Source organism: Triticum aestivum, chromosome 5B, assembly GCF_018294505.1.
Source record: "Triticum aestivum cultivar Chinese Spring chromosome 5B, IWGSC CS RefSeq v2.1, whole genome shotgun sequence".
In the NCBI taxonomy this organism is placed as follows: Eukaryota; Viridiplantae; Streptophyta; class Magnoliopsida; order Poales; family Poaceae; genus Triticum; species Triticum aestivum.
In genome coordinates this window covers 34,439,290-34,511,378 of record NC_057807.1, presented here as the reverse complement: position 1 = coordinate 34,511,378, position 72,089 = coordinate 34,439,290, and positions in this window count along the sequence as shown.

The following is a 72,089-nucleotide window of genomic DNA, read 5'->3' as shown; positions in this document are numbered from 1 at the left end:
AGAGATGGGTGAAAAGGGCCATGCACGCCACTGCATTCGGCATGAAGTTCAAAAGATGGAAGCCGTAGGTGTGCATGATGTCGTTGAAGAAATCTGAGAAAGGGGGGCAGAGCCCGCAGGAGCAGTAATCGACGAAGAAAGGATAAATATCCAGGCCAGGCTTGGCGAAGGGAGCAGTGATGACCTTTGTGGAGGGGTGCCCCGTCGTCTCCTTCCCCCACAAGCACAGGAACTGGTCCTTGAGCATGAGCACGTCAATCGCCAGAGAAAAGAGGGCATGCTCCTTCCGCATCTTCACCAACTCACTCTCCGGCACCTCCTTCCCTGCGACGGCCTTGGCCGCTCTCTTGCCCTTACTAGCTTGGGGCGCCATGGCGGCTAAGGAGGAGCAGGGGACCGAGGGGCAATGGAGGCACGGCGGTGGCGAGCAGGGGCACAAAACTCCGGTTTGGATTTGGGAAGAAGAGGGGAACGTCGGTTCGGAGATTTGGAGAAGCAGAGAAGGTAAATGAGCAGTGCCCCTGCGGTTTTTCCTTTTTATGGGGAAGGCGCGAGCCAACTCTTTAGCATTTACCGTGGGATGACGCATGCATGCCACTCCCATCCCGCGCGCGAACCCCACGCTACACACTTGACGCGAGTTGTGGGGAAGTGCAACTGATAGAAAGATCATGGCGGTTCGCCTCTCCCACGCCCACCCGCGCACTGCTTTGGGCCTGGCCCAACTACGCCTTGCGCTTATGTGTGGCCCAGGCCCGGGGCTCCTGTCGGTGTACAAAAGTGTGGGTACTTCTGTACCCCTCACTTGTGCACGGACGGTCGCAGCCACGCCTACAACAGGGCTTGGCAAAGCAGAGGAGCATGGTAGGAGGCAAGACAGGAACAATGAATATCAGAGCGGACGCTCAAGGCAACAAGGAGCAGGAGGCGAGCAGGGCTACGCCCGGCAACATGCCTTGCCGAGGCGACCTGTGAAGCCCCCCGGCAAGCTCCTTGCCAGGGCGGCTTGCAAAGAGACCAGCTGGGCCAGCACCCTTGGTGTTGAGAGCTCTGACACCATCGACAACGTTAAGACCAAGATTTGGAGAGCACATGCCTGGTAGCATGCGTCCCCTCACGAAGATTGGCAACCCATGAATCCACGTGGGATCAGAACACAAAGACCCCCGGCAAGACCCTTGCCGGGGACGACTCCAAGGCACCCGGCAGGCCTTGCCGGGGATGATCGCTGGGCCACGGCCAGACCCACGCCCGACAAGGTTTCGCCACTTCACCACCGCTCCAGTGCGGTGATAGGCATGCCAGCTAAGTAGGCGCCTGCATGGCGGCATGCCGATCTTCATGGAAGCCTACCATTTCGCCAACACAGCAGCTGGTTGGCCAGCATGGGATTGCATGCCTCGTCGGCCCGGACGCGTGGCGAGGCAAGGAGGAGCGGTGAAGGATGAGATGGCCTATGTTTTCATCCCCAATAAAGTGAAAGGACATGTAGGCAACGCATTTAATGCGCTTGTCCTACATTGATCGAGTGATAAGCTTGTACCATTGTAGCTTGCCACCTCCCGTGTGCCACTTTGGCAACCCCATTGTGTATGAAAGGAGGCCCGAGGCGCAGAGAGAGAGGATTCGGACTTTTGGACAAAGCACGGACCGTAGCTAGTTCAAAAGCTCAAGAACACACATATAACCAGCAAAAGCAGGACTAGGGTATTACGCATCTTTGCGGCCCGAACCTGGATAAAAATCCCCTATGTGCTAACGGCTCGACCTGCTCTTCGTGCAACTGAACCCCCGCCAAATGTAGAAGGGATCCTTGTGACTCCATAGGTGATTGGTTTCCCCGACAGTATTTGATACTGGTTCCGTTGCTCATATTTGCAACTCGAAACAAGGGCTACGGATTAAGCAAAGATTGGCTAAGGACAAGGTGATGATGCGCGTGGGAAATGGTTCCAAAGTTGGTGTGCTAGCGTTCGACACGCTACCTCTAGATCTACCTTCGGGATTAGTTTTAGACCTGAATAATTTTTATTTGGTGCCAGCGTTGAGCATGAACATTATATCTGGATCTTGTTTAATGCGAGATGGTCATTCATTTAAATCAGAGAATAATGGTTGTTCTATTTATATGAGTAATATCTTTTATGGTCATGCACCCCTACTGTGTGGTCTATTTTTGTTGAATCTCGATAGTAGTGACACACATATTCATAGTGTTGAAGCCAAAAGATATAAGTTTAATAATGATAGTGCAACTTATTTGTGGCACTATCGTTTGGGTCATATCGTTATAAAGTGCATGAAGAAACTCCATGCTGATGGACTTTTGGAATCACTTGATTATTAATCACTTGGTGCTTGCGAACTGTGCCTTATGGGCAAGATGACTAAAACCCCGTTCTCCGAAACAATGGAACGAGCTAATGATGATGATCATGAAGCTTCAGATCAAGTTACTACCGAACCTTGTAGGTCTTCTAGAGTAATGCCCTCACCAGAGTGGTACGATAATCCTGTTCTGGAAGTCATGTTACTAGACCATGATGAACCTACGAACTATGAGGAAGCGATGATGAGCCCAGATTCCACGAAATGGCTTGAAGCCATGAAATCTGAGATGGGATCCATGTATGAGAACAAAGTATGGAATTTGGTGGACTTGCCCGATGATCGTCAAGCCATAGAAAATAAATGGATCTTTAAGAAGAAGAATGTCGGTGTCAAAACCGGCGGATCTCGGGTAGGGGGTCCCGAACTATGCGTCTAGGCGGATGGTAACATGAGACAAGGGACATGATGTTTTTACCCAGGTTCGGGCCCTCTCGATGGAGGTAAAACCCTACTCCTGCTTGATTAATATTGATGATATGGGTAGTACAAGAGTGGATCTACCACGAGATCAGAGAGGCTAAACCCTAGAAGCTAGCCTATGGTATGATTGTTGTTCGTCCTACGGACTAAAACTCTACGGTTTATATAGACACCGGAGAGGGCTAGGGTTACACAGAGTCAGTTATAATGGGAGGAGATCTTTATATCGTATCGCCAAGCTTACCTTCCACGCCAAGGAAAGTCCCATCCGGACACGGGACGGAGTCTTCAATCTTGTATCTTCATAGTCCGGGAGTCCGGCCAAAGGTCATAGTCCGGCCATCCAGACACCCCCTAATCCAGGACTCCCTCAGTAGCCCCTGAACCAGGCTTCAATGACGACGAGTCCGGCGCGCAAGTTGTCTTCGGCATTGCAAGGCGGGTTCTTCCTCCGAATACTTCATAGATGATGTTGAACACCAGGATAGTGTCCGACTCTGCAAAATAAGTTCCACATGCCACCGTAGAGAGAATAATATCTGCACAAATCTAATCTGCTGACGTATTCCGTAGCGTGACGTCACGGCCAGGTCTTTATTCGAATCGTTTTACCGTTCCACCTCAGCGCGTTTAGCGAGGTGGTTTCCTTGGCACGTCTTGTCAAAGCAGAGATCGTGTCCCCTTATTCCGGGATTCTCATCAATATGGGCGTGGGTAACCCAACCGTGCCTTTGGTATGACTCCCTAATTGAAAGCGAGTCTCAAACGGTTACGGGGAGGGCTCTTGGTATTCAACTCCTTTATAAAGGGATCAAGGCTCGGCTGCCCTCTTCTCAATCCAATCGAATCCGCCCCTTGCTTCGAGTTCCAACACCCAAAGCTCTAGTTTTAGGCGCTTCGGACCTTCGACGATGTCCGGCTCTGACCTTCAAGGCAGGTGGATGCCTTCCTCCGTTACGGAAGAAGATGTGCGAAAGCTGAGAGATGCCAGGTATCTAACCAGCGAAATCTCGCATAGGCTGCCTGCTCAAGGGCAGGCCATTCCCACTCCCCAGCCCGGTGAGAGCGTGGTGTTCGTATCTCACTTCCTTCGGGGGCTAGGCTTCCCGATTGATCCCTTTGTGAGGGGGCTTATGTTTTATTACGGGCTGGAGTTTCACGACTTAGCTCCGGAGTCCATCCTCCAAATCTCATCATTCATTATCGTGTGTGAGGCCTTCCTCCATATCAATCCTCACTTCGGATTGTGGCTAAGAACCTTCAAGGTGGAACCGAAGATGATCGAGGGGCAGCATGCTGAGTGCGGAGGAGCTATAATAAGCAAGATAACCGCCGCTCCTTGGCCCGAGGGCTCTTTTCAAGAGGAGTTCGGCTTATGGCAATGGGACTGGTTTTACATCACAGCCCCCAGGGGCACCACATGGGTGGCGCCACCTACTTTCCTCTCGGGTCCCCCACCATGGCTAGCGTCATGGGTTAATGAAGGACTTATCTGGGGGCCGCCCAAAGACGTGCCCTTGCTACAGGACCGCATTCGAGATCTTCTAGAAAGAGATATCAATTTGACCGTAGTGGCACAAGTCATGCTGATTCGCCGCACACTGCCCTGCAAACGTCGACCTCTCCGCCTGTGGGAATTTAATCCGGAGGGACTGCGAGTCCTCCAACATTTCATGGGTGTGACACCCGTGGAGATGTACAAATTGTTCTTCGGATCACATGCAAGGTGTCCGGATTTGTCCGAGGACGCAGGCCTGAGCTGCAATCGCCCGGATGCTAAGGTAAGTAGCCCCGTATTTGGACACACCATCCGTATTTTCATCACAAAATTACCCTTAACAGAGTTGTCCTTTGAACAGGAGTGGATAGTGAAGGCAAAGCTTATAAGGTGTCCAGCCCCCCTGCCCGAGACCGCGCCAAACCCCATGCTAACCAGGATGCTGGAGGTCGTGCTTTTGGCGGAAGGTGAAGGGGGGAACCAAGGGGCTACCGCCTCCACGAAGGAGGCTGTTAGGAAGGGAAGAATAAAAAATTCCCCCGATCAAGGAAAAAAAAGGATTGCCTCTGAAGACCCGGAGGTGATGGCCTCAAAACGGGGGAAGAAATCTTCGCCAGAGGGTTCGGCACCGGAGAACGCCCCGGCCGAATTGCCCCCTAAGGGGGACCCGCTCTCCCCCGAGACGTAAGTGAAGGGAGGGGTTCCATAATGAATGACACTCCTATTTTATTTCTGAGGAAGATAACCGAAACATTACCTTGCAGTTCGGATCTCAACCCTTCTCAGCAGAGCTCATCTTCAGGGGATCTTCGTCCGGAGATGATAGAGAGCGAAACGCCTCCTCTTGTTGCACCGTCTCACGAGGTAGGCGACCTTGAGGTGTCATCTCGGAGGGTCTTCGCAAGTCCGGATCCTGGAAAAGGTCGTCAGGCTAGTCCGACACCCTCTGGTGCACAGTTGGAGGGGCTGGAGGATCTGCTTGAGAGGGCGTCCATCTCAGAAGAACACCATATGTTAATGAATACGGTGATTGGAAGGATTTCATCCGCAGAAAGCAGATTGTACGAGGCTGCCAGGAGTTTACTAACAGGCTTTGAGGTACGCAAAAAAGTTGTACCTTTTGGTAGAGCCGCATATTAAATGCGCCCTGTATAAATAGTAGCCCCTGAGACTCCGTGTGTCATCAAGTGTGACGGCGTGCAGAGGATCATAACCCCAGGTATAATATGTCGCCTTTTCCATGAAGGTGGCGAGGCGTTCGGTGGCTAGCCGGACTGATGAATCTGCCGAGCTAAAGCGGCAACTTGACGTAGCAGATGCCGACATCGCGCTTGTAAATAAGCGGCTAGACGAGGCACAACGTATGTTCCAAAGACACCTAGTAATAGGAGCTCGATGCTCGGGCCTTATACATATGTGCCTAATGTAGATGGTGCTGCTGTCGTGGAGAACCTTCGTGTGGAACTTGCCCGAGCCAAGGAGCAAGCAAGGAGAAGTGATGCGGCTGCCGTTAAAGCGGCTGAAGAGCTAAAAGCCGAACAGGCTGCTTACTGCCAGAGCAAAAAGGTGATAGCCAAAATGACCATAAAGTTAAAGGATGCTACCGACCGATGTAAATTTCTTGAACAAGAAGATAGGACGGCTCAGAAGGATCTTGAAAAGATCGCTGCCGAAGCCAAGGAAACTCGCTCTGCAATGAGAGCTATGAAGGAGGAGCTGCATCAGGCCGGAGATATCACGTCTGGAAAGCCCTATATGCTGCGGATGAAGTTCGGAGACCCCGAGTATGCTCCGTTAGACCGGCAGTGGAGTGCGGAAAACACTTATCTGGATTTGGCAGCTAGTGCGGTGGACGCGACCGAACACTTCTGTGGCCGAGGTGACCATGGATTGGAAGAGCTTTTTTGGTCGCAGTTCCACAATCCAGAATGCCCACTTTCGGTATCCGATCGTTTGGCCGCCTGGGCGGAGCTGAACAGGTTATCCAGACTCGCCATGAGGTATGTTGCGAGTCGTCTGTGGCCGGAGAAGCCGGAGCCGAAGAGTTATTTTGGCTTGGTGCAGCAGTTCCTTGGTTCGGTGCCGCATGCTGATGCAATGAAGAGGTCGGCGTGCATAGAGGGCGCACAGATGGCTCTTGCCCATGTCAAAACGTACTGGGCGGATATGAAGGCTAGTGTTGTTGCATGCCGGGATTCGGACGAAAGCCGAGTACCTGCCAAGCACTACTTTGAGGAAGTTCTTCATGGCGCTCGTTTAATAGAGTCGCAGTGCTCGAAGGATGTTGTGTTTGAATAGCATGTGCTATTTGTAAAACGAATATTTTGATGGAATATAAAAGATTTTTTATACTTGTGCTTGCAAGAATTATGATGCCTCCTGTGCAGCCGTTTAATGTATATATTTGTATATAACCTGAAAGATGTCAGTCATTGGCTTCAGCCCCCACGCATAGAATGCGGGGGTGTTCGCAAAAAGGCGCCTTTTCACACTTAATCCAACGTCTTGGTCCTATAAAGGAGGTGGTGGCGCGGCGAACTAGGCAAACGGACTATAATGCTTTATCACTTTCACTTAGCCATAGGAGTTTGACAGTGGGGCTACTGAATAGCCCCTAGGGGCACCGCGCTCACCCGGATTCGGGGCGCGAGTGTGCCTGACCGGGAAGCGGCCCTTCATTAATGCGGAGGAATCCTAAAGATTCCGAAAGTCATCGAGTGGTTGACCAGTCTCTCGCTATATCATGACAGTCAGTTTTCGGCTTTCTCTACTGAGGTGCTCGCCTGGCCGAACCGGGGCACAATCGCAGTAGTTCTCCTGGTGCCGCGTAAGCCGATATAACGGAACGTAAGGCAGCAAAACACAGGAGCCGGGCAAACCCAACATTTGACCAAAGACATGATTTGGAGCTGATGCATATAGGGCCAAACTCGCGACGCCGAACACTCCCTAAGGTATTCGGTCTTTATGAGGACGGGATGAAATAGAGCCCTTGGTAAAAAAGCCCCTGGTGTCTAGGTACGTGCAAAAATTCTGGCGTGGCCACATGCCAAGACGCCAGGCTCCTCCTCGGTTATAGCGAAAACTGGGGGATGTTGTCAACAAGAGATAGTAAAAAAGGTTTACGCAGGGTCTTAATCTGAAAAGAATCCTTGAAATGGGTCCCTGCTGCATGTCTGCGCCTGTGTCTCTGTTGTGCCGTATCCTGGACAGGCGTAGCACGATGTTCGTCTGCGAAAGAGAGGAACTTAGTAAAAAATAAGCGTGCGAGAAATCTATATTTAAAATAAACAAGATATAGTTGGAGCAAGAATTGAGTCGTATTGTCTCTGGGCGTGAACATGCGGAGCCCCTTGTACGGGGTTATGCGGCTATTAAGCATATGTACATTTACGCCGGACTCGTCGAGCCGTGTCCGGGATAGTAGGGCTGGATTAGTGGGCGGCTGTCTAGGCGGCCGCACCTTTGCCCGTACTTTGGGGGTCAATTTATATTCCCCTGTAATGAAATGATGCCTCGTGGACCGGGCATTTTAAGTGTAAGGGATGCATAATGCGGTATTGTGTTAAAGCGGGCGAAGGCTTCTCGTCCCAGTAGCGCTTGATAGCGACTTACGAATGGGGCGATGTGGAATGTTAGCTTTTCGCTTCGGAAGTTGTCGGGTGAGCCGAACGTGACTTTAAACGAAAGGGAACCCATACTTTGGGTACCTGGACCCGGCATGACTCCTTGGAAGGAAGTGTTGCTATGGCGGATTGTAACTGGGTTTACCCCTAGTTTGCGGATTCTGTCCTAATATAGCAGGTTCAAGTCACTACCGCCGTCCATAAGGACTTTTGTAAATTGGAGCCCGTTAATGATCGGATTCACGACCAAGGCAGTCCAGCCTGCGTTCCGGGCTCCTTTGGAGTAATCCTGATGATCGAAGGTGATTGGTTGTAACAACCAGTGGCGGTGCTCCTCTGGGGCTGGCCGTACGGTGCATGTCTTTGTAAGCGCCGTTCTGTTTTTCTCTTTTGTCATCTGAAGTGAATTTACTGTCTTGACTTCTTGTGGGAACTTATTTTGTTCTCTGGTGTTCTGCTTGTGGGGTACATCGTCATCCTCGCTTGGTGTGTCGAGCACCTTGTGTTCGGTGTTGAGTTTGCCGAACTGTTTGAAGACCCAACAATCTCTGTGGGTATGGTTGGCAGGCCTCCCCGGAGTACTGTGGATTTGACATTTTTTGTCCAAGATTTTGTTGAGGTTGGATAGCTCGTCCCTGTCATCTTTGGGGGCGGCTTTTTCTGATTTTGCCGAGAGCTTTTGAATCCGGCGTTTACTCCCGTGCTCATCGGGCTGTTGTCCTTGATCCGGCGCGGTTCTTTGTTACGATGCGGTTTCCCATTTCCATCTCTGGGTTCAGATGTATTCGGGTCGCTGGTGCTGCTTCTTGCCAACCAGCTATCCTCTCCTGCACAGAAGCGGGTCATGAGGCTTGTTAATGCGGCCATTGTTCTTGGCTTTTCTTGGCCGAGGTGTCCGGCGAGCCATTCGTCTCGGACGCTATGTTTGAAAGCTGCTAGGGCCTCGGCGTCCGGACAGTCGACTATCTGATTCTTTTTAGTGAGGAATCTGTTCCAGAGTTTCCGAGCGGACTCTCCAGGCTGCTGAGTTATATGACTCAGATCATCTGCATCCGGAGGTCGGACATAGGTCCCTTGAAAGTTTGCCCGGAAAGCGTCCTCGAGCGCTTCCCAACTTCCCATGGTGTTTTCGGGAAGGCTTTTAAGCCAATGCCGGGCTGGGCCTTTGAGCTTAAGTGGTAAGTATTTTATGGCGTGGAGGTCATCTCCTCTGGCCATGTGTATGTGGAGGATGTAATCCTCGATCCAGACTCCAGGGTCTGTTGTTCAGTTGTATGCTTCTATGTTTACGGGCTTGAATCCCGCTGGAAATTTGTGATCCAGCACCTCATCGGTAAAACATAGGGGATGTGTGGCACCCCTATATTTAGGTGTGCTGCGATGTTCGGATATTTTTTGCATTGCATTGCTCACTGGAGCTTGCTTTCTTGGCCCATAGATGGATCTGGTTGGGCCAGTTTTTTGATGCGAATTCTTGGACAGATCGCGCGCCGTATGGAGTTCGGCGCCCCCTGTTGCTTGAGATCGATCGTGGAGTCGTCTATCCGACCTTGTGGCTTCCTTATTTTTTGACTGTGGGGGCTTTATGGCCTCTTCATCAAATTCCGGTAGTAGTTTCCGCTTCGGATAGCATTTTGTGTGACGACTATTGCCGTACTTGTGTGCGATATTGAGTACTTTGCCCCCATCTGATTCTGAGTGCATCTTCCGCTGTTTTGAGCCTCCTCTTTTGCTTTTTCAGGCTACGTGTGGTGGCGATGAGCCTTTGGTGGAGGTTCTGATGCTCCAGCAATTTGTCCAGCGTGAGATCGTCCGGACTATTATCTTTCCAGGGGATGGACTGTTTGGATTGTCCGCCCTGTTTGGATGGTTGCTCGATGGCATGTTCGTCTTCCGTTGATTCACCCTGCTCTATGACTGGGTCTTTGTCGAGGTGGGGATTGGCCTTGCGCTTACGCCGCCGCTTTGATTGCTTTTCGAGGGAGCGATCCCTGGTTGCGCCCTTTTGATCCTCGTTGTCATTTCTGTTAGGTGTGTCCACCATGTATATATCGTGTGATGAGGTGGCTTTACAGTGCCCTATAGGTGCTAGTTCTTGTTTATCTCCTCTATCGGCGTCCATACCGTCGATGTCTTCGGAGTCGAAGTCGAGCATGTCGGTTAGATCGTCGACAGTGGCTACCAAGTGGGTGGTGGGTGGGTTTCGAATTTCTTCGTTGTCCGCATCCCAGCCATGCTGACCGTAGTCCGGCCAGGGCTCTCCTGACAAAGAGAGAGATTTTAGTGAATTCAGGATGTCGCCAAGGGGCGAGCGCTGAAAGACGTCCGCGCCGGTGAACTCCATGATCGGAGCCCAATCGGGTTCGATCGGAAGGGGTGCGGAAGATTCAGAGTCCGGAACGGAGTCCGGCACCTTGGAGTCACGGGTCTTGCAAAGGACTAGGCTGGTATTCGGCTCTATCGCCGTAGAGGTTGCGGCTCCTGAGGCGGCGTCTAACCATCCGTCCCTGGTTAGCGCAGTCGGCTCCGGGCTAATGGTCGGAGCGGACACCTGAGCGGCGCTCTGGGCGCTGTCCGGCAGCAGAGCTAGATCATGCCCATCGAGACAGTGCGACCCGCTCGGTCGTGGCTCGAATCCGTCGAAGATCAAGTCCCCGTGGATGTTGGCCGTGTAGTTTAAGCTTCCAAACCTGACCTGATGGCCAGGGGAGTAGCTTTCGATCTGCTCCAGATGGCCAAGCGAGTTGGCCCGCAGTGCGAAGCCGCCGAATACGAAGATCTGTCCGGGGAGAAAAGTCTCACCCTGGACCGCGTCGTGATTGATGATCGAAGAAGCCATCGGGTCTAAAGGTGACGACACAGAGGAACTCTCAATGAAAGCACCAATGTCGGTGTCAAAACCGGCGGATCTCGGGTAGGGGGCCCCGAACTGTGCGTCTGGGCGGATGGTAACAGGAGACAAGGGAGACGATGTTTTTACCTAGGTTCGGGCCCTCTCGATGGAGGTAAAACCCTACTCCTGCTTGATTAATATTGATGATATGGGTAGTACAAGAGTGGATCTACCACGAGATCAGAGAGGCTAAACCCTAGAAGCTAGCCTATGGTATGATTGTTGTTCGTCCTACGGACTAAAACTCTCCGGTTTATATAGACACCGGAGAGGGCTAGGGTTACACAGAGTCGGTTATAATGGGAGGAGATCTTCATATCGTATCGCCAAGCTTGCCTTCCACGCCAAGGAAAGTCCCATCCGGACATGGGACGGAGTCTTCAATCTTGTGTCTTCATAGTCCGGGAGTCCGGCCAAAGGTCATAGTCCGGCCATCCGGACACCCCCTAATCCAGGACTCCCTCAAAGACCGACGCAGACGGTAATGTTACTGCTTACAAAGCTCGACTTGTTGCGAAAGGTTTCGACATGTTCAAGGAGTTGACTACGATGTGACTTTCTCACCCGTAGCGATGCTTAAGTTTGTCTGAATCATGTTAGCAATTGCTCCATTTTATTATTATGAAATTTGGCAAATGGATGTCAAAACTGCATTCCTGAATGGATTTATGGAAGAAGAGTTGTATATGATACAACCAAAAGGTTTTATCGATCCAAAGGGTGCTAACAAAGTGTGCAAGCTCCAGCGATCCATTTATGGACTGGTGCAAGCCTCTCGGAGTTGGAATAAATCCTTTGATAGTGTGATCAAAGCATATGGTTTTGTACAAACTTTTGGAGAAGTCTGTATTTACAAGAAAGTGAGTGGGAGCTCTGTAGCATTTATTATATTATATGTGGATGACATATTGTTGATTGGAAATGATATAGAATATCTGGATAGCATAAAGGGATACCTGAATAAGAGTTTTTCCATTAAAGACCTCGGTGAAGCTGCTTACATATTGGGCATCAAGATCTATAGAGATAGATCAAGACGCTTAATTGGACTTTCACAAAGCACATACCTTGATAAAGTTTTGAAGAAGTTCAAAATGGATCAGTCAAAGAAAGGGTTGTTGCCTATATTACAAGGTGTGAAGTTGAGTCAGACTCAATGCCCGACCACTACAGAAGATAGAAAGAAAATGAAAGTCATTCCCTATGCTTCAGCCATAGGTTCTATCATGTATGCAATGCTGTGTACCAGACCTGATGTATGCCTTTCTATAAGCATAGCAGGGAGGTACCAAAGTAATCCCGGAGTGGAGCACTGGACAGTGGTCAAGAACATCCTGAAATACCTGAAAAGGACTAAGGATATGTTTCTCATTTATGGAGGTGAAAAAGAGCTCGTCGTAAACGGTTACATCGATGCAAGCTTTGACACTGATCCAGATGACTCTAAGTCACAAACCGGATACATATTTTATTGAATGGAGGAGCTGTCAGTTGGTGCAGTTCCAAGCAGAGCGTCGTGGCGGGATCTACGTGTGAAGCGGAGTACATTGCTGCTTCTGAAGCAGCAAATGAAAGAGTTTGGATGAAGGAGTTCATATCCGATCTAGGTGTCATACCTAGTGCATCGGGTCCAATGAAAATCTTTTGTGACAATACTGGTGCAATTGCCTTGGCAAAGGAATCCAGATTTCACAAGAGAACCAAGCACATCAAGAGACGCTTCAATTCCATCCGCCATCAAGTGTCATAAGGGGACATAGAGATTTGCAAGATACACATGGATCTGAATGTTGCAGACCCATTGACTAAGCCTCTTCCACGAGCAAAACATGATCAACACCAAAGCTCCATGGGTGTTAGAATCATTACTATGTAATCTAGATTATTGACTCTAGTGCAAGTGGGAGACTGAAGGAAATATGCCCTAGAGGCAATAATAAAGTTATTATTTATTTCCTTAATTCATGATAAATGTTTATTATTCATGCTAGAATTGTATTAACCAGAAACCTAGTACATGTGTGAATACATCGACAAAACATATAGTCCCTAGTATGCCTCTACTTGACTAGTTCGTTAATCAAAGATGGTTATGTTTCCTAACCATAGACATGTGTTGTCATTTGATGACCGAGATCACATCATTAGGAGAATGATGTGATGGACAAGACCCATCCGTTAGCTTAGCATTATGATCGTGTTAGTTTCATTGCTACTGCTTTCTTCATGACTTATACAAGTTCTTCAGACTATGAGATTATGCAACTTCCGAATACCGGAGGAACACTTTGTGTGCTACCAAACGTCACAATGTAAATAGGGTGATTATAAAGGTGCTCTACAGGTGTCTCCGAAGGTGTTTGTTGGGTTGGCATAGATCAAGATTAGGATTTGTCACTTCGTTTTTCGGAGAGGTATCTCTGGGCCCACTCGGTAATACTCATCACTATAAGCCTTGAAGCATTGTGATTAATGAGTTAATTGCGGGATGAAGTATTACGAAACGAGTAAAGAGACTCACCGGTAACGAGATTGAACTAGGTATTGAGATACCGACGATCAAATCTCGAGCAAGTAACATATCAATGACAAAGGGAACAACATATGTTGTTATGCGGTTTGACCGATAAAGATCTTCATAGAATATGTAGGAACCAATATGAGCATCTAGGTTCCGCTAATGGTTATTGACTGGAGACGTGTCTCGGTCATGTCTACATAGTTCTTGAACCCGTAGGGTCCGCACGCTTAACGTTCGATGAGGATTGGTATTATGAGTTTATGTGATATGATGTACCGAAGGTTGTTCGGAGTTCCGGATGCGGTAACGGACATGACGAGGAGTCTCGAAATGGTCGAGATATAAAGATTGATATATTGGACGACTATGTTCGGACACCGGAAGTGTTCCGGATAAGTTTCGGATAAAACCAGAGTACCGGGGGTTATCGGAACCCCCCGGGAAGCTATTGGGCCTCATGGGCCTTAGTGGAGAACAGAGAGGTGAGGGAGTCTTGGATTAGGGGGTCCTCGGACAGCCGGACTATATGCTTATGCCGGACTGTTGGACTGTGAAGATACAAGATTTAAGACTTCGTCCCGTGTCCGGGTGGGACTCTCCTTTGCGTGGAGGGCAACCTTGGAAATTCGGATACGTAGATTCCCTTCTCTGTAACCGACTCTGTGTAACCCTAGCCCCCTCCGGTGTCTATATAAACCGGAGGGTTTAGTCCATAGGACAACAACAATCATAATTATAGGCTAGCTTCTAGGGTTTAGCCTCTACGATCTCGTGGTAGATCAACTCTTGTAATACTCATATCATCAAGATCAATCAAGCAGGAAGTAGGGTATTACCTCCATAGAGAGGGCCCGAACCTGGGTAAACATCGTGTCCCCCACCTCCTGTTACCATTAGCCTTAGACCCACAGTTCAGGAACCCTACCCGAGATCCGCAGGTTTTGACACCGACATTGGTGCTTTCATTGAGAGTTCCACTGTGTCATCAGCATAAGGCTTGATGGCTCCTTCAATCGTCTACAACGACGAGGTGTAGGATGAGGCTTTCCTCCCCGGACAGATCTTCGTATTCGGCGGCTTCGCACTGCGGGCCAACTCGCCTGCCATCTGGAGCAGATCGATAGCTACGCCCCTGGCCATCACGTCAGGTTTGGAAGCCTGAACTACACTGCCGACATCTGCGGATACTTGATCTTCTACGGATTCGAGCCCATGACAGATGCGCCCTACAGCCGCGATGAGCATGACTTAGATCTACCATCGGACGGTGTTCAGGAGATCACACCTGCAGCTGCCCTGGCTTTAAATCCAGTGCAGATCGTGCCATCCGAGGACGGGAGGATGGACCCCGCCACGGAGGCCGCACACTCAACGGCGATAGAGCCGAACACAGATTTCACTTCCAAGGAGGTTTGTGTCATCGTACCCTCGGACTCGTCTTCGGCCATAGGCTCCGAACTGCATGCATCCGTGCCCATTGGATCTAACTGGGCACCGATCATGGAGTTTAGCTCAGCGGATATCTTTCAGCACTCACCCTTGGGTGATGTGCTAAACTCATTAAAAACTCTCTCCTTGTCAGGAAACTCTTGGCCGAACTATGTCCGGCTTGGGTAGGAAGCGGACGACGAAGGAATTTGTTACCCACCCACCACCCACTTAATAGCCACTGTCGACGACTCAACCGGCATGCTTGATTTCGACTTCGAAGACATAGATGGTATGGACGACGATACCGGGGTAGAACAGGAACCACCGACCACAGGGCGCTGGACAGTTACCTCATCATATGACATATACATGGTGGACACACCCAAAGAAAACAATGGCGAGGAGCAGAAGGATGCACCAACTCCTGAGAAGCAGCCAAAGCACCGACGTCATCAGCGCCGCTCTAAACCCCACCATAGAAAAACCAGCAACACTGGTACAAGAAAGAATAACACCCCGGACGATGCCAAAGACAACGACGACCCCGCAGACCCAGCGATGAAGCATGACGGGTAAGGAGACAACGAACACAGTCCGGAGCCGCTGTACGATCACAGTGATGCCGAAGACAAAACTTATAAACCTGTCTTCGGAGAGGAGAACAGTCCAGATGATGATGCACACATCATCTCGGAAAAGCACTTGGAACAAGAGCACCTCCACAAAAGGCTTATTGCCACCGCGAGGAGCTTGAAGAAGCAGAAGCAATGACTTAAAGCCGTGCAGGATACACTCAACCACAGATGGAACAAAGTGCTCGACACTGACGAAATATACGGTGGTGATCACCACACAAAGAGCTACCCAAAACGCAAGCTGCTGCCCGAATTCGACGACGAGGCTATCTCGCCCATTCCGCCAAAAAACAATACGACCGATCTGCCGGACCGACCACCCCGTGGCCGAGACAGAGATGCTAACGACGCCGCACACAAGTCAGCACACGATCTACGTGAGCACCTGGACAAAACAACTGGTATGGCCAGGTTATCTATGGATCTAGAAAACGTGTTCCTAAGCAGGATCACAACCACCAAACCGACTATACTGATCGACTACCAGCTCGGTATCAACAGCGAACACTACAGCCGTCGGACCCACGCCACGACACATCCAAGTACAAGGGCGCCGCACACCCCCTGTGCTTCACCGATGAGGTGCTGGATCAAGAATTTCCAGAGGGGTTTAAACCCGTAAACATCGAGGCATATGATGGAATGACAGACCCTGTAGTCTGGATTGACGACTTTATTCTTCACATCCATATGGCTCAAGGAGACGAACTCCACGCCATCAAATACCTTCCCCTCAAGTTGAAAGGACCAGCTCAACACTGGTTGAAAAGCCTTCTCGAAAATTCCATTGGAAGCTGGGAGGAACTCGAGGACGCTTTCAGGGCTAATTTTCAAGGGACCTATGTCCGACCTCCGTATGCAGACGATTTAAGTCACATAATCCAACAACCCGGAGAGTCAGCCCGAAAGATTTGGAATAGATTCCTCACCAAGAAGAACCAAATCGTCGACTGTCCGGATGCTGAAGCCCTAGTAGCTTTCAAACATAGTGTCCGGGACAAATGGCTGGCCAGACACCTCGGCTAGGAAAAGCCGAGGACAATGGCAGCCCTAACAACTCTTACCACCCGCTTTTGCGCGGGCGAGGACAGTTGGTTGGCCCACAGCGGCACCAGCGACCTAGGCACATCCGAAATCAGGGATGGCAATGGAAAGCCGCGACGCAATAAAAACAAACGTCAAACTAATGAAGACAACCCAGACAATACATCGGTAAACGCCAGATTCAGGGGCTCTAGACGGGGTCAATGGAAAAAGCCATTCAAAGGCAGCAGAGATGGTCCATACAACCTAAATAAATTTCTAGACAGGTCCTGTCAGATTCATGGCACCTCCGACAAACCTGCGAATCACACCAACAGAGAATGCTGGGTTTTCAAGCAAGCTGGCAAGCTAAACACCGAACGCAAAGAGAGGGAGATGCCAAGTGAAGATGAGGACGATCCTGGCCAGCCGAACACTGGGGGACAGAAAAAATTCCCACCGGAGGTCAAAACAGTGAAAATGATTTACGCCACTCACATACCAAAGAGGAAGCGCAAACGCGCACTCCAAGACATATATGCTGTAGAGCCCGTCGCCCCCAAATTCAACCCATGGTTGGCCTGCCCGATCACTTTCAATTGCAGGGATCATCCGACTAGTATCCGGCATGGAGGTTCGGCTGCCTTGGCGCTCGACCCAATAATTGACGGATACCATCTCACCCGAGTCCTCATGGACAGTGGCAATAGTCTTAATCTGATATATCAGGACACTGTCCGCAAGATGGGGATAGACCCGTCAAGAATCAACCAAAGCAATACTACCTTTAAAGGAGTAATACTAGGCATAGAGGCCCGCTGCACGGGCTCTTTCACATTAGAGGTTGTATTCGGTTCTCCCGACAACTTTCAAAGCGAAGAACTAATCTTTGACATCGCTCCGTTCCGGAGAGGCTATCATGCACTACTCGGAAGAACGACCTTCACTCATTTCAATGCAGTACCGCATTACGCTTATCTTAAACTTAAGATGCCCGGTCCACGCGGTGTCATCACTATCAGTGGAAACACAAAGCGTTCTCTTCGCGTGGAAGACTACGTGGCGGCTCTAGCAGCCGAACCACTAAACGACCTCTCCAACCTGAGTAACTGATCGGTCTTCGAGACCACGGACATGGCTAGACGTGTTCGGCACACACCTAGTTATAGCAGCCCAGATAAACCTGAACTTGATTAATGGCTATGCCCCCATATGTGGTGCTAGGGGCTGCCCGCATGTAAAAGGCCCATAGTTCGGCCCGACCCTATTTACACTCAAGAGATCGAAGTTTCACGGTTCATTAAGATTAACTGACTTTACGCACGGTCACAGCATATTCTTTCACCTGGGTTTTTATTTCTTTTTACAGATGACCATCGTGCTATACCCTTACAGGATACGGCACAACTGAGACAAAGGCGCAGATGTGCAGCAGGGCCCCGTTCAAAGGTTTCTTTTTAGATTAAGACCCTGTGTAAACCTTTTTTATTGTCTCTTGTTAGCCCACACCCTCCTGGTAGTTAAAATGACCAAGAGGGATACCGGCGTTATTGGCAAGCTTATGATTCGCCTATCTAAAATAGACATTGCAGGGGCAACAACCGATGTGTTTTTGGGATCTATGCTCTCACCACAACCGCTCTTTCGTCACGCCGGATCAATGCACGTACCTGGAAATTCAGGGCTCATTATCGAGGGCGGTACTCAGCCCAGTATATGTTGTAAAGTCCGAATACCTTCGGGAGTGTTCGGCGTCGCGAGTTTGGCCTTATATGCATCAGCTTCGAATCATGTCTTTGGTAATAGTTGGGTTTGCCCGGCTCCCATGTTTTGCTACCTTACGTTCTGCTCTATCGGCTAAGGTGGCACCGAGAGAACTACTGCGATTGTGCCCTGGTTCATCCGGATGAGCACCTCAGTAGAGAAAGCTGAAAACTGACTGTCATGATAAAGCGAGAGACTGGTCAACCACTCGATGACTCAGCGGAATCTTCGTGATTCCTCCGCATTAACGAAGGACCAGTTTCCCGGTCACGTATGTACACGCACCATACTTTGATGAACGCAGACATACCAGGGGCTATATAGTAGCCCCGCCGTCAAACTCCTGTGGCTAAGTGAAAGTGTTAAAGCTATATAGTCCGATTGCCTCATTCGCCGCGCTACCACCTCCTTAACGGACCAAGACGTTGGATCAAGTGTGATTACGCGCTTTGCCGAACACCCCCGCATTATATGCGAGGGGGCTGAAGCCGACGACTGCAAACTTTCAGGTTATATACATATATACATAGGCGGCTGCACAGGAGGAACTACAATACTTTATAGGCAAAAGTATAAATTTAGCCTTTATTATCAAAAGCATTGTTTTTACAATTAAGATACATGTCATTTGAACATGGTATTATTTGAGCACTGAGCCTCTATTAAACGGGCACCTTCTAAGACTTCTTCAAAATAGTGCTCGTGCGAGTCCTGTCCCCCAGGCGGACCCCTGGTTGCAATATCTGTGGCCTCCATCTTCGCCCAATATGTCTTAACACGGGCAAGGGCCGTCCGTGCACCCTCTATGCATGCCGACCTCTTGACAGCGTCGATACGCGGCACAACACGAATAAATCATTGCACCAAACCAAAATAACTATCCAGACTTGGTTCCTTCGGCCATAGGTGATCCACGACGGCCTTCATGGCAAGCCCGGATAACCTGTGGAGCTCGGCCCATTCGTCCATTTGCTCATTCAACAGCAGCGGACGCCTTGGAGTACTGAACTGCAACAAGAACAATCTTTCCACCTCATGATCTTCTCGATCTTTGAAATACTGCGTCGCATCAGCAACACTCTTTGCCAAATCCAAGTATGCGTCTGAAGAGCTCCACAATTGATCAAGAGGGGCATACTTCGGATCGCCGAATTTCGTTCGCAATAAAAAGGGCTTCCCAGCCGTGATATCATCAGCTTGCCGAAGCTCCTCCCAAGCCGCTCTGGTCTCAGAGCGAGTTTCCTTTGCTGCTTGTAAGGCCTTCTTTAGGTAAGCAATTTTCGTTTGGTTTTCCCTTTCGAGAAGCTCATATCGGCTGGCGGCATTTTGTAGCTCAAGAGCCATGTTGGCTATTTTATCCTTACTTCAGCGATGAGCAGCCTGTTCGGCTTTTAATTCATCAGCTACCTTCACGGCAGCCACAATGCTTCTCCTCGCTTGCTCCTTGGCCCAGGCAAGCTCTGCCCGAAGGGTCTCCATGGTGGCAGCACCATCTGCAGTCAAAGCATATTATATATCCTAGCATCATGCTCTTATTAATAATTGCTGACCACCCAAATATACATACCCTGTGCCTCTTCAAGCCACTTATTCACAAGTGCGATGTCTGCATCCGCCACGTCAAGTTGCCGCCTTAGTTTGGCAAAATCAGCAGTCCGGTCAGCCGCCGGAGCTGCAGCCGCTTGCACACAAAATTGGCACCATCATTACCAGAGACTATGATCCTCTTCTCACCTCATCCGGATGGCAACCAGAGTCTCAGGGGCTACTATCTATACAAAGTGCACCTTGCATTTATGGTACAATCAAAAATATCACTTTGCATACCTCAAAGCCTCTTAGCAGGCTCGTAAAAGCTTCATTCAACCCGCTTTTTGCGGATGAAATCCTCTCAACCACCGTACCCATTAAGGTACGATGTGCCTCTGAGATAGTCGCTTGCTGCAGAAGACCCGTCAATGTGTTCGGTTGTATATCGGGCAGTCCGGGCCTTTTTCTGTTGGTCTCTCTAGGAGCTGAAAACCCCAGACTTTAGGAGGCCGAAGAGTTACCTTCTGGTCTTTGCGGATCAGGAGAGATCCTCCGGGACGACACCTCAGGGTCGTCCGCCTCATGAGACGGAGAAGGAGGAAGAGGCATTTCGCTCTCCATCATCTCCAAAAAAAGACCCCCCGAGGATGAACATTGTTGAGGGAGGCTATAAGCCAAACTGCAAAACATATGTCTCGGTCGTTACTCTTAGGAAAAGAACAGGGTACACTTACCAAGTACCTTTGTTCACTTACGACTCGGTTAACTGCTGGCCCCCCTGTGGGCACTGTGTGGCAACGTTTCCCTCCGGGGCAGGGCCCCCTAGTGAAGGTTTCTTCCCTCGTTTGGAGACCTCTACTTCCAAGTCTTCGGGGGCGATCCTTTTCTTCCCGTGGGGAGAGGGGATGCCAGATTCTCCTCCCCGTTCATCCTCTGACATGGGGGGTACTAATTTCCCCAGTTAGGATGCGTAATGTACCTCCAGCATGAAGTCTGCCTTTTGTTTTCCCCTTCCTCTCCGTGTCCTCCCCTGATGGCACTTGATAAGGTGCGCGAGCCAGCATCCTGGTTAGTACAGGATCTGACGAATCTTCGGGAAGAGGGGCCGAGCACCTGATCCTCTTCGCCTTTCTTATCCAGTCCTGGCCAAGGGTGGTTTTTCAGAATAATGTTGTGACAAATATAATGACATCATGTTTGGTCGCGGAGTTACTTACCTGGGTGTCTGGACGGTTGCAGTTGAGGCATGCATCCTCTATTGTGTCCGGACACTTTATTCGTGATCCGAAGAATAATTGGTACATCCCTTCGAGCGTCACGCCGAAGAAGTGCTGAATAGTTCAAGGTCCTTCCGGGTTGAACTCCCACATACGGAGACGTCGACATTGGCATGGCAGGACCCGACGAACTAACATTGCTTGGATTACCTTGACAAGATTCGTGTCCTTTTTGATGAGATCCTGAATGTGGCTTGGCAATGTCCCCACATCATCAACCGATCCCCAGTCTAGCTCCTTGTTGACCCATGATGCAAGCTGTGGTGGAGGAGCGGAGCGGAAGGCTGGGGCGGCTGCCCACTTTCTACCTCGGGGTGCTGTAATATAAAACCACTCCCGTTGCCATGGGTCAGAAACTTTCAGGAAGGAACCCTTTGGCCATAAAGCATCAATGCCTTTGCTTATTATAGCATCTCCGCACTCTGTGTGTCGCCCGTTGATCATCTTCGGCTTCACATTGAAGGTCTTGAGCCATAAGCCGAAGTTTGGGGTAATGCGGAGGAAGGCCTCACACACAATGATGAACGTTGAGATGTGAAGGAAGGAGTCTGGAGCTAGATCATGAAAATCCAGCCCGTAATAGAACATGAGCCCTCTAACAAAGGGATGAAGACCGAAGCCTAGCCCTCGGAGGAAGTGGGAGATGAACACGACACTCTCGTTGGGTTTGGGAGTAGGGATAACCTGCCCTTGAGCAGGAAGCCTATGAAGGATTTCGGCGGTCTGATACCTAGCTTCCCTAAGCTTCTTAATGTCCTCCTGTGTGACGGAAGAGGCCATCCACCGGCTTTGAAGGTTGGATCGGGACATGGTTGAAGGTCCGGAGCGCTTGGACTAAACCTTGGGTGTTGGAACTCGTGGTGGGAGAAGGGAAGGATCATGCATGGAAAGAAAAGGACAGGTCTTCACCTCTTTATAAAGAGGATGTATGTCAAGCGTCCTTCGCACGGCCGTTTGGAACTTGCCTAAACCAAGGAGTCATACTAATGGCACGGTTGGGTTGCCCATGCCCGTATTGATGAGAATCCTGTAATAAGGGAGACACAATCTCTGCTTCGACAAGACGTGCCAATAAAACCGCCTCGCAAGATGTGCAGTAGCAGAGAAAACGGTTCGAATCATGACCGGGCCATGGCGTGATGTCACGCTATGGGAAAGTCGTCAGCAGATTAGACTCGTGGAATATTGTGCTCTCTACAGTGGTATGTGGAATTTGTTTTGCAGAGCCAGACACGATTCTTGTGTTCAAGATCTACTTTGAAGTATTCGGAGAAGGAACCCGCCTTGCAATGCCGAAGACAATCTGCGCGCCGGACTCATCATCATTGAAGCCTGGTTCAGGGGCTACTGAGGGAGTCCTGGATTAGGGGGTCCTCGGATAGCCGGACTATATGCGTATGCCGGACTGTTGGACTGTGAAGATACAAGATTGAAGACTTCGTCCTGTGTTCGGGTGGGACTCTCCTTTGTGTGGAGGGCAAGCTTGGCAATTCGGATATGTAGATTTCTTTCTGTGTAACCGACTATGTGTAACCCTAGCCCCCTCCGGTGTCTATATAAACCAGAGGGTTTAGTCCGTAGGACAACAACAATCATAATTATAGGCTAGCTTCTAGGGTTTAGCCTCTACGATCTCGTGGTAGATCAACTCTTGTAATACTCATATCATCAAGATCAATCAAGTAGGAAGTAGGGTATTACCTCCATAGAGAGGGCCCGAACCAGGGTAAATATCGTGTCCAACGCCTCCTGTTACCATTAGCCTTAGACGCACAGTTCCGGACCCCCGACCCGAGATCCGCCGGTTTTGACACCGACAAGAGGGCCGGCCAGGAGGTGGTGTGCACCCCCTTGCCCTAGTACGAATTGGACAAGGGGAGGGGGCGGCGCCCCCTCTCCTTCCTTCTATCCACCTCCTCCTTCCGCCTTCTCCTTGTTGGAATAGGAAAAGGGGGTCCGAAACCTACTTGGAGTAGGATTGCCCCCCTTGGCGCGCCTCCTCCCCTGGCCGGCCTCCTCCTTCGTCCCTCCTTTATATAACGGGGACGGAGGCACCCCATAGACACACAAGTTGATTGTTTAGCCGTGTGCGGTGCCACCCTCCACAGATTTCCACCTCGGTCATATCATCGTAGTGCTTAGGCAGAGCCCTACGCCGGTAACTTCATCATCACCATCACCATGCCGTCATGCTGGTAAAACTCTCCCTCAACCTCAGCTGGATCTAGAGTTCGTGGGACGTCACCGAGCTGAACGTGTGCAGATCATGGAGGTGTCGTACCTTCAGTGCTAGGATCGGTCGGATCGTGAAGACGTATGACTACATCAACCGCGTTGTCATAATGCTTACGCTTTCGGTCTACAAGGGTATGTAGACAACACTCTCCCCACTCGTTGCTATGCATCTCATAGATAGATCTTGCGTGATCGTAGGAAAATTTTGAAATTACCGCGTTCCCTAACAGAAGAAGGATAGCCGGCAAGGAGGCGGCGCTGCAAGAAGAAGGGTCGCCGGCAAGGAGGCAACTGCTGCTACGTCCTGATCTTGCATTGGTTTTCCTTGAAGAGGAAAGGGTGATGCAGCAATAGTAGCGTAAGTATTTCCCTCAGTTTTTAAGAACCAAGGTATCAATCCAGTAGGAGGCTTGATAAGATAAATATATTTTTGGTACTTTATAATATAGATGCAAAAAGTAAAGATGCAAATAAAAGTAGATTGGAAGAAAATATGATAAGAGATAGACCCGGGGGCCGTAGGTTCACTAGAGGCTTCTCTCAATATAGCATAAGTATTTACGATGGGTGAACAAATTACTGTCGAGCAATTGATAGAAAAGCTAATAGTTATGAGATTATCTAGGCATGATCATGTATATAGGCATCACGTCCGCAACAAGTAGACCGACTCCTGCCTGCATCTACTACTATTACTCCACACATCAACCAACTCCTGCCTGCATCTAGAGTATTAAGTTCACAAAGAACAGAGTAATGCATTAAGCAATATGACATGATGTAGAGGGATAAACTCATGCAATATGACATAAACCCCATCTTTTTATCCTCGATGGCAACAATACAATACGTGCCTTGCAACCCTTTCTGTCAATGGGTAAGGACACCGCAAGATTTAACCCAAAGCTAAGCACTTATCCCATGGCAAGAAAGATCAATCTAGTAGGCCAAACCAAACTGATAATTCGAAGAGACTTGCAAAGATAACTCAATCATACATAAAAGAATTCAGAGGAGATTCAAATATTTCTCATAGATAAACTTGATCATAAACCCACAATTCATCGGATCTCGACAAACACACCGCAAAAAGAGATTACATCGAATAGATCTCCACAAGAGAGGGGGAGAACATTGTATTGAGATCCAAAAAGAGAGAAGAAGCCATCTAGCTAATAATTATGGACCCGAAGGTCTGTGGTAAACTACTCACAACTCATCGGAGGGGCTATGGTGTCGATGTAGAAGCCCTCCGTGGTCGATTCCCCCTCCGACGGAGTGCCGGCGAAGGCTCCAAGATGGGATCTCGTGGATACAGAAGGTCACGGCGGTGGAAATTGTGTTTCGGTTGCTCCCTAGATGTTTTCGGGGTACGTAGGCTTTTATAGGAGGAAAAAGTACGTCGGTGGTTGCCCGAGGGGCCCACGAGACAGGGGGGCGCGCCCTATAGGGGGGGCGCCCTACCCTCTCGTGGCCGCCTCGGCTGCTTCTTGACTTGCACTCCAAGTCCCCTAGATCACGTTCGTTCCAAAAATCACGCTTCCGAAGGTTTCATTCCGTTTGGACTCCGTTTGATATTCCTTTTCTTCAAAATACTGAAATAGGCAAAAAAACAACAATACGGGTTGGGCCTCCGGTTAGTAGGTTAGTCCCAAAAATGATAATAATGTGTAAAATAAAGTCCATAAACATCCAAAAGGGGTAATATAATAGCATGTAACAATAAAAAATTATAGATACATTGAAGACGTATCAAGCATCCCCAAGCTTAATTCATGCTTGTCCTCGAGTAGGTTAATGATAAAAACAGAATTTTTGATGTGGAATGCTACCTAGCATAATTCTCAGTGTAATTTTATTTTATTGTGGCATGAATGTTCATATCGAAATGATTCAAAATAAAAGTTCATATTGATAAAAGAAATAGTAATACTTCAAGCATACTAATCAAAGTAATCATGTCTTCTCAAAATAACATGGCAAAAGAAAGTTCATCCCTACAAAATCATATAGTTAGGCTATGCTTCATTTTCGTCACACAAAGATGTTCCCAACTTCTATACCCCCGATGACAAGCCAAGCAATTGTTTCATACTTAAATAATCTCAAACTTTTTCAACCTTCACGCAATACATGAGCGTGAGCCATGGATATAGCACTATGGGTGGAATAGAATATGATGATGGGGATTGTGTGGAGAAGACAAAAAGGAGAAAGTCTCACATTGACGAGGATAATCAACGGGCTATGGAGATGCCCATCAATTGATGTCAACATGAGGAGTAGGGATTGCCATGCAACGGATGCACTAGAGCTATAAATGAATGCTCAACATAAGGAAAACTAGTGGGTGTGCATCCAACTTGCTTGCTCACGAAGACCTAGGGCATTTGAGGAAGCCCATCGTAGGAATATACAAGCCAAGTTCTATAATGAAAAATTCCCACTAGTATGAAAAAGACAACTTATGAGACTCACTATATGAAAAACATGGTGCTACTTTGAAGCACAATATATGAGACTCACTACATGAAGAACAAGGTGCTACTTTGAAGCACAACTTATTTATTTTCTTTTTATTTCTTTTTTTATTTTTTCCTTTTATTTATTTATTTATTTTTATTTTGGGCCTTTCTTTTTTTCTTTTGTCCTTTAATTTTTTTCCTTTTTTTCTTTGGGCAATGCTCTAATAAGGAAGATCATCACACTTTCATTGATTACAACATATGAATTACAACTCAAAACTAGAACAAGATATGACTCTAAATGAATGCCTCCGGCGGTGTACCGGGATGGTGCAATGAATCAAGAGTGACATGTATGAAAAATAATGCATGGTGGCTTTGCCACAAATACGATGTCAACTACATGATCATGCAATGGCAAATTGACAAAAGTGAAGTATGTCATGATGATGATGAACGGAACGGTGGAAAGTTGCATGGAAATATATCTCGGAATGGCTATGGAAATGCCATAATAGGTAGGTATGGTGGCTGTTTTGAGGAAGATATAAGGAGGTTTATGTGTGATAGAGCGTATCCTATCACGGGGTTTGGATGCACCGGCGAAGTTTGCACCAACTCTCAAGGTGAGAAAGGGCAATGCACGGTACCGAAGAGGCTAGCAATGGTGGAAAGGTAAAAGTGCGTATAATCCATGGACTCAACATTAGTCAAAAAGAACTCATATACTTATTGCAAAAATTTAGAAGTCATCAAAAATCAAGCACTATGCGCATGCTCCTAGGGGATAGATTGGTAGGAAAATACCATCGCTCGTCCCCGACCGCCACTCATAAGGATGCACAAGCCAGGTACACTTCATGTTTCAAATTTGTTACACAACTTTAACTATACGTGCATGCTACGTGATTTGCTAACTTCAACACAAGCATTCTTTAAATTCATAATCACCCAAATAGCATGACTTTAATATCACTACCTCCATATCTCAAAACAATTATCAAGTATCAAATTGATCATAGCATCCAATTCACTTCCTATGATAGTTTTTATTATACCCAAATTGGATGCCCATCATTCTAGGACCAATTTTGTAACCAAAGCAAATACCATGCTGTTCTAAAAGATTCTCAAAATAATATAAGTGAAGCATGAGAGACTAACACTTCCTATAAAATCAAGCCACCGCCGTGCTCTAAAAGATATAAGTGAAGCACATAGCAAATTCTAATAAATTCTAATCAAATAGGCTTCTCCCAAAAGGTGTGTACAACAAGGATGGTTGTGGTAAACTAAAAAGCAAAGACTAATATAATACACGACGCTCCAAGCAAAACACATATCATCTGGCGAATAAAAATATAGCTTCAAGTAAAGTTACCAATGAACGAAGACGAAAGAGGGGATGCCTTCCCGGGGCATCCCCAAGCTTAGGCTTTTGGCTATTCTTGAATATCTTGGGGTGCCAAGGGCATCCCCAAGCTTAGGCTCTTGCCACTCTTTATTCCATAGTCCATAAAAGCTTTACCCAAAACTTGAAAACTTCACAACACAAAACCCAACAGGAAATCTTATAAGCTCCGTTAGTGAAAGAAAGCAAAACCACCACATAAGGTACTGTAATGAACTCATTCTTCATTTATTTTGGTGTTAAACCTACTGTATTCCAAGTTGTCTATGGTTCATACCCTTACATACTGGCCATAGATGCATCAAAATAAGCAAACAACACACGAAAAACAGAATCTGTCAAAAACAGAATAGTCTGTAGCAATCTGTAACTAACGCAGACTTCTGGAACTCTAAGAATCCTAACAAAATAGGACATACTGGAAAATTTGTTTATTGATCAGCAGCAAAAAGAATCAATGCAAAAGCATGTTTCTGTGATTATTGAATTTTTTGTCGTGAGCGCAAAGTTTCTGTTTTTCAGCAGAATCAAATCAACTATCATCATAGTTTATCCTATAGGTTCTACTTGGCACAAACACTAATTAAAAGATAAAAACACATCTAAACATAAAGTAGATGAAAAATTTATTACTAAACAGGAACAAAAATAAAAAACATAAAGAAAATTGGGTTGCCTCCCAACTAGCGCAATCGTTTAACGCCCCTAGCTACGCATAAAAGCGAAGATAGATCTAAGTAGTGCCATCTTTGGCACTCAATTCATAAGTAGCTCGCATGATAGATTCATAAGGTAATTTGACTTTCTTCCTTGGAAATTGCTCCATGCCTTTCTTTAATGGAAATTGGAATCTAATATTCCCTTCCTTCATATCAATAATCGCATGAATCGTTCTAAGGAAACGTCTACCAAGAATAATAGGGCAAGAAAGATTGCAATCTATATCAAGAACGATAAAATCTATGGGCACCAAATTTCTATTTGCAACAATGAGAACATCATTAATCCTTCCCATTGGCTTTTTAATGGTGGAATCCGCAAGGCGCAAATTTAAAGAGCAATCATCAAGATCATGGAAACCTAGAATATCACATAAAGTTTTCAGAATCGTGGAAACACTAGCTCCCAAATCACACAAAGCAAAACACTCATGATCTTTAATTTTAATCTTTATAGTAGGTTCCCACTCATCATTAAGTTTTTTAGGTATAGAAACTTCCAAATTAAGTTTTTCATCATAAGATTGCATCAAGGCATCAACGATATGTTTGGTAAAAGCTCTATTTTGACTATAAGCATGAGGAGAATTAACAACGGATTGCAACAAGGAAATACAACCTTCTAAAGAACAATTATCATAATCAAATTCCTTGAAATCCGAGATAGTGGGTTCAATGCTATTTAAATTCATGACCTCTCCAACCCCACTTTTTCCAAATTTAGCATCAAGATCTAAAAACTCTGAATTTTTGGGACGCCTTCTAAATAAAGTTGACTCATCCTCAGTCCCATTATTATCAAGATTCATATTGCAAAACAAAGATCTAATAGGAGACACATCAATAACTTTAAGATCCTCATCATTATTTTCATGTAACTTTTCTGGTTTGGCAGCCATCTTATTGACTAAGGTAGCTTGCTTATCAGAAATCTTGGCTATAGCATTTTCAAGCCGGGTAATTTGAGAGTTAACACCAAAATTCCTTATTCATATCATGAAGCTCCTTATTCATAAAACTCAAAACCCCTTTTTGTTCTTTAAGCTCTTTTCTGAAGAAATTATTGTCCTCAAATTGCAAATTCATAAAGATTCTAATATTTGATTCAATCTCATCCATCCTTCTAAGAAGGAGGTCGGTACTCTTAGGCACATCCATAAGGTCAAATAGGCACACAAACAAAAAAAGGCAAGCGGAAAGAGAGAGAGAGAGATTGGAAAAGAGAGGGCGAATAAAACGGCAAGGGTGAAGTGGGGGAGAGGAAAACGAGAGGCAAATGACAAATAATGTAAATGCGAGGGAGATGAGTTTGTGATGGGTACTTGGTATGTCTTGACTTGAGCGAAGACCTCCCCGGCAACGGTGCCAGAAATCCTTCTTTCTACGTCTTGATCTTGCGTTGGTTTTCCTTGAAGAGGAAAGGGTGATGCAACAATAGTAGCGTAAGTATTTCCCTCAGTTTTTGAGAACCAAGGTATCAATCCAGTAGGAGGCTCCTCAAAAGTCCCACGCACCTACACAAACAAACAAAGAACTCGCAACCAACGCAATAAAGGGGTTGTCAATCCCTTCATGGCCACTTGCGAAAGTGAGATCTGATAGAGATAGTATGATAAGGTAAATATATTTTTGGTATTTTATAATATAGATGCAAAAAGTAAAGATGCAAATAAAAGTAGATTGGAGGCAAATATGGTAAGAGATAGACCCGTGGGCCATAGGTTTCACTAGAGGCTTCTCTCAAGATAGCATAAGTCTTACGGTGGGTGAACAAATTACTGTCGAGCAATTGATAGAAAAGCGAATAGTTATGAGATTATCTAGGCATGATCATGTATATAGGCATCACGTCCGCAACAAGTAGACCGACTCCTGCCTACATCTACTACTATTACTCCACACATTGACCGACTCCTGCCTGCATCTAGAGTATTAAGTTCACAAAGAACATAGTAACGCATTAAGCAAGATGGCATGATGTAGAGGGATAAACTCATGCAATATGATATAAACCCCATCTTTTTATCCTCGATGGCAACAATACAATACGTGCCTTACAACCCTTTCTGTCACTGGGTAAGGACACCGCAAGATTGAACCCAAAACTAAGCACTTCTCCCATGGCAAGAAAGATCAATCTAGTAGGCCAAACCAAACTGATAATTCAAAGAGACTTGCAAAGATAACTCAATCATACATAGAAGAATTCAGAGGAGATTCAAATATTTCTCATAGATAAACTTGATCATAAACCCACAATTCATCGGATCTCGACAAACACACCGCAAAAAGAGATTACATCGAATAGATCTCCACAAGAGAGGGGGAGAACATTGTATTGAGATCCAAAAAGAGAGAAGAAGCCATCTAGCTAATAACCATGGACCCGAAGGTCTGTGGTAAACTACTCACAACTCATCGGAGGGGCTATGGTGTTGATGTAGAAGCCCTCATTGGCCGATTACCCCTCCGGCGGAGCGCCGGCGAAGGCTCCAAGATGGGATCTCGCGGATATAGAAGGTTACAGCGGTGGAAATTGTGTTTCGGTTGCTCCCTGGATGTTTTCGGGGTACGTAGGCTTATATAGGAGGAAGAAGTACGTTGGTGGCCGCCCGAGGGGCCCACGAGACCAGGGGCGCGCCCTATAGAGGGGGGGCTACCCTCTCGTGGCCGCCTCGGCTGCTTCTTGACTTGCACTCCAAGTCCCCTGGATCACGTTCATTCCAAAAATCACGCTTCCAAAGGTTTCATTCCGTTTGGACTCCGTTTGATATTCCTTTTCTTCGAAATACTGAAATAGGCAAAAAAACAGCAATACGGGTTGGGCCTCCGGTTAGTAGGTTAGTCCCAAAAATGATAATAATGTGTAAAATAAAGCCCATAAACATCCAAAAGGGGTAATATAATAGCATGGAACAATCAAAAATTATAGATACGTTGAAGACGTATCAGCTGCCAGTAAGCAACATCAAAAGTTTGAACTTGGAAAGCAAGGAGGAATAGTGGAAATGTGGCTTTTGGTGGGAGGGAGGGGGCAGGGAGATAGATATTTCCGTGGTGGCAGAAATATTTCGCTCGGTGTCGCAAGAAACTGGTGCGCAAGTGTGGTTCAAGAGCGGGCGTTGAATTGTAGATGATGAAGCTTCCTGCGTAAGCCAGACAAGACGGTGTGCCAAGATATTTTATATCGCATCCCACATGATTCTTTCTAGTAAACTGTTTGTGGTATACCTTATTTTTTCATTATGTTTTGAAAGGCAAAATGGTGTTATGGAGGGAAAGGGTGGTGTTTGAATTGCTAGAACATTTATGTATATTGAATATGCAACTACATGAGTGTCGTGTTTAAATTTGGAATTATTCCGGGTTCGTTTAGTATTTTTTATAGATTAATTGAGTTTCTAGGCATTTAATGTGCATAATTCAAATTTGAACTACAAGCACATGCTCCAGTGCACCAAACGTTGTTGAAAAATCACATGTGTGTCTTTGGGTGAATTTATAGGTCCCATGCAAGAAATGGAAATGAAACTCAAACATCTAGGCATCGTGGCTCGGCTGGGAACATTGAGAAACTTGGTTCTTAAATTTCTGGAAATTCAAAACTCGCCTGAAAATCATGAAGCTTGGCATGGTGTCATTTCATGGCACCAACATGTTGTGGTAAACATATTGGCCGCATTTGGACAAGTTTTGGTATAAGCTTCTTGCAAACAGGAGCATCTCTCGATAAGACTCGTGGTTACCGAGGGGGGTGTGTCACCTTTGTGTGCGAAACAATATACGATGCCTCCCCCTGTGATTTTTTAGAGAGGCAACATAGAACTATATGAGTGTCGTGTTAAAATTTGGAATTATTCCGGGTTCATTTGGACTTTTTTATACATTAATTGAATTTCTGGTCATTTAATGTACATAATTCAAATTTGAACTACAAGCACATGTTCCAGTGCACCAAAATTGGTTGAAAAATCACATGTGTGTCCTTGGGTGAATTTCTAGGTCCCATGCAAGAAACGGGAATGAAATTCAAACATCTGGGCATCGTGGCTCGGCCGGAAAGATTGAGAAAGTTGGTTTTTTAATTCATGTAAATCCGAAACATGACTGAAAATCATGAAACTTGGCATGATGTCATGACATGGCACCAACATGTTGTGGTAAATTTTCTGGCCGAATTGGGACAAGCTTTGGTATAAGATTCTTGCAAACCAGAGCTTCTCTCAAGAAGGCTCGTGGTTCCGAGAGGGAACGTGTCACCTCCGTGTGCGAAACGACATACACTGCCTTCTCCCGCCTTAATTTTTTACACAAGTAGATTAGACCAAATAGAAGTATCATGCTAAATTTTGGAATTATTCCGGGTTCGTTTGGCCTTTTTATAAATTAATTAAATTTCTGGTCATTTAATGTGCATAATTCAAATTTGAACTACAAGCACATGCTCCAGTGCACCAAAGTTGGTTGAAAAATCACATGTGTGTACTTGGGTGAATTTGTAGGTCCCATGCAAGAAATAGAAATGAAATTCAAACATCTGGGCGTCGTGCCTCGGCTAGAAATATCGAGAAACTTGGTTTTTAAATTCCTATAAATCCAAAACACGCCTGAAAATCATGAAACTTGGCATGGTGTCATGACATGGCACCAACATGTTGTGGTAAATTTTTTGGTTGAATTCAGACAAGCTTTGGTATAAGCTTCTTGCAAACCAGAGCTTCTCTCAAGAAGGCTCATGGTTCCGAGAGGGAACGTGCCACCTCCGTGTGCGCAACGACATACACTGCCTTCTCCCGCCTTGATTTTTTTACACGGGCAGCTTAGACCAAATAGGAGTTTCATGCTAAATTTTGGAATTATTCCAGGTTCGTTTGACCTTTTTATACATTAATTGATTTTTCAGGCATTTACCGCACGTAATTCAAATTTGAAGTACAAGCGCATGCTCCAGTGCGCAAAAGTTAGATGGAAAATTATTTATGTGTACTTGGGCAAACTTATAGATCCCATGGAAGAAGTGGGAATGGAATTCAAACATCTGGGCGTCTTGGCTCGGCCGGAAACATCGAGAAACTTGGTTTAAAAATTCCGTAAATTCGAAACTCGCCTAAAAATCATGAAACTTGGCATGGTGTCATGACATGGCACCAACATGTTGTGGTAATTTTTCTGTCCGATTTGTGAAGACGCACACATTAACAATCAACAAAGTTATTTTGGAACAAGTGTTGTCACATTACAAATCGAAAACACAAGTATTATGGAAACAGTGGGCGTTCTACTTATCAATTATGTGCCGCCATGCATCCCCTTTTTTATTGGCTAGGAGGTGTCGTGCAGGGTAGCTATTTGAGTACGGGAGGCGTGCGATCAGACCCCTGCGCATGTTCATCGGGAGGAGAGCCCATTGACCTCTATCTGCCACCCTCCTCCATCCCAATTTCTCCATTAATGGCGCCCGAGCCCCTGTTTCACGGTGTGGCTATGTCTCACTCGACTGAGATTTAAGAGAGAAAAAAGAAAATTTGGAAAGAAAGTTTTGCACAGATCTTGATGTAAGATCCAATGGACCTATATAGCATCGAGTACGACTTATAGCAAGACTGATGAATATAAGGACGATGACAATGGATAATAATTGTCTTCCATATTTAGGAAGATAATTAAGAAAGCCACATGCAGCAACGCCCAAAATACACAGGGGCAAAAGAAGAAGGAAGACAACGATCTGGCTCGCTGATCTCTACTTCCTTGATGCGTTGCTGCAGGCCGCAGGAACTAGTCTCTGCGGTGAGCGGCGATGAGATCTATCGTGCCCTCAAGACACTGCTCGAGAGCATCCACGGATTCCTCCACCAGCTTTTGACGCTCGACGCGGAGCATGTCATTCTCGTCCATAAGTTTCTTGACGATGACGTCGGTCCTCTTCAGCAAGGAAGTGGTCTCCTCCTACTGCTTTGCACTTCCGACGATCTTCGCCCTCAGCAGGTCGCGCTCGGGCCGGATCTTCACATTGCCCTCACTTAGTTGTCGGATGATGCCGGTAGCCTGTTCAAATGACGCTTTCACGTCGTCCTGCAACCTCGCCCAGTTGGAGATCTGATCTATCTGGCTATGAACGATCACATTCATGCGCCTGTAAGAGTCCTCGCCTGCCCGCGAGACATTTTCCCAGGCCACCGTGGCACGAGAGGACATCTCTGTTGCATTCACGACGCGGCGGGACATGTCTGTTGCTTCCGCGGCCCGTCTGGACCAGTCTGCTACATTGATGGCACGGTGGGACCTCCGTGCTGCTTCGGCGGCGCGGCGGGACCTCTGTGCTGCTACGGCCATGCAGCGGGACATGTCGGATGCTTTCGCAATGAGGCAGGACATCTCTTGTGCTTCCGCTTCCATGCTCGCCTCTCCCTGGTGGTAATCTCTCGACCCAAAACTCACACTGGCCATGGCAGACGCAAGGGAACGATGATGAATGACTTATTTGTTTTTGTGGATGACGAGTTGAGGAGGAATGTGCAGTCATGTTGGAGTAGTAGTATTTATAATCGAGTACTAGTACGCTCCTAAGTGGGAAACTATTTAGGTTTTGATCGGTGTGAACAGGTTTGCAATTAAATATAGCATAGTAATTTGGAATGTGACGGGACGCGGGCTCAAAATTTATTTACGGTTCTATAATTTCTAAGTGCGGCACTATTCCCGGACGGTGTAACATGGGCACGCTTTATCGGCCGCGTGCGTGGCGTTTGCATCATAGGGTGCACCGCAATAGGCAATGTCAGCACACGTCTTGTTCCAACAACCATGCGCGCTCATTATTACCATCATGCACGCTTCTTTTAATTAGAATGTGTGCCCGTATAGCACACCCACGTTGATCTGTCTAGCTGTTTCTGTTTGTTGTGGCTAATGGAAACAGTTCATCCGGGTGAAGTGTATGTCGTCAATCGTAGACACACTTTGATCTGACCATTTATGTTCGGTTGCCTAATCGCAAACAGTTAATCCTTCTGAAGCGTATGCCCTCAATCGCACACACCTTTATCTAGCTGCCCGTTTCTGTTGTTCCGCCTCATCACAAATAGTTAATCCGAGTGAATTGTATGTCGTATATCGCACACGCCTTCATCTGGCTGCCCGTTTATGTTCTTCTTCCTCATCTCAAATAGTTAATTGAACTGAACCGTATGCCCTGCATCGCCCATGCAACTAAAATCAGAACCGTGTTTGATGGCTCTGCCATCACAAAAGTTTTGCTATTTTTTGACGGTTTTTTACATCACCGTTTGCGATTAATGCATCGCACACAGTTTCGTCAAAGGGTCTCTGATCGTAGTGTCGCGTTACCAGCATCCTACAGTAGTGGTGCAACAAATTTTCATACTATTTTACAAATGCCACACAAGAAGTTACTAGTCAAACATAGACATAATCTTCATACTAGGGATTTGGGCACATAGAGATATTCCAGTTGCTGGTTCTGATATATTTGTAATAAATCATGGAAAAAATATCGCAGGCGATATCATGTTTGCCAAAGAATTACATAGGTTTATATAGGACGAAGCTAATGGACAAAGGCATAGTATGACGAAGGATATTGTGGTGGCGGTGATGGTGGTGATAACAGTTCCATCGGCATTTCAGCGTTGCCAGAAGAAGAAGCAAAGTGATCCCCCTCTCCTCCTCCTTTTTCCTTGGTCTCTCCCTAATGGGATAAGTGTTCCCCTCTGGTTTTTGTCTATATGACCGTGGACAGGGCGAGAGGTTCTCCCGTGATCAGATATAACTTTCCTGGGGGCCTTTTCTGGATGCTCAAATATGTCTCCAGTCATCAGATCTTAAATATCCAAAGATTCATCACTCTGAAAAATCTAAACCTTTAAAACTTATGGTGGTTCTAAAACTTCACCTACAAACTTGCGCTAGAAAGGCGACCCTTACAAAATTATATGGGGCCTACACGTCCTCTTAGCCCACTCTAAGCCTATAGTGCAGCAACAAGGTACGCCATCTGATACGTCCATTTTGCATCATGCTTTTATATCAATATTTATTGCATTATGGGATGTTACTACACATTATGTCACAATACGTATGCCTTTTCTTTCTTATTTTATAAGGTTTACACGAAGAGGGAGAATGCCGGCAGCTGGAATTCTGGGCCAGAAAAGGAGCAAATATTAGAGACCTATTCTGCACAACTCCAAAAGTCCTGAAACTCCACGAAAGCCAGTTTTGGAATATATTAAAAATATTGGGCGAAGAAAGCACCATAGGGGGCCACCCACCAGCCACGAGGGTGGAGGGCGCGCCCTACCCCCCTGGGCGCGCTCCTGCCTCGTGGGCCACCTGGCAGGCCCCCGATGCCCATCTTCTGCTATATGGTGTCTTTTGCCCTGGAAAGAATCATAAGGAAGTTTTCGGGATGAAGCGCCATCGTCTCGATGTGGAACCTGGGCAGGGCCAATCTAGCACTACTAGAAAAACCCCTACTAATGGCGCACCTAGTATGGCTATTAGTGGCGCATCTGTGGTGCGCCATTAATAGCACGCCATTAGTAATTTTTACTAATGGCGCACCACCTGGTGCACCATTAGTATCTGGTATACTAATGGCGCACCTCGGGTGCGCCATTAGTATAGGCCAGGGTGCGCCATTAGTATGCCTCCCAGGACCCATGTATACCCAGGTGCTTTGGCATACTAATGGCGCACCACCTCTTGATGCGCCATTAGTAACCGCGGCATACTAATGGCGCACTGCCCAGTGATGCGCCATTAGTATGCACTGTCATACTAATGGCGCACTGTCATGTGATGCGCCATTAGTATGAATATTAGGTTTTTTTTTATTTTTTTATTTTCTGTTTTTTGCACAGGTTACAAAATGTATAGTTTGACAAAATATAGACAGCACACATCAACAACAGATTCATCAAATACAATAGAAGATTAGTCTTTGAATACAATTCATCATATTAGTCTCCGAATACAATTCATCATATTAGTCTCCAAATTGAAAAGACCGAACAAAGATAGAACATTATATTACAAGTCTCGAGACCGCGAGTAGCGAGTCTGTCTTCACATTACAAGTCGATATCGATCATCTAAACTACCATCACATAGAAGAGAGTTGCGGTCATCACGATGAGCATCATCACGATGAAACTCGTCTTCATCCGGTTCCTCCAACGCTCCCTCCCCTCTCCCGCTAGATAGCGGGCGTATCTAGATTCGGCCTCGGCCCTAGTGGTGTACCCTTTGTAACTGTTACCGCTGAATCGGTGAACCTGTCTCCGACACTCCTCCCAGTCATCGTAGACTCCGGGAACCTTACCCTTGTACACGACATACGTCGGCATCGCTATGCACTAGCCAAACGAAACGTTAGTACCAATTCACAGACAATACATAAGCAATATATAAGTATGCAACAGAACAATCGGAAGAGAAAAGCAAGACATTAATAGCATCGATTACATCTAAGTTGAACGACTCTCGAACCCAAAGAGACATACTACAAGTTCATTAAAGTTTAATTACAACATGAGCCAATCGATGTTTCAGAACTAGACAACTCGACTCAAGGGACTGGAGCATGGATGAAGCCGCCGTCTATCGTGGGAGTCATGAAAGAACGGGCGTTGTCATCCTGCATTTGTAGCATTGTGTCGATGTCACTGTTGGACGGTTGATTTCTGAGGTAGAACTGCCCCGAGGTACGAAGGACATCTTGATGGATGATTTCCGCAAACTCCGACTGGATGCGAAAGAATTCTTGTCGGAGGTTTGCGTCCTGGATTGCCGACACGCTTGCGGCCCAATCTTTGAGTTTACTCGGTAGCAGAAGTTGATGATGGTCCCGTACGATCGCCCGCATGTGATGGATGGCATAGTAGGCACCCTTCTGACCGCCAGGCGGCTGCTTGACGCAGCAGAACGTCGTATTGTGGGAGAACACGTGCTTGCCGTACTTACGAATAGGCCTGGTGAAGGTGCCTCCAGATTGGGCGTAGCCGGGGAGAACATCATCAAGAACCTTCTTGACATTTGTGTAGTCTACGTTCGACTGACGGTCCGGGTCGAAATACATGGCCATGGAATATTTGGGGCTTAGGAGGATGAGCGTGCAACGTGTGTCACTGCAGAAAACACGGAATGTTAAAAGAAAAACGATCGAAATGTAAGAATTCATATGTTACGGGCCGGTTGAGGGGAGGACTTACTCAGGAAAGTAAGGCACGAGGAAGTTATCCTTATCTTGGTTTGCCAGAATGACGCCTTCGAGGTAAGAACTCGCGACTTGCCGGTCCCCAGCGCTGCCCAAGATCTTGGCACGCATGTAGAAGGGGTCGACTATCACGATGTCCGGGGTCTTGTCGCGAATGATCCGCATCTCCATACTCAGCGAAAATAGCCGAACGAAGGTGTAGTGCAGCGGATGAAGGTTCAACATAGCGTGGATGTCATCAAAACGCAGGACGATCGTACGCCCGATGGAGTTATCCACAAAGCCCTTGCCCTCTGGCACCTTGGCCGCGAAAACCGGGTATGCCACATCCTTCTCCCTGAGACGCCGCTTCTCCAAAGCAAGAACACTGTCATGCAGACTCCGCATAGCACCGGTTGCAGCATTGAGCATATTTGTCGGTAGCATCGCCCTACCCGCCACATGCACCCTCCTCGAGATATCCTGCGGTGAAGGTGGCCCGTCCTGAGCACGGATCGTACTCGGTGCCGGCTGGCTCGCACCCTTCTTAGTCTTTCTTTTGCGTGCCTTCTTCTTCTCCTGTAATGGGACCGAGTTCTGCTCACAGCCGCCTTCTTGAGTGTGTTGGGGCTGATAATATTTCGCACCTCGCCTATCTGAGGCTCGGTGAAGTCGGCAGCTGGAGGCGTCTCCTGAGAGCTGAACGCCAGACGGCGCCTGTTGCAACTTGGCTTCTCCGCGGTACGAGCTAGATCGCACACGTCTTTTGTTGGGTTTGGTTCTTGAGAAGGAGGCCCCATGAAGTCGCCATCGTACCCATGCTCGGCAAAGTACTGATCGACGTTGCCAAATGTATCATCGTCGTCGTCGTCGTCGTTCTGATCCTGTGCCATATGCATGTTTGGATCCAGTGGCATAGGGATGTCCGGCACCGTTACGGCGGTCTTGCCATGGGGCCGACTTGGCGCCGGCATGACTGGCGGTGTTGTCTTTGGGGTGGTGTCCCCCGCCCCCAAACGAATCTGGCTCTTCGGCCAAAGCAGGGGCCAACTCAGGCAGGCGCTGAGGGTCATCACGTCTTCATCGTCGGCCCCGACGGGTCGAATCGGAGGTAACAAGTCGTCGCAGCCTGGCAGCACCCGAACCAGTTGAACCCTAAACAAGTTGGGTGGCATCTGGGTACCGTGGAACAAGGGGTTGCCCGGTTGAACGATTTTGCCCTTGGTGACATCGACCAACTCGTTGTTCACGAAGTGGAGGAGAGTGCACGGAACATCGGCGGCGCCCTGCGAAAACATGTAGGGCGTCAGGGATGCCCAGTCAAAGGCAAGGAGATGAAGTCCTCGGGCGAGAGAGGCTTAATTAGTTACCGTGATGATGGCGTCGAGCTCGGCTAATGTCGAGGCACCGCCAACGGCGGGCGTGCAGTTGACGGAGGGGCCGCTTGCTGAAGAGGTGTCGGCCGGCGTACACCCGGGTGCATTAAGCTCCCGTGCCGGCGTCGGAGACACCAATGCCGCCTCCGCCGGAGGCACCAATGGCCCCGCCATCGCATTATGCGAGTTGCTGGCTGTGAAGCTAGGAATCGGGGGCGGCCCCTGTTGGCCGCCCGCAATCCACGCACTCAACCCCGAGATCAAGGTAGGCACAAGGGCGGTGATCGTCGCTCCGAGTCGTTGTTCCACTTGCTCTTGGACAATCTCCGGAATCCGCACCACCTGTGCCTTGAGTTCTTGAACCTCTCGCGCCTGGCTTTCCAAGCTGGTCTTTTTCTCCTTCCGCACACCAGCGGTATAGTATGACCCCCATTTTGTCGACAAGCCTTTGCCGGCCACACGACCAGCTGACGTCGGCTTACTGAGCTTATCCTTGTTCTTCATTACATTCAACCCCCTATTTAGAGTGGTGTCCCAAGGGTTGCTCTTAGTCGACTCCGCGCTACTGCTTTCAGTCGCCTGCGGAAGGAATGTGAACCATTTAGAAATTTGGCTTCATTAATTAGAATGCAACCATATGGAGCTAATTACGCGGGGGTGTATTCCTTACCAGAACAAGCTCAAGCGCCCTGGTCTTCGGATCCGTGGTAAGCTCCTTTGTTATCGGGTCCTCCTTGTACCAGGCCCTGACATAGTTCCTAGTCTGCTTGTTACCGCTGTATTTCTCGAAGCGGGGCGGTAGGCCTTGCTCGGCACGGTCCGCGTCCTCCTTGTCCCATATAGGCTCCGCCACTCTGTAACCGCCGGGACCGAGTGTGTGTTCCCCTATGTTCAGCACCCGCATTTGTTTCCCCCACTCACTTGATTGGGAGCTTGCGGTGCTCGAGCAATTGATCTTGAAGTCGTTGTAGTCATCTTCGGTGATCGAAGGATTTTTCTCCTTGATCTTCTGATAACTCTCACATTTCTCGATCATTCTCTTCACATTGCTTTTCCATGTAGACAGGGCCTTGCTCATCTTCGTGAGGGCAGCATTGTTCACTTTATTCCCTTTGAGGCTTGTGTTTTCAAATTCAGCGGGGAACTTGTATCGTTCGTGCAGCTTCGTGAAGAGGAGGTTGCGCAAATTCCCTCGGTCAGGATGCCTCAGGTTCTCGGTGTTGATCGAGACGGTGCTCCGGACAATGCACCCGAGCTGAAGCGAGTACCACTTGACTATTCGTTCGGGCGCCGTTGGATTCCCGTTGGAGTCCACTTCAGTAACTTCCTCCTTGAGGGTGCGGAGCACGATCGGGCGCCGGTCCTTCCGTTGCCTCTTCGGTTGGCTGTCATCTGTGCGTGCGCCGCCATCATCAGTGGTGGCATCCTCGGCGGCACCATCAGTGGTGGCATCAGTGTGGTCATCCTCGGCGGCACCATCCGTGGTCTCAGGATCGGTGGGGAAGGCGGCGGCCTCATACAAGTGAGGTTGTTCCTCCATCTCCTGGGACAGCTCCCAGAATGCCTTGCCGCCCGAACCCCCGGCCTCATCGTTGTGGGCCATGTTTCTCTCTAAATAGAAACAAAGTTTGGTCAAAAAGTTGGTTATTGTCAAGGAACAAGATCATGGTCTCATCATTTAGGGTTTGTCGACACCGAGGCATCCTAAAATCTAAGCTTTTATCATTGAGGGTTTTTCGACGCCAAGGCACCCTAAAAGCCTAACCTTTCATCATTTCGGTTTTTATCGACACCGAGGCACCCTAAAAGCCATGCATTAGTCACAAGTACGCTGGGGCACTTGATCCTACTTAATTAACTACTAAGATACCCCGGCCCATGCATTAGTCACAAGTACCCCATATGTCCTATTTTTAGCAAAGTCATGCTAAAATTCACGGAAAATTTCAGCATGACCTTTACTGAAAATAGGACATATGGAGTACCCGAATTTGCCGGAACGGAAGTTAATCGACATTCCGGCAAACTCAAGGGCCTCTCGGGGTACCTGCAAAATCATTATCCCAGGTGGACATGGATGCAATGTCACATGTCACATGGATCCCACACCCACAGGAGCTGGTGAAGCTTCATGTGTATTTCACAAAAACCAGCCTGACTAAAGAGCTTTATGTAGAAAACAAATCACTCCACCAGCTCACACAGGATCATCCCTCTAAGCAATTACTCAAAATGGGCACTAGCAGCAAAATGAACATTTTACAATCTGAACTTTTTTTGTCATCTATGTGCTCATTTAACTTTGATCCAAATAGTATCAAAGTTCTTAGCAAGTAAGTAATACATGCCTGCTTGGCTAATTAGCAAGTAAGTAACTCTTACATTATCAAAGCTTGCCAGTTTCCGAAATCAATTACTGACAGGGAATAGCACAGGCACACAGCAAACCTATAACTTAATGATGGTTATTAGGGAAGACAGGAAATGAGGATGGACAGAACCATATGTTTGGGAAATGCAAATAGAAGTAGTGCTATGAGAGTAATTTTTTTTCAATTTTCATTGATGTTTCAAATTAGATCGGTGCACATGTGGCTGCAATTTCTATTGGTCATCCAAGATGGGTGTTCATAGTAAAGTACTATATAGTGGCACTAACATAACCAAGGATTGCTTTTAAAAACATAACCAAGAATCACCTTCCACGTGGCTTCTTCTCTTTAGCCTGGCTTCCTTCTGCAAAGTGGGCAAATACTTCTGTCTGCTGCAGTAGGTACTTCAGTCGCCCTTTCCCTTCTTGTTCTGTGATCAAAACCACGATGAGAATGCAATACACACCAAAGAATATCATATACAAGAATTGCAGAAATTAAACAAGGTCAGACCCACACTATCTATTCTTTCTTCATGGCAGAATATCATATACAAGCATGAATTTTGTTCACATTTATATAGCAACAAATATTTATACACTCATATAGCAGCACTAAGTATATTGCACTTAGAAGAAGATTTGCTTTTACATCCCACCCAACTTAACAATCTAGTAGAGTTGTGATTTATTAATATTGTCTTTCCTTTGCAGGTTCATGTCAAGTCGATCGAGGATTTCGCGCAGCTGGGTTGTTTCGATGAGAACCAAGACAAGCAGCAGCCCACCAAAGCTTCTTCTACCCAGCAGCAAACACAACAAGAAGAAGTGCGGAACAATGTGATTCTAGTGCTAGTTACTACTGCTGCTGCTGGAAAGGGTGATGATTTGAATCTGATCAAAAGAGGAGGCTTCAAAGTAGAAGGTTGTTTCTGTCATGTTGAGGATTCAAGGAACCTGCCCTAGTGGTATCGTCTTGTTGTACAATTGTCCTTGCTACTGTAAATGGAAGGATCATCTATGCTTTCTCCAACACCCGGAGAAAAGCCACTACTTTGTTGCTAATGTCCTTGTCTCTATGAAAAGAGTAGGAGCATCATGTTTGGGGTCTGCGTAGTCAATTTTGAGAATCACTGTTGTGTCGAAGGTGGAGACGTTTCACTGAAATTTGGATAGTGGAAGGAAAGAACCATTGGAATTGGTGGAATCTGCAGATATGTTCTGTTACACTACATCATGTTAAAAGGGATGAGAAAAGTGACCACAATATTTCCTGTCATTACAAAAATAGAACTGAAAAGATTTCCAGATTTCATATCTAATAATGCCTGCTTTTTGTTTGTTAGTACAATCATCAAAACCATGAGGTATTTTTTAGAAGAAAATTGGTATATAACTGTCAGACTGTCAGTATCTACTATCTAATACTAAATTTGATGAAATTGCACTTCTTGAAATCTACAGTTGTGTTGCAATTTCTTATTTGCACATTTGAAATCTTATCTATCTTGCTTGTTAGGTACAGATTGCACTCACAGTAATAAATTTTTGCAGATGCACAATCATGATAATCTAGACTTAGCACCATGATGCACATAAGGGTTATGTGACGATCCTTGTATAAGTTCTGTACTAACATGTTGTTCTTTTAGAGTTTATAATATTTTGAAGTGGACAAACTGAAGATTGGCTTTTTTAAGTGCAAAAACTGAAGATGCATGCTACGTTATTGTGCAAAACGTTTACATTAACTCTGTGTAAGTGCAAGTGATGAAAATCTGCTCTCCTTATGAGAAAAAAACTGAATACATGCCCTGTTTATCTGAAGAATTGAATGAACATTGGCCCCGAAGCATTTTCTTGACTAAACTGTGCTCGTAATCCAATTTATGGCCTAATCTACTCAGATTTTACTCAATGACCATGTGCCCAGAGAAAAGGGGAAGAACAGAAGAGGAGGAAGAGCGTACCACGTCTGTAGTCGGGCTAAGCTGTCGCCAGTGATGGTGGAGACGAGGCTGGCTAACCGACCCGGGGCAGCGGCGTCGGGGCGGGGTCGAGGCGGCGTCGGGGCGGCGTCGGGGCGGCGGGGCGGCGTCGAGGCGGCGTCGGGGCGGCGGGGCAGCGTCGAGGCGGCGGGGCAGCAGCGTCGGGAGAGGAGAGGGGAAGAGGATCTAGGGCGAGGGAGAGGGCGAGGGAGAGGGAAGGCGAGGAGAGGGCAAGGGAGGGAGAGGGCGAGGGCGAGGGCGAGGGGGAGGGTCAGGGCAGCGCGGCGGCAGCGGTGGATCGAGAGGGAGAGGGAACTGGCGAGGGGGAGAAGGAAAGGGGGGATTGGGCGAAGGGGGAGAGGGAAGGGGGGATCGGGCACAATACTAATGGCGCACCTCACCGTGGTGCGCCATTAGCATGTCCATACTAATGGCGCACCTCACCGTGGTGCGCCATTAGTATTTTTTTTATTTCAACTCGAGCCAACAGGTTATGTACCACCAGAACTGATCCACATCAAGTCCCCTCTACTAGCTCGACTGGTCAGCAGCCAGTTCTCACACCAGGAGGTCTTGGGTTCGACTCCCAGGCTCCACAAATTTTTTTTTAGCATTTAAAAAGTTGTTTGATACTTATTTGTGTTTAAATATGTTCAAACTTGTTTAAATAATAACAGTAATATTTTTTTATAAGACAGTAGCATTTAAAAAGCTGTTTGATACTTATTTTTTTATAAGACGGTGCGCGGGGTGCGGGGGGTCGGCGGCGGCGGTTGAGTAGGGGAATCGAGGGTGCGGGGGGTCGGCGGCGGCGGCCGGTGGACTGGGGGGGTGCTCGGCGGCGAGGGGGACCGGATCTGGCGAGGTGGGATAGCGATCGAGATGGAGGGGGATCGAGATCGAGTGTCCATGAAATTTAAAAATATTCATGATAGTTCAAAAAGTACCCATGAAATACAATCGAGAAATGAAGGCTACGATTTAAATACAATCGATCTTAGCTAGCTATCTGTTCACAATCTTCTTGCCCTTCTTTTTCGCAAATGGAGTTCTTCTGTGGAACGGACGTCCTTTAGGTAGGGTGGTCCAGCTTCTTCTTGTGGTGTATGCTGCTACTTCATCATCGTCGTCATGTTCGATCCTCGGGTTGCCGTACTTGTCGAAGTCTTGCTCATTGACTACTCCATCCATTCCGATGATCTTCCTTTTGCCTCTCCTCACGACAACACGACTGGGCTTTGGCGGGTCGGTAATGAAGAAGCATTGGTCCACTTGGGAAGCCAGTACCCATGGCTCCACAAATTTTTTTATAAGACAGTAGCATTTAAAAAGCTGTTTGATACTTATTTTTTTATAAGACGGTGCGTGGGGTGCGGGGGGTCGGCGGCGGCGGTTGAGTAGGGGAATCGAGGGTGCGGGGGGTCGGCGGCGGCGGCCGGTGGACTGGGGGGTGCTCGGCGGCGAGGGGGACCGGATCTGGCGAGGTGGGATAGCGATCGAGATGGAGGGGGATCGAGATCGAGTGTCCATGAAATTTAAAAATATTCATGATAGTTCAAAAAGTACCCATGAAATACAATCGAGAAATGAAGGCTACGATTTAAATACAATCGATCTTAGCTAGCTATCTGTTCACAATCTTCTTGCCCTTCTTTTTCGCAAATGGAGTTCTTCTGTGGAACGGACGTCCTTTAGGTAGGGTGGTCCTGCTTCTTCTTGTGGTGTATGCTGCTACTTCATCATCGTCGTCATGTTCGATCCTCGGGTCGCCGTACTTGTCGAAGTCTTGCTCATTGACTACTCCATCCATTCCGATGATCTTCCTTTTGCCTCTCCTCACGACAACACGACTGGGCTTTGGCGGGTCGGTAATGAAGAAGCATTGGTCCACTTGGGAAGCCAGTACCCATGGCTCATTTTTCGCGGTGACGTTTGCGCCCGTGGTCTTGGATTTGGCTTCGGGTATAACCATGGTGGTGAAATACCGGTCTTCTTTTATGACATTCTTGGCCCATCTGACACGGAACATCGGTACCTTCTCTCTAGCGTAGCTCAGCTCCCAGATCTCCTCGATCATTCCATAGTATCTGTCCTTGTCGTTACCGGTGTAGGATTCCATCGTTACCCCGGAGTTCTGATAACCATCGCTCTTCATGTCCTTGGCCTCGGTGTAGAATGTGTAGCCGTTGATATCGTACGCCTCATAGGTCATCAGGTTGTGCTCGGCGCCCTGTGACAAGGCGAATATGAGTTGTTCTTCCGCGGAAGGATCCTCATGTAAAGGGTACGACAGAAGCTTCTGCTTGAACCAACGCGTGAAACATGAGTTGTGCTCTTTGAGTGTATCTCCGTCCGTCCTCTGTTGGCCTCGGTCATTGTACGTCTTCTTAATAAAGGTTTTGTGCTCTACCACCGAAGGATCGACCACGTCTATGTGTTGTAGCGCGACTAGGTTTGCTCTTTCAAAGTCGGCGAGTCGACCCTCGAAGTCGACATGCATTTCGCGGCGACCCTCACGGTGACCCCATCCAGCGAGCCTGCCGAGGTGCCTGTTGACGGGCAGACCAACGGGGTTCTCGATGCCTAGATAATTCGTGCAGTAGGAGATGCACTCTTCGGTCAGAAAGCCCCTGGCTATGCTTCCTTCTGGACATGACATGTTGCGAACGTATCCTTTGATGACACCATTCATCCTTTCGAACGGCATCATGCTGTGCAGGAACGTCGGCCCGAGTTGGATGATATCCTCCACTATATGGACCAGCAGATGCACCATAACGTCGAAGAATGCGGGCGGGAAGTACATCTCAAGCTCGCATAGTATCACCACGATCTCTTCCTGTAGCCTTCTGAGTTGCCTCACGCCAATCGACTTCCGAGAGATGACGTCGAAGAAGTTGCATAGGCCAAATAGCGTTTCACGGACGTGCGCGTCCATGATCCCACGGATTGCAACTGGAAGTATCTGCGTCATCAGCACGTGACAGTCGTGAGACTTCATCCCGCTGAACTTCTGCTTCGCTGGGTCTAGGTATCTGCTTATCTTCCCCGCGTAACCGTAAGGAAGTTTTACTCCTAGGAGGCAGGTGAAAAACTGCTCGATCTCCTCCTGACTTAGAGTGAAGCACGCGGGAGGGTAGTCATTTCCGGTCTTCTTGGCCTTTTTGCCTTTGCGACGACTTTCTGTGTCCTGCTTCGCCTCATCATCATCATCATCATCATCATCATCATCATCATCATCATCATCATCATATATAGCATGAAGCTCCTGCCTGATGCCCATTGATTTCAAGTCTGCCCTTGCTTTCGGCCCATCTTTGGTCCTCTCTGGCATGTTGAGTAGGGTACCAAGCAGACTCTCGCACACGTTCTTCGTGATATGCATGACATCAAGGCTGTGAGGCACACGGTGGATCTTCCAGTACGGCAAGTCCCAGAAAACAGACCTCGTTTTCCATACCTTCAGCAGCGGCTCTGGCGCCTTTCGCTTCTTTCCCGGCTCTGGCGCCTTTTGCTTCTTTCCCGGCAGTGGGCAGTCTTTCCAATTTTTCAACAGCTTGTCTATTTCCTCGCCGCTCCTCGTACACGGGCGTTTTCGGGGTTCGGTTTCACCATCGAACAGATCCTTGCGTTTCCTCCACGGGTCATCATCGCGAAGCCACCTTCGATGTCCCATGAACACGGTTTTCGAAGACCCGGGATCTCTATCTAGCTGGCGATACGTTGTGTCATCCATGCACCTTACGCATCCAGAAAATCCGTGGACTACCTGCCCCGCAAGATATCCGTAACCGAGATAGTCGTGCACCGTCTTGAGCAGTGCGGCTCTCCTAGGGAAATATTCTTTCTCTGCGGCGTCCCACGTATTGGCTGGCGTTTTCCACAGCGTGTCAAGCTCCTCTTTCAGCAGCCCCAGATACAGATTGATGTCGTTCCCTGGTTGTTTCGGCCCTTCAATTAGCATACTCATGTGAATGTACTTCCTCTTCATGCACAACCAGGGGGGAAGGTTGTACATCCACACAAACACAGGCCAGGTGCTATGTGTGCTTCTCTGGCTGCCAAACGGATTGACTCCATCGGTGCTCGCGCCCAGCACGATGTTCCTTGGATCGTTCCCAAATTCTGGGTATTCGAAGTTCAACGCTTGCCACTGGCTCGCATCCTTAGGGTGACTCAGCATCTTGTCTTTTTTATCTATCTCCGGATCATTTGCGTCATCTTCTCACTTCTTCTCCTCCCTATCCGCGTGCCAACGCAGGAGCTTTGCTACCTTAGGATCCGCGAAATACCGCTGCAGACGAGGAGTGATCGGAAAGTACCACACCACTTTTCGAGGAGCTTTATTCCTCTTCTTGTATCGAGTGACACCGCACACCGGATATATGGTAGACTCCGCGTGCTCGTCCCGATAAATGATGCAATTGTTCATGCACACATGGTATTTCATGCGCGGTAAATCCAGAGGACACACGATTTTCTTCGCCTCCTCCAAACTGGTCAGGCACTTGTTCCCCTTGGGAAGACGTTCGTGCCAGAATGACATGTTCTCGTCGAAGCATGCGTCGGTCATTTTGTGTTTTACCTTCATCTCCAGAGCCATGAGCGTTACTTTCAGGCGGGTATCCTCGGGCCTGCATCCTTCATACAATGGAGTAACCGCGTCTAACTCAAGTTGATCCATCTTGGCTTTCTCTCGGGCGGCAGCTCTTGCGTTATCTGTCTGCTTGAGAAGCAGCTCTTGAATATGAGGGTCCTGCACCCAGCCCATCGATGGTCCAGCGTCGTCTGCTCCGCCGGCATCATCATCATGTCCTGCATCTTCTACATGATGACTATGTACAGCATCACCGTCGTGATCATCTCCTGGGGATTCTTCGTCTTCTCGCCCCCCCGAGCCGTGGTGGTTGTCTTGCTGCCCTTCCTCATTTCTTGCCCGGCCCCCATGGACGACTTCGTAGTCATCTTCATCACCTTGCCACCGATAGCCATCCATGAAACCACGCAAGAGCAGGTGGTCCCGCACCTGCCCGGAATCCGGGTCCGCAATAAGGCTATTCAGCTTGCATCTTCGACACGGACATCTTATCTCCGTCTTGTTCTTTTGAAGCATCTCGGCCTTCGCGGACCTCAAAAACCTATTCACGATGCCTTCGGTCATCGTGCGGACCATGGTCGCCTGCGGGGTAGAGCAAAATGATATTTTAGAACCAAGAAAAAATTTGGCATGACTTTCCCTAAAAATAGGACCAAAAAGAATGCTTAATGCCAAAATTCTCGCCGAAACGGAAATGAATCAACATTCCGGCAAAATATTGGCAACTATCGCATTTCAAATACCGGTACACCTCCAAACACAAACACATATGCAACACCACAAACATATGCAACACCATGAACATACATAGATCTAGCTAGGGCATAAAAAGTGCATGTGCACATTGTTGTAGGGAGAACAACATAAATATAGCTTCCCCCTTACTTACCTAGCAAAACAAGGTAACTTAACCACTTAATTTGAATGAATCTATGGTGGAAATGAGGTGAAAAAGAGGAGGCACCCGAGACAAGGAGGAGGCGGTGGAGAGAATGAAGTGGGGAGAAAGTGAGTGTGGGAGGAGAGGCTGTCCAAAATATCTTGTTGCTGCCCACTTACTAATGGCGCACCAACAACAAATGCGCCATTAGTAATCCAGGTTACTAATGGCGCACCCCCTGGTGGTGCGCCATTAGTACTTTTGCAAAAAAAGGAATAAAAACAATAATAAAAAAATAACATTAGTGGCGCACCTTCTGGCTGGTGCGCCATTACTAGTTACAACTAGTAATGGCGCACCACCAGAGGATGCGCCATTAGTATGTTTGGACAGGCGCACTAGTTCAAAAAAAAAATTTGGTACTAATGGCGCACCGTGGGCAGGGTGCGCCATTAGTAGTTTCAACACTAATGGCGCATCAGAGGGTGGTGCGCCATTAGTATATACTAATGGCGCACCACATATCTGGTGCGCCATTAGTGTCAATTCCATCTATAGCCCTTTTCCTAGTAGTGTAGGGCTCCGGCGGAGCTGTTCTGCCAGGGAAACATCCCTCCGGGAGGGGGAAATCATCGCCATCGTCATCACCATCGATCCTCTCATCGAGAGGGGGGCAATCTCCATTAACATCTTCACCAGCACCATCTCCTCTCAAACCTAGTTCATCTCTTGTATCCGATCTTTGTCTCAAAACCTCAGATTGGTACATGTGGGTTGCTAGTAGTGTTGATTATTCCTTGTAGTTGATGCTAGTTGGTTTATTCAGTGGAAGATCATATGTTCAGATCCTTAATGCTATTCAATATCCCTCTGACTATGAACATGAATATGATTTGTGAGTAGTTATGTTTGTTCCTGAGGACATGGGAGAAGTCTTGTTATAAGTAATCATGTGAATTTGGTATTCGTTCAATATTTTGATGAGATGTATGTTGTCTTTCTTGTAGTGGTGTTATGTGAATGTTGACTACATGACACTTCACCATGATTTGGTCCTAGGGGAAAGCATTGGGAAGTAATAAGTAGATGATGGGTTGCTATAGTGACAGAAGCTTAAACCCTAGTTTATGCGTTGCTTCGTAAGGGGCTGATTAGGATCCATATATTTCATGCTATGGTTAGGTTTACCTTAATTCTTCTTTTGTAGTTGTGGATGCTTGCAAGAGGGGTTAATCATAAGTGGGATGCTTGTCTAAGGAAGGGCAGTACCCAAGCACCGGTCCACCCACATATCAAATTATCAAAGTAACGAACGCGAATCATATGAGCATGATGAAAACTAGCTGGACACTAATCCCCATGTGTCCTTGGGAGCACTTTGCTTTATATAAGAGTTTGTCCAGGCTTGTCCTTTGCTACAAAAGGGATTGCGCCACCTTTCTGCACCTTAGTTACTTTGTTACTTGTTACCCGTTACGAATTATCTTATCACAAAACTATCTGTTACCGATAATTCCAGCGCTTGCAGAGAATACCTTACTGAAAACTGCTTGTCATTTCCTTCTGCTCCTCGTTGGGTTCGACATTCTTACTTATCGAAAGGACTACCATAGATCCCCTATACTTGTGGGTCATGAAGACTCTTTTCTTGCGCTGTTGCCGGGGAGTGAAGCGCCTTTGGTAGGTGGAATTTGGTAAGGAAACATTTATATAGTGTGCTGAAATTTATTGTCACTTGTTACTATGGAAAATAATCCTTTAAGGGGCTTGTTCGGGGTATCTTCACCCCGACCAAAAGTGCAAAGAGTTGCTCCTCAACTTACTGAACTTACTAGAAATGTTTACTTTGAAATTCCTTCTGGTATGATAGAGAACCTGCTAGCTATTTCTATACAGGAGATGGAACATTACATCCCAATATGCACCTAATCTATGTGGATGAAGTTTGTGGATTATTTAAGTCTACAGGTATGCCCGAGGATGTTGTCAAGAAGAAGTTCTTCCCTTTTTCTTTGAAGGGAAAGTCATTGACATGGTTTAGGCTATGTGATGATATTGGATCATGGAACTACAACTGATTGAAATTGCGATTTCATCCGAAGTTTTATCCTATGCATTTGGTTCATCGTGATCGCAATTATATATATAATTTTTGGCCTTGTGAAGGAGAAAGTGTCGCTCAAGCTTGGGGGAGGCTCAAGTAATTGTTGTATTCATGCCCCAAATCATGAGCTCTCAACAGGAATTATTTTTCAAAAAAATTATGCTCGACTTTCTCATAATGATCGCTCCATGCTGATACTTCTTGTACTGGTTCTTTTATGATGAAGACTATTGAATTCAAATGGGATTTATTGGAAAGAATTAAATGCAACTCTGAAGACTGGGAACTCGACGAAGGTAAGGAGTCAGGTATAACCCCTAAGTTTGATTGTGTCAAATCTTTTATGGATACCGATGCTTTTCGTGAATTTAGCACTAAATATGGACTTGACTGTGAGATAGTAGTTTCTTTCTGTGAATCATTTGCTACTCATGTTGATCTCCCTAAGGAGAAGTGGTTTAAATATCATCCTCCCATTGAAGTGAAAGTAGTAGAACCTATTAAAGTTGAAGAAAAAACTATTGCGTATAATGTTGATCCTATTGTTCCTACCGCTTATATTGAGAAACCACCTTTCCCGGTTAGAATAAAGGATCATGCTAAAGCCTCAACTGTGGTTTGTAAGAGTAATGCTAGAACAACTACTCCCCCTGAGCAAATTAAAGTTGAACCAAGTGATACATCTCCGTCGTATCTATAATTTTGATTGTTCCATGCCAATATTCTACAACTTTCATATACTTTTGGCAACTTTTTACACTATTTTTTGGGACTAACATATCGATCTAGTGCCCAGTGCCAGTTCCTGTCGTTTTATGTTTTGCAGAAACCCCATATCAAACAGAGTCCAAACAGGATAAAAACGGACGAAGAATTATTTTGGAATATTTGTGATTTTTGGGAAGTAAAATCAACGCGAGACGATGCCTGAGGGGGACAGGAGATAGGGGCGCGCCCCAAGGAGGCAGGCGCGCCCTAGACTCTCCTGGGCCCCCGTAAGGCAGTTGCCGCTCTTCTTTTGCCGAAAGAAAGCTAATTTTATGAGAAAGATCTGGGCAAAAAATTCACCCCAATCGGAGTTACGGATCTCCGGATATAAAAGAAACGATGGAGGGGCAGAATCTGAGAACGTAGAAACAGAAAGAGACAGAGAGACAGATCCAATCTCGGAGGGGCTCTCGCCCCTCCCACGCCATGGGAGCCAAGGACCAGAGGGGAAACCCTTCTCCCATCTAGGGAGGAGGTCAAGGAAGAAGAAGAAGGGGGGGGGGGCTCTCTCCCCCTTTGCTTCCGGTGGCGCCGGAACGCCGCCGGGGGCCATCATCATCACCGCGATCTTCACCAACACCTTCGCCATCTTCACCAACATCTCCATCACCTTCCCTCCCTCTATCTACAGCGGTCCACTCTCCCTCAACCCGCTGTACCCTCTACTTGAACATGGTGCTTTATGCTTCATATTATTATCCAATGATGTGTTGCCATCCTATGATGTTTGGGTAGATTTTCGTTGTCCTATTGGTGGTTGATGAATTGCTATGATTGATTTAATTTGCTTATGGTTATGTTGCTGTCCTTTGGTGCCCATCATATGAGCGCGCGCGTGGATCAAACCATAGGGTTAGTTGTATGTTGATAGGACTATGTATTGGAGGGCAAGAGTGACAGAAGCTTCAACCTAGCATAGAAATTGATGCATACGGGATTGAAGGGGGACCAATATATCTTAATGCTATGGTTGGGTTTTACCTTAATGTACGTTAGTAGTTGCGGATGCTTGCTAATAGTTCCAATCATAAGTGCATAGAATTCCAAGTCAGGGATGACATGCTAGCAGCGGCCTCTCCCACATAAAACTTACTATCGGTCTAGTAAAGTAGTCAATTGCTTAGGGACAATTTCACAACTCCTACCACCACTTTTCCACACTCGCTATATTTACTTTATTGCTTCTTTATCTAAACAGCCCCTACTTTTTATTTACGTGCTCTTTATTATCTTGCAAAACTATCCAACAACACCTACAAAGTACTTCTAGTTTCATATTCGTTCTAGGGAAAGCGAACGTCAAGCATGCGTAGAGTCATATCAGTGGCCGATAGGACTTGAGAGAGTATTTGTTCTACCTTTAGCTCCTCGTTGGGTTCGACACTCTTACTTATCGAAAGAGGCTACAACTACCCCGTATACTTGCGGGTCATCAAGACCTTTTTCTGGCGCCATTGCCGGGGAGTCATAGCATGGGGTGAATATTCTCGTGTGTGCTTGTTTGCTTTATCTTTGAATAGTTTTTATTTGCTGTTCTAAGTTGTTCTCTATCTTTAGTTATGGATATGGAACACAAAATACCAAAAACATTAGGTGTACTTGCTACTCATGGAGATGGGGAACCTCCTAAAACCCTCGATGCTCATTATGTGAAAGATATTATGTACTACTTTGATAATCCTGAGAAAACCCAATTCAACTTTGTTATGGGAGACACGTTGGATCAACGTGAATACTTTAGGGATTATCGCTTGACACAAAAAGGGAAACTATTATGGGATCAAATTTATATGTTGTATTGGTATGCTAGGCATCTATGCTTGAGATATGATTATACTTGTTGCTCTAGGATGAAGGCTCCACACCTTCCCTTTTCATGCGAATTTATGATAATGAAACCTTAGCTTCTTATGCTAATGGTAGATATGATTACTATGATGTGGAACAAATAGAAGAATTTGTTGCTTTTATGGGTGCTTATGAGATTGAATCTATGTTTAAAGAGTTTGAAGATTTTGATGATTCAGTTTACAGACCTGAAAATTTTGCTATACTTAGATATTGCTATAAAAATTATGAATACAATTACAATATTGATGCATTTATTGAGAAAGTCTCTGTTGTCCAAGAAGAGACTAATATTTTGCAGGAAGCTATGGAAGAAGAAATTGATGAAACCGTGAGCTCATTGGATGAAAAAGATGAGGACGAGAGCAAAGAACAAAAGGAGGAAGAGCGGATTGATCACCCGTGCCCACCTTCTAATGAGAGTAACTATTTATCCCATACATTGTTTAATTTCCCTTCATTCTTACCAAAGGATGATTGCTATGATGATTGTTATGATCCCGTTGATTCTCTTGAATTACCCCTTTTTGATGATGCTTGCTATGCTTGTGGCCAAGATGCCAATATGAATTATGCTTATGAAGATGAACTTGCTATAGTTCCTTATGTTAAACATGAAATTGTAGCTATTGCACCCACGCATGATAGTCCTATTATCTTTTTGAATTCTCCAAACCACACTATATCGGAGAAGTTTGTGCTTATTAAGGATTATGTTGATGGGCTGCCTTTTACCGTTGCACATGATGATTTTGATAGATATAATATGCATGTGCTTGCTGCTCCTACTTGCAATTATTATGAGAGAGGAACTATATCTCCGCCTCTCCATGTTTCCAATATGATAAAATTGCAAGAAACTGCTTATACTATGCAGTGGCCTTTACTTGGTGTGTATGAATTGTTCTTTTATGACATGCCGATGCATAGGAAGAGAGTTATACTTCGTTGTTACATGATACATGTTACTTTGTGCTCACTACTAAATTATAAATCATTGTTAATTAAAATTGGCTTTGATATACCTTGGGATCCGGGTGGATTCATTACTTGAGCCTATATGCCTAGCTTAATGGCTTTAAAGAAAGCGCTGTAGGGAGACAACTCGGAAGTTTTAGAGAGTCATTTATTTCTGTTGAGTGCTTTCTTATAGTTAAAAAAAGAGGGGAACCTAAAAGCTTTTCAAAAAGGAAAGTGAAAGTGAGAGAGACAAGCATTGTTGACGTAGGAGAGCTCCTTGAACTTTGTTCATGCTCACGGAAACTTTCTGAATCTTAATTACAGAAACTTTTCATCAAAAATAATTATCCCCTTGTACAATTCCATTGTATTATAAAAATAATGTGCCAAGGTTTGCCTTTAGGATGTTTACAATGCTTGTTGGTTTGTATGGTGCAGGACAGAAACTTTGGCTGTAGTGCTCGATTTTACATTTTTTTTCCTGGAACGTAAAATGGTTCTGATTGCTTTTGCACTGTCTTGCTGTACAAATTGTTTATTTTTCCTAATTTTGGTAGAATTTTTGGGGTACCAGAAGTATTGTGAATGTTCAGATTTCTACAAATTGTTCTGTTTTTGACAGATTCTGTTTTTGATGCATAGTTGGCTTGTTTAGATGAAACTATCAATTCCTATCAGCGGATTAAGCCATGGAAAAGTTATAATACAGTAGACACAATGCAAAAACAAAATATGAATTGGTTTGCAACAGTACTTAGAGTAGTGATTTGCTTTATTATACTAACGGATCTTACCGAGTTTTCTGTTGAAGTTTTGTGTGGATGAGTGTCTAATCGAGGATGTCTCGATATGAGGAAAAGGAAGAGAGGCAAGAGCTCAATCTTGGGGATGCCCAAGGCACCCCAACTAAATATTCAAGGAGACTCAAGCGTCTAAGCTTGGGAATGCCCTGGAAGGCATCCCCTCTTTCTTCAACAAGTATTGGTATGTTTTCAGATTCGTTTCGTTCATGCGATATGTGCAAGTCTTGGAGCGTCTTTTGCATTTAGTTTTCACTTTTCTTTTATGCACCATGCTGGTATGAGATAGTCCTTGGTTGATTTATAGAATGCTTCATGTGCTTCACTTATATCATTTGAAGTTTGGATTGCCTGTTTCTCTTTACTTAGAAAACCGCCATTTGTAGAATGCTCTTTTGCTTCACTTATATTTGTTAGAGCATGGGCATATCTTTTGTAGAAAGAATTAAACTCTCTTGCTTCACTTATATCTATTTAGAGAGATGGCAGGAATTGGTCATTCACATAGTTAGTCATAAAATCCTACATAAAACTTGTAGATCACTGAATATGATATGTTTGATTCCTTGCAATAGTTTTGCGATATAAAGGTGGTGATATTAGAGTCGTGCTAGTTGAGTAATTGTGAAATTGAGAAATACTTGTGTTGAGGTTTGCAAGTCCCGTAGCATGCACGTATGGTAACCATTGTGTGACACATTTGAAGCATGGGGTGTTTCTTTGATTGTCTTCCTTATGAGTGGCAGTCGGGGACGAGTGATGGTCTTTTCCTACCAATCTATCCCTCTAGGGGCATGCGTAGTAGTACTTTGCTTTGAGGGCTAATAAACTTTTGCAATAAGTATATGAGTTCTTTATGACTAATGTGAGTCCATGGATTATACGCACTCTCACCCTTCCATCATTGCTAGCCTCTTCGGTACCGTGCATTGCCCTTTCTCACCTCGAGAGTTGGTGCAAACTTCGCCGGTGCATCCAAACCCCGTGATACGATACACTCTATCACACATAAGCCTCCTGATATCTTCCTCAAAACAGCCACCATACCTACCTATCATGGCATTTCCATAGCCATTCCAAGATATATTGCCATGCAACTTCCATCATCATCATATACATGACTTGAGCATTCATTGTCATATTGCTTTGCATGATCGTAAGATAGCTAGCATGATATTTCATGGCTTGTCCGTTTTTTGATGTCATTGCTACGCTAGATCATTGCACATCCCGGTACACCGCCGGAGGCATTCATATAGAGTCATATCTTTGTTCTAGATATCGTGTTGTAATGTTGAGTTGTAAATAAATAAAAGTGTGATGATCATCATTATTAGAGCATTGCCCCAGTGAGGAAAGTATGATGGAGACTATGATTCCCCCACAAGTCGGGATGAGACTCTGGACTTTATGAAAAATCAAAGAGGCCAAAGAAGCCCAAATAAAAAAAAGAGGCCAAAGAAGCCCACCAAAAAATAAAAAAAATAAAATAATAAAAAAGAAAAAAGAAAAAAAAAGAAAAAGATAGAGAAAAAGAGAGAAGGGGCAACGTTACTATCCTTTTACCACACTTGTGCTTCAGAGTAGCACCATGTTCTTCATATAGAGAGTCTCTTGAGTTATCACTTTCACATACTAGTGGGAATTTTCATTATAGAACTTGGCTTGTATATTCCGATGATGGGCTTCCTCAAATGCCCGAGGTCTTCATGAGCAAGCAAGTTGGATGCACACCCACTTAGTTTTAGTTTGAGCTTTCATACACTTATAGCTCTTAGTGCATCCATTGCAAGGCAATCCCTACTCCTCGCATTGACATCAATTGATGGGCATCTCCATAGCCCGTTGATTAGCCACGTCGATGTGGGACTTTCTCCCTTTTTGTCTTCTCCACATAAACCTCCACCATCATATACTACTCCACCTATAGTGCTATATCCATGGCTTGCGCTCATGTATTGCATGAGGGTTGAAAAGGCTGAAGCGCGTTAAAAAGTATGAACCAATTGCTCGGCTCGTCATTGGGGTTGTGCATGATGGGAGAATTTTGTGTGACAAAAATGAAGCATGGCCAAACTATATGATTTTGTAGGGATAAGCTTTCTTTGGCTATGTTATTTGATAAGACATAATTGCCTGGTTGGTATGCTTGAAGTATTATCATTTTTATGTCAAATGATAGACTATTGCTTTGAATCACTCGTGTCTTAATATTCATGCCATGATTAGATTACATGATCAAGATTATGCTAGGTAGCATTCCACATCAAAAATTATTATTTTTTAACATTTACCTATTCGAGGACGAGCAAGAATTAAGCTTGGGGATGCTGATACATCTCCTTCATATCTATAATTTTTTATTGTTCCATTCCAATATTCTACAACTTTCATATAATTTTGGCAACTTTTTATACTATTTTTTGGGACTAACATATTGATCCAGTGCCTAGTGCTAGTTCCTGTCTGTTGCATGTTTTATGTTTCGTAGAAACCCCATATCAAACGGAGTCCAAACGGGATAAAAACGAACGGAGAATTATTTTGTAATATTTGTTATTTTTGGGAAGCAAAATCAACGCGAGACGGTGCCCGAGGGGGCCAGGAGATAGGGGGCACGACCCAGGGAGGCAGGCGCACCTTGGACTCTCCTGGGGCCCCCGTGAGGCGGTTGACGCTCTTCTCTTGCCGCAAGAAAGCTAATTTTATTAGAAAGATCTGGGTGAAAGATTCACCCCAATCGGAGTTACGGATCTCCAGATATAAAAGAAACGGTGGAGGGGCAGAATCTAAGAACGCAGAAACAGAAAGAGACAGAGACACAGATCCAATCTCAGAGGGGCTCTCGCCCCTCCCACGCCATGGGAGCCAAGGACCAGAGGGGAAACCCTTCTCCCATCTAGGGAGGAGGTCAAGGAATAAGAAGAAGGGGGGGGGCTCTCTCCCCCTTTGCTTCCGGTGGCGCCGGAACGCCGCCGGGGGCCATCATCATCACCGCGATCTTCACCAACACCTTCGCCATCTTCACCAACATCTCCATCACCTTCCCTCCCTCTATCTACAGCGGTCCACTCTCCCGCAACCCGCTGTACCTTCTACTTGAACATGGTGCTTTATGCTTCATATTATTATCCAATGATGTGTTGCCATCCTATGATGTCTGGGTAGATTTTCGTTGTCCTATTGGTGGTTGATGAATTGCTATGATTGATTTAATTTGCTTGTGGTTATGTTGTTGTCCTTTTGTTCCCATCATATGAGCGCGCGCGTGGATCACACCATAGGGTTAGTTGTATGTTGATAGGACTATGTCATGGAGGGCAAGAGTGACAGAAGCTTCAACCTATCATAGAAATTGATGCATACGGGATTGAAGGGGGACCAATATATCTTAATGCTATGGTTGGGTTTTACCTTAATGAAAGTTAGTAGTTGCGGATGCTTGCTAATAGTTCCAATCATAAGTGCATAGAATTCCAAGTCAGGGATGACATGCTAGCAGTGGCCTCTCCCACATAAAACTTGCTATCGGTCTAGTAAAGTAGTCAATTGCTTAGGGACAATTTCACAACTCCTACCACCACTTTTCCACACTCGCTATATTTACTTTATTGCTTCTTTATCTAAACAGACCCTAGTTTTTATTTACATGCTCTTTATTATATTGCAAAACTATCCAACAACACCTACAAAGTACTTCTAGTTTCATACTCGTTCTAGGGAAAGCGAACGTCAAGCGTGCGTAGAGTCATATCAGTGGCCGATAGGACTTGAGAGAGTATATGTTCTACCTTTAGCTCCTCATTGGGTTGGACACTCTTACTTGTCGAAAGAGGCTACAACTATCCCATATACTTGCGGGTCATCACCTAGTATTGTTATGGTTAAAGATCTCTTGGTCGATAATATTGATGCGCGTGTTATTTATTTCTTTGGCAAAGCTGCTAGAATTGCTAGACCCCATACTAAAAATAAACATAGACCTATTGTTGGCATGCATGTTGTTTCTGTTAAAATAGGAGACCATTGTTATCATGGCTTATGTGATATGGGTGCTAGTGTGAATGCAATACCTCATTCCTTATACCAAGAAATTATGCATGATATTGCACCTGCTGAAATAGAAGGTATTGATGTTACAATTAAACTTGACAATAGAGACACTATTTAACCAATTGGGATTGTTAGAGATGTTGAAGTCTTGTGTGGGAAAATTGAATATCCTACTGATTTTCTTGTTCTTGGTTCCCCACAAGATGAATTTTGTCCCATTATGTTTGGTAGACCCTTCTTGATTACTGTTAATGCTAAGATAGACTGCGAAAATAATATTGTTACTGTTGGCTTAGGGGATATGTCTTATGACTTTAATTTTGCTAAATTTCGTAGACAACCCTTGATAAAGAATTGCCTAGTAAAGATGAAATTATTGGTCTTGCTTCTATTGCCGTGCCTCCTAATGATCCTTTAGAACAATATTTCCTAGACCATGAAAATGATATGTTTATGAATGAAAGAAGGGAAATAGATGAAGTATTCTTTAATCAGGGACCTATTTTGAAACACAACTTGCCTATTGAAATCCTAGGGGATCCTCCTCTACTCAAGGGAGATCCCGTGTTTGATCTTACACAATTACCCGATACTTTGAAATATGCTTATCTTGATGAAAAGAAGATATATCCTGTTATTATTAGTGATAACCTTTCAGAGCACGAAGAAGAGAAATTATTGAAAACTCTAAAGAAGCACCATGCTGCTATTGGATATACTCTTGATGATCTTAAGGGCATTAGTCCCACTCTATACCAGCACAAAATAAAACTGGAGAAAGATGCTAAACCAGTTGTTGATCATCAACGACGGTTTAATCCCAAGATGAAAGAAGTGGTAAGAAATGAAATACTAAAGCTTCTGGAGGCAGGTATAATTTATCATGTTGCTGATAGTCAGTGGGTAAGTCATGTCCATTGCATCCCTAAGAAGGGAGGTATTACTATTGTTCCTAAATATAAGGATGAATTGATCCCACAACGAATCGTTACAGGTTATAGAATGGTAACTGATTTCTGCAAATTAAATAAAGCTACTAGAAAAGATCATTACCCTCTACCTTTTATTGATCAAATGCTAGAAATATTATCCAAACATACACATTTCTGCTTTCTAGATGGTTATTCTGGTTTCTCTCAAATACCTGTGTCAAAAGAGGATCAGGAAAAGACCACTTTTACTTGCCCTTTCGGTACCTTTTCTTATAGACATATGCCTTTTGGTTAATGTAATGCATCTGCTACCTTTCAAAGATGTATGACTGCTATATTCTCTGATTTTTGTGAAAAGATTGTTGAGGTTTTCATGGATGATTTCTCCATTTACGGAACTTCTTTTGATGATTGCTTAAGCAACCTTGATCGAGTTTTGCAGAGATGTGAAGAAACTAATCTTGTTTGGAATTGGGAGAAGTGCCACTTTATGAAGGTATTGTCTTGGGGCATAAAATTTCCGAAAGAGGTATCGAAGTTGATAAAGCTAAAGTAGATTCTATTGAAAAGATGTCGTGTCCCAAGACATCAAAGGTATAAGAAGTTTTCTTGGTCATGCTGGTTTTTATAGGAGGTTTATTAAAGACTTCTCTAAAATTTCTAGGCCTCTGACTAATCTCTTGCAAAAATATGTTCCTTTTGTTTTTTATGATGATTGTGTAGAAGCATTTGAAATACTTAAGAAAGCCTTAATTTCTGCACCTATTGTTCAGCCACCTGATTGAAATTTACCCTTTGAAATTATGTGTGATGCTAGTGATTATGATGTAGGTGCGATTCTAGGACAATGAGTTGATAAGAAATTAAATGTTATCCAATATGCTAGTAAAACTCTAAACAGTGCCTAGAGAAATTATGCTACTACTGAAAAAGAATTTTTAGCAGTTGTGTTCGCTTGTGATAAGTTCAGACCTTATATTGTTTATTCCGAAGTAACTATGAATAATTGTTCACACTGATCATGCTGCTATTAAATACCTTATGGAAAATAAAGATGCTAAACCTAGACTTATTGGATGGGTTCTTTTGCTACAAGAATTTGATTTGCATATTATTGATAGAAAGGGAGATGAGAACCCCATTGCAGACAACTTGTCTAGGTTAGAAAATGTTCTTGATTACCCACTACCTATTGATGATAGCTTTCCTGATGAACAATTAACTGTCATAAATGCTTCCCGTACTGCTCCATGGTATTCTAATTATGCTAATTACATTGTTGCTAAATTGGTACTGCCTAGTTTCACATACCAGCAAAAGAAAAAGTTTTTCTATGATTTAAGACATTACTTTTGGGATGACCCACAACTTTATAAAGAAAGAGTAGATGGTGTTATTAGATGTCGTGTACCTGAGCATAAATAGGAATAGATCCTACGCAAGTGTCACTCCGAGGCTTATGGGGGACACCATGCTGGAGATAGAACTGCACATAAGGTATTGCAATCTAGTTTTTATTGGCCTACTCTTTTCAAAGATGCCCGTAAGTTTGTCTTGTCTTGCGATGAATGTCAAAGAATTGGTAATATTAGTAGACATCAAGAAATTCCTATGAACTATTCACTTGTTATTGAACCATTCGATGTTTGGGGCTTTGATTATATGGGACATTTTCCTTCCTTTAATGGGTATACACATATTTTAGTTGCTATTGATTACGTTACTAAGTGGGTAGAAGCTATTCCAACTACTAGTGTTGATCATAACACCTCTATTAAGATGCTTAAAGAAGTTATTTTTCCGAGGTTTGGAGTCCCTAGATATTTAATGTCTGATGGTGGTTCACATTTTATTCATGGCGCTTTTCGTAAAATGCTTGCTAAGTATGATGTTAGTCATAGAATTGAATCTCCATACCACCCCCAATCTAGTGGTCAAGTGGAGTTGAGTAATAGAGAGATTAAATTGATCTTGTAACAGACTGTTAATAGATCTAGAAAGAATTGGTCCAAGAAACTTGATGATGCATTATGGGCCTGTAGAACTGCTTGTAGAAAAACCTATGGGTATGTCTCCGTATAAGATGGTTTATGAAAAAACATGTCACTTACCTCTCAAACTAGAACATAAGGCATATTGGGCTATTAAAGAGCTCAATTATGATTTCAAACTTGCCGGTGAGAAGAGGCTATTTGACATTAGCTCACTTGATGAATGGAGAACCCATGCCTATGAGAATGCCAAATTGTTTAAAGAAAAAGCTAAAAGATGGCATGACAAAAGGATACAAAAGCGCGAGTTTAATGTAGGTGATTATGTTTTGCTATACAACTCTCGTTTAAGATTTTTTGCAGGAAAACTTCTCTCTAAATGGGAAGGTCCTTACGTTATCGAGGACGTCTATCGTTCCGGCGCCATCAAAATCAACAACGCCGAAAGCACAAATCCGAAGGTGGTGAACGGTCAAAGAATCAAACATTATATCCCAGGTAATCCCGTAAATGTTGAAACCAATGTTATTGACACTGTAACCCCGGAGGAGTACATAAGGACACTTTCCAGAAGGTTTCAGATTCCAAAAAGGACTAGGTATGAGGTACAGTAAGTAAACCGACTCCAAAACTATTCAAATAGCATTTTTTTCTCCGTTTTGGAATATTTAAAAAATTAGGAAAATCTGAAGTAGTCCAAAAGAGACACGAGGTGTCCACGAGTGTGGAGGGCGTGCCCTACACCCTGGGTGCGCCCCCCTGCCTCGTGGTCACCTCGTGTGCCCTCTGGACTCCGTTTTCTTGCATGATACTTCTTTTGGTCGTAAAAATTCATTATATAATCTCCCAAAGGTTTTGACCACAGTACCACGACAAAATCCTCTGCTTTTGTTTCGAGCTATTTTTCTGACAGATCTAGATCACCATGACGTCTCCAAGCGCCCCCCAAGGACAAGCGAGGTCTAAGCTTGGGGGAGTTGATACGTCCATTTTGCATCATGCTTTTATATCGATATTTATTGCATTATGGGTTGTTACTACACATTATGTCACAATACTTATGCCTTTTCTCTCTTATTTTATAAGGTTTACACCAAGAGGGAGAATGCCGGCAGCTGAAATTCTGGGCTGGAAATAAAGGAGCAAATATTAGAGACCTATTCTGCACAACTCCAAAAGTCTCGAAGCTCCACGAAAGTGAGTTTTGGAATATATTAAAAATATTGGACGAAGAAAGCACCACAGGGAGACCACCCACCAGCCACGAGGGTGGAGGGTGTTGGAAATATGCCCTAGAGGCAATAATAAATTAGTTATTATTATTATATTTCCTTGTTCATGATAATCGTTTATTATCCATGCTATAATTGTATTGATAGGAAACTCAGATACATGTGTAGGTACATAGACAACACCAAGTCCCTAGTAAGCCTCTAGATGACTAGCTCGTTAATCAATAGATGGTTACGGTTTCCTGACCATGGACATTGGATGTCGTTGATAACGGGATCATATCATTAGGAGAATGATGTGATGGACAAGACCCAATCCTAAGCCTAGCACAAAGATCGTGTAGTTCGTATGCTAAAGCTTTTCTAATGTCAAGTATCATTTCCTTAGACCATGAGATTGTGCAACTCCCGGATACTGTAGGAATGCTTTGGGTGTACCAAACGTCACAACGTAACTGGGTGGCTATAAAGGTGCACTACATGTATCTCCGAAAGTGTCTGTTGGGTTGGGACGAATCGAGACTGGGATTTGTCACTCCGGTAGACGGAAAGGTATCTCTAGGCCCACTCGGTAGGACATCATCATAATGTGCACAAATATGACCAAGGGGTTGATCATGGGATGATGTGTTACGGAACGAGTAAACAGACTTGCCGGTAACGAGATTGAACAAGGTATCGGCATACCGACGATCGAATCTCGGGCAAGTACAATACCGCTAGACAAAGGGAATTGTATATGGGATTGCTTGAATCCTTGACATCCTGGTTCATCCGATGAGATCATCGTGGAACATCTGGGAGCCAACATGGGTATCCAGATCCCGCTGTTGGTTATTGGCCAGAGAGCTGTCTCGGTCATGTCTGCATGATTCCCGAACCCGTAGGGTCTACACACTTCAGGTTCGGTGACACTAGAGTTGTTATGGGAATTGGTGTGAGTTACCGACTGTTGTTCGGAGTCCCGTATGAGATCCCGGACGTCACGAGGAGTTCCGGAATGGTCCGGAGGTAAAGATTTATATATGGGAAGTCCTATTCTGGCCACCGGAAAATGTTCGGGATTTTTCGGTATTGTACTGGGAAGGTTCTAGAAGGTTCTGGAGTGGGGCCTACCAGCATGGTGGGACCCACATGAATGTGGGTAGTGGGGGCAAGGCCCAACACCCTTGTTCAAGGCGCACCAAGATCCCCCCTTAGAAGGAATAAGATCATATCCCTAACAATCGGTGGGGAAGGAAATGATGGGATTTCTTTCCTCCCACCTTTGCCAACGCCCCAATGGACTTGGAGGGCAAGAAACCAGCCCCCTCCACCCCTATATATAGTGGGGAGGCGCATGGGAGCTTCACCCTTGCCCCTGGCGCAGCCCTCTCCCTCCCCAACACCTCCTCCTCCTCCGTAGTGCTTGGCGAAGCCGTGCCGGAGAACTGCAAGCTCCACCACCACGCCGTCGTGCTGCCGGAGATCTCCCTCAACTTCTCCTCTCCCCTTGCTGGATCAAGAAGGAGGAGACGTCCCCGGGCTGTACGTGTGTTGAACGCGGAGGTGCCGTCCGTTCGGCACTAGGATCTCCGATGATTTGGATCACGATGAGTACGACTCCTTCAACCCCGTTCTCTTGAACGCTTCCGCTTAGAGATCTACAAGGGTATGTAGATGCACTCCCCTCTCTCTCATTGCTAGTTTCTCCATATATAGATCTTGGTGACTCGTAGGAAAATTTTGAATTTCTGCTACGTTCCCCAACTGTGGTATCAGAGCTAGGTCTACTGCATAGATTCTATGCATGAGTAGAACACAAAGTAGTTGTGGCGTTGATTTTGTTCAATATGCTTACCGTTACTAGTCCAATCTTGATTCGGCGGCATTGTGGGATGAAGCGGCCCGGACCGACCTTACATGTACACTTACGTGAGACAGGTTCCACCGACTGACATGCACTTGTTGCATAAGGTGGCTAGCGGGTGCCAGCCTCTCCCACTTTAGTCGGATCGGATTCAATGAAAAGGGTCCTTATGAAGGGTAAATAGCAATTGGCATATCACGTTGTGGGTTTTGCGTAGGTAAGGAACGTTCTTGCTAGAAACCCATAGCAGCCACGTAAAACATGCAAACAACAATTAGAGGACGTCTAACTTGTTTTTGTAGGGTATGCTATGTGATATGATATAGCCAAGAAGAATGTGATGAATGATATGTGATATATGAGATTGATCATGTTCTTGTAATAGGAATCATGACTTGCATGTCGATGAGTATGACAACCGGCAGGAGCCATAGGAGTTGTCTTTATTTATTGTATGACCTGCGTGTCATTGAACAACGCCATGTAATTACTTTACTTTATTGCTAACCGGTAGCCATAGTAGTAGAAGTAATAAGTTGGCGAGACAACTTCATGGAGACACGATGATGGAGATCATGGTGTCATGCCGGTGATGATGATGATCATGGAGCCCCGAAGATGGAGATCAAAAGGAGCAAAATGATATTGGCCATATCATGTCACTATTTTGATTGCATGTGATGTTTATCATGTTTATGCATATTATTTGCTTAGAACGACGGTAGTAAATAAGATGATCCCTCATTAAAATTTCAAGAAAGTGTTCCCCCTAACTGTGCACCGTTGCGGAAGTTCGTCGTTTTGAAGCACCACGTGATGATCGGGTGTGATAGATTCTAACGTTCACATACAACGGGTGTAAGCCAGATTTACACACGTGAAACACTTAGGTTGACTTGACGAGCCTAGCATGTACAGACATGGCCTCGGAACACAAGAGACCGAAAGGTCGAGCATGAGTCATATGGTAGATACGATCAACATGAAGATGTTCACCGATGATGACTAGTCCGTCTCACGTGATGATCGGACACGGCCTAGTTGACTCGGATCGTGTAATCACTTAGATGACTAGAGGGATGTCTACCTGAGTGGGAGTTCATAAGATGAACTTAATTATCCTGAACATAGTCAAAAGATTCTTGCAAATTATGTCGTAGTTCGCGCTTTAGCACTACTGTTTTAGATATGTTCCTAGAGAAAATTTAGTTGAAAGTTGATAGTAGCAATTATGCGGACTGGGTCCGTAAACTGAGGATTGTCCTCATTGCTTCGTAGAAGGCTTATGTCCTTAATGCACCGCTCGGTGTGCTGAGCCTCGAACGTCGTTTGTGGATGTTGCGAACATTTGACATACACGTGTTGATAACTACGTGATAGTTCAGTTAAACGGTTTAGAGATGAGGCACCAAAGACGATTTCGAAACGTCGCGAAACATATGAGATGTTTCGAGGGCTAAAATTGGGATTTCAGGCTCATGCCCACGTCAAGAGGTATAAGACCTCCGACGATTTTCTTAGCCTGCAAACTAAGGGAGAAAAGCTGAATCGTTGAGCTTGTGCTCAGATTGTCTGGGTACAACAATCACTTGAATCAAGTGGGAGTTGATCTTCCAGATGAGATAGTGATGTTTCTCCAAAGTCATTGCCACCAAACTGCTAGAGCTTCGTGATGAACTATAACATATCAGGGATAGATATGATGATCCTTGAGATATTCATGATGTTTGACACCGCGAAAGTAGAAGTCAAGAAGGAGCATCAATTGTTGATGGTTAGTGAAACCACTAGTTTCAAGAAGGGCAAGGGCAAAAATGGGATACTTCATGAAACGACAAATTAGCTGCTGCTCTAGTGAAGAAACCCAAGGTTGAACCCAAACCCGAGACTAAGTGCTTCTGTAATAAGGGCAACAACCACTGGAGCAGAATTACCCTATATACTTGGTAGATGAGAAGGCTGGCAAGGTCGATATAAGTATATTGGATATACATTATGTTAATGTGTACTTTACTAGTACTCCTAGTAGCACTAGGGTATTAGATACCGGTTCGGTTGCTAAGTGTTAGTAACTCGAAATAAAAGCTAGGATTAAACGGAGACTAGCTAAAGGTGAGCTGACGATATGTGTTGGAAGTGTTTGCAAGGTTGATGTGATCAAGCATCTCACGCTCCCTCTACCATCAAGATTGGTGTTAAACCTAAATAATTTTTATTTGGCGTTTGCGTTGAGCATAGACATGATTGGATTATGTCTATCGCAATACGGTTATTCATTTAAGGAGAATAATGGTTACTCTATTTATTTGAATAATACCTTCAATGGTCTTGCACCTAAAATGAATGGTTCATTGAATCTCGATCGTAGTGATACACATTTTCATGCCAAAAGATATAAGATAGTAATGATAGGACCACTTACTTGTGGCACTGCCATGGAAGTCATATTGGTATAAAAACGCATGAAGAAGCTCCATGTTGATGGATCTTTGGACTCACTCGTTTTTGAAAAGTTTGAGACATGCGAGCCATGTCTATTGGTGTATATGCATGAAGAAACTACATGCAGATGGATCGTTTGGAATCACTTGATTTTGAATCACTTGAGACATGCAAATCATACCACATGGGCAAGATGACTTAAAAGCCTCGTTTTCAGTGAGATGGAACAAGATAGCAACTTGTTGGAAGTAACACATTTTGATGTGTGCAGTCCAATGAATGCTGAGGCATGCAGTGAATATCGTTATGTTCTTACTTCACGGATGATTTGAGTAGATACTGAGTATATTTACTTGATGAAACACAAGTCTGAATTATTGAATGGTTCAAGTAATTTCAGAGTGAAGTTGAAGATCATCGAGACAACAGGATAAAATGTCTATGATATGATCATAGAGATGAGTATCTGAGTTACGAGCTTTGGCACGCAATTAAGACATTGTGGAAATTGTTTCACAATTAATACCGCCTGGAACACCATAGTGTGATGGTGTGTTCGAACATCATAGTTGCACCCTATTGGATATGGTGCGTACCATGATGTCTATTATCGAACCGTTCATGGGTTAGGCATTAGAGACAACCGCACTCACTTTAATAGGGCACCACGTAATTTCGTTGAGACGACACCGTTTGAACTATGGTTTGGAGAAACCTAAGTTGTCGTTTCTTAAAAGTTTGGGGCTGCGACGCTTATGTGAAAAAGTTTCAGGTTGATGAGCTCGAACCCAAAGCGGATAAAATGCATCATCATAGGACACCCAAAACAGTTGGGTATACCTCCTATCTCAGATTCGGAAGCAAAAGTAATTGTTTCTAGAAACGGGTCCTTTCTCGAGGGAAAGTTTCTCTCGAAAGAATTGAGTGGGAGGATGGTGGAGACTTGATGAGGTTACTGAACCATCACTTCAACCAGTGAGTAGCAGGGCACAGGAAGTTGTTCATGTGGCACCTACACCAATTGAAGTGGAAGCTGATGATAGTGATCATGATGCTTCGGATCAAGTCACTACCGGACCTCGTAGGTCGACAAGGACACGTACTACTTTAGAGTGGTATGCAATCCTGTCTTAGAGGTCATGTTGCTAGACAACAATGAACCTACGAGCTATGGAGAAGCGATGGTGGGCCCGGATTCTGACGAATGGCTCGAGGCCATAAAATCCGAGAGAGGATCCATGACTTTGGAAGAAATACTTGATGGTCGGGTACAGATGGATTTTAAAAGGAAGACAGACAATGATGGTAAGTATCGCCATTAAGAAAGCTCGACTTGTCGTTAAGATGTTTTCCGACAAGTTCAATGAGTTGACTACGATGAGACCTTCTCACTCATAGCGATGCTAAGAGTCTGTTGGAATTATATTAGCAATTACTGCATGATTTATGAAATCTTGCAGATAGAATGTCAAAACATTGTTTCCTCGACGATATCCTTGAGGAAAGGTTGTATGTGATACAACCAGAAGGTTTTGTCAATCCCGAAGAACGCTAACAAATATGCAAAGCTCCAGCAATCCTTCTAAGGACTGGAGTAAGCATCTCGGAGTTGGAATGTACGCTTTGATGAGATGATCAAAGATTTTGGGTTTATACAAAGTTTATGAGAAACTTGTATTTCCAAAGAAGTGAGTGGGAGCACTATAGAATTTCTGATGAGTATATGTTGTTGATCAGAAATGATGTAGAATTTCGGGAAAGCATATAGGGTTATTTGAAAAGTGTTTTTCAATAGAAAACCTGGAATAAGCTGCTTGAACATTGAGCATCAAGATCTATGAGGATAGATCAAAAGCGCTAAATGGTACTTTCAAGATGGATCAGTCAAAGAAGGAGTTTTTGCCTGAGTTGTAAGGTATGAAGTTAAGAGTTAAAGCTCGACCACGACAGAAGAGAGAGAAAGGACGAAGGTCGTCCCCTATGCTTCAGACGTAGGCTCTATAGTATGCTATGCTGTGTACCGTACCGGAAGTGTGCCTTGCCACGAGTCAGTCAAGGGGTACAAGAATGATCCAGGAATGGATCATTGGACAGCGGTCAAAATTGTCCTTGGAGTAAATAAAGGACATGTTTCTCGATTATGGAGGTGATAAAGAGTTTGGCGTAAAGGGTTACGTTGATGCAAGCTTTAACACCTGTCCGGATGACTCTGAGTAGCAAACCGGATACGTATAGTGGAGCAACCATTTGGAATAGCTCCAAGTGGAGCGTGGAAGCAACATTTACAATATGACATAGAGAATTGCGAAATACATACGAATCTGAATGTTGCAGACCCGTTGACTAAAACCTCTCTCACAAGCAAAACATGATCAAACCCCAGAACTCATTGAGTCTTAATCACATGGTGATGTGAACTAGTTTAGTAACACTAGTAAACTCTTTGGATGTTGTTCACATGGCGATGTGACCTGTCATTGTTAATCACATGGCGATGTGAACTAGATTATTGACTCTAGTGCAAGTGGGAGACTGTTGGAAATATGCCCTAGAGGCAATAATAAATTAGTTATTATTATTATATTTCCTTGTTCATGATAATCGTTTATTATCCATGCTATAATTGTATTGATAGGAAACTCAGATACATGTGTGGGTACATAGACAACACCAAGTCCCTAGTAAGCCTCTAGATGACTAGCTCGTTAATCAATAGATGGTTACGATTTCCTGACCATGGACATTGGATGTCGTTGATAACGGGATCACATCATTAGGAGAATGATGTGATGGACAAGACCCAATCCTAAGCCTAGCACAAAGATCGTGTAGTTCGTATGCTAAAGCTTTTCTAATGTCAAGTATCATTTCCTTAGACCATGAGATTGTGCAACTCCCGGATACCGTAGGAATGCTTTGGGTGTACCAAACGTCACAATGTAACTGGGTGGCTATAAAGTTGCACTACAGGTATCTCCGAAAGTGTCTGTTGGGTTGGGACGAATCGAGACTGGGATTTGTCACTCCGGTAGACGGAAAGGTATCTCTAGGCCCACTCGGTAGGACATCATCATAATGTGCACAATGTGACCAAGGGGTTGATCACGGGATGATGTGTTACGGAACGAGTAAACAGACTTGCCGGTAACGAGATTGAACAAGGTATCGGCATACCGACGATCGAATCTCGGGCAAGTACAATACCGCTAGACAAAGGGAATTGTATATGGGATTGCTTGAATCCTTGACATCCTGGTTCATCCGATGAGATCATCGTGGAACATCTGGGAGCCAACATGGGTATCCAGATCCCGCTGTTGGTTATTGGCCAGAGAGCTGTCTCGGTCATGTCTGCATGATTCCCGAACCCGTAGGGTCTACACACTTAAGGTTCGGTGACGCTAGAGTTGTTATGGGAATTGGTGTGCAGTTACCGACTGTTGTTCAGAGTCCCAGATGAGATCTCGGACGTCACGAGGAGTTCCGGAATGGTCCGGAGGTAAATATTTATATATGAGAAGTCCTATTTTGGCCACAGGAAAATGTTCGGGATTTTTCGGTATTGTACCCGGAAGGTTCTAGAAGGTTCCGGAGTGGGGCCTACCAGCATGGGGGGACCCACATGAACGTGGGTAGTGGGGGCAAGGTCCCACACCCTTGGTCAAGGCGCACCAAGATCCCCCCTTAGAAGGAATAAGATCATATCCCGAATGGATAAGATCAAGATCCCTAAAAAGGGGGATAACAATCGGTGGGGAAGGAAATGATGGGATTTCTTTCCTCCCACCTTTGCCAACGCCCCAATGGACTTGGAGGGCAAGAAACCAGCCCCCTCCACCC